Source organism: Sciurus vulgaris (genome assembly GCF_902686455.1).
Source record: "Sciurus vulgaris genome assembly, chromosome: 6".
Lineage (NCBI taxonomy): Eukaryota > Metazoa > Chordata > Mammalia > Rodentia > Sciuridae > Sciurus > Sciurus vulgaris.
Window position 1 is genome coordinate 1795661 of NC_136466.1, and position 70929 is coordinate 1866589.

Sequence of the window (70929 nt, forward strand, 5' to 3'; positions counted from 1 at the left end):
CTGAGCAGCTCCTCCGCCTCCAGGGTGGGGCGTCTCTCTCAGGGGCTGGTCGACTCAGCCCAGTGGCTTCTTCCATGAAAGGCCCTGCTCTCCCCAGCTGCTCCAGGCCTTGCCAGGCTTCCTTCTTCTGTGCCACTTGTCTGAACTTCCTTGCCGAGTAGCCCGGAACAGAATGAAAGGGCAAGCGGCCCCAGAGATCTTCCGGGAGGAAGTGGTGTTTGTGCTGGGGCTCTGGGTCTCAGGACCAGTGAGACCCCTCTCTGGAAACCTGCTGCTGTCCCTGAAGTGCCCTCAGCAGCCTTTGCCGGTGACGTCTCTGTCCCCCAGGACTTTCCGGGCATAGCTGGGGATGAGTGGTCCTTGGTTCTGCCCTGTTTCTCTCCAGTCACCCACTGAAGACTGGGTTTGGTCTGCAAGAAAGGAGGGGGAGGCATTGCGACCCAGAGTGACTCACCAGGAGGTGGATGAAGGGTTGTGTCTGCCTGTCACCTGGCAGGGCGATTCACAGGAGGAGGTCCTATCAGGACACACCTGCTTACCGAGTGCCACGACTCTTCCTGAGCCAGGGAAACACTCGTCAGCTGTCTGGGTCCCTCCATGTCGTCCAGCGTGGGATGAATGTTCTCTGATCCTCTCATCTGCCTCCATTGACATTCTACTTAGTATCCACTCACAGGATTTTAGGAAGTGAGAGATTTAACGGAGGGTATTTCTTCATCAGAAATCACCATATGGGAACGATGTGGACTCTTTTGCAGGTGAACTCAGCTCCTCCCTCTGCCTCATCTGGTTCTGAGACCACCCATGTGAATCTGCTCATGAGGCTCAATAGTGGTTTTGCAGCTCACTTGGGTGCACAGGCTTATTTTTCAAATGCTAAGTGATTCCAGGAACAGAAAATCAACACACACGCCTGTTGAAGACTGTTTGGAACACAAAGCTCTTGATGGGTGTGATCTTGTAAAAGTGCGCTGTGCTTGGAGTCAGCTGCAGGACAGCTTGATATGGAGCCTCACAGTTTTCTTGAAATAATCACACTGGGTGAATACCTCCTCTTTTGATCTCTGTTTCGTATCTTTATTATCTTTAGTTACGAGGATATTTTTGGAGGACGGCATTGAGGTGTGACTAGCATTGAGGTGTGACTAGCATTGTAAAGGTTGCATGTATCTTGAAGGATACGTGTGGAGGAGTTGGGGATCAGCCTGCGCCTGCAACACTGCCTTACCTTCAGGAGATCACCTGGTCCTTCCCCAGCGCCTCCTCCTACCTGGATCCTGCTGTCCTGGTCACTCTTGGCGTGGGGGTGAGGAGGCTTAGCCCAGGCCTTCCCCTGGGCAAGCCAGCCTTCTGTGTGGTGTTCCGCCCCGTCAGCTCAGGCACTGTGCCATGTGTGGATCTCGGATCCCTCGTCTCACGTGACGGAGAGTCCCATGAACCCTCGGCTCCCGACTTTCTCTTGCCAGCTCCTTGTCCCACCAAGCCTCTCGTGCAGAGTGTGCCTTCCTGGGCGGGCTGCTGCCCTTAGCACAGTGTCCTCGTCCACGCAGCTCTGCAGGTGTGACCCCATGACCTGCAACCTTTCATTGAGCAGCAGAGGTCTCCCGCCTTCAGTTGGGAGGACGTGGGAGTGCACACTCCTTTCCGGCAGCGCTCTCCTCTCCTGTGGTTGTGCCTGGATGTGAGAGGACTGGATGGGGGGGGGGGGCGGCATCTCGATGTAGAATTCGTTGCACAGCCGGATGATCAGTTGCATGTGTCCTTGAGGGAAATGTCTTCACCTGCCCTTTTCCTGGTTTTTCTTGGGCATTTGTAGTCTGTTTTGTGTTGTGTGATCACGGGGTCATTTCTGTATCTGAATGTCAGTCTTGTCTAACACAAGGCTTGCGACGTTTCTTCCTGTTCCCTGGACTCCCTGTCATGGCCTTCACTAATTCCTTTGCTTTTTAGTTGGACATAGTCCACTTCCTTAGTTTTACTTCTGTTGCCTGAGCCTTGTTGGGGTTTCCAAAAACAATCACTGGTCACACCAATGCCAAGGGGCTTTTTTCTTGGAATGTTTCAGCCTTTGGTCTGCTGTTTGACACCTGACCCTGTTTTGGCTGACATCTGAGTGTGGGGTAAGGGTGAGAGCCCTTCTTCTCCATGGGGATGTCCAGTGCTCCTCATCCACCTGTGTGAGGGACGGCTTCAGCTTCGTTCTTGACGCCCTGGGGGAGACACCTGACCATGTCCGTCCTGTTCCATGTGCCCGTGTGTCTGCCCACCTGCCTGTGCGTGCACTGTAGTTTGCCACAGCTTGGCAGTGTGATGTCTCCTGCTTTATTCTTCTTACTTGAGATTGTTGACTCAACTCATTGAGGTCTTTTGTGCTTGTACATGAACTTTTGTGATTATTTTTCTATTTCTGTGAAAAATGCAATAGGAATTTTATATATACACATATATATTTATATGATATATATATATATTAGATCAACAGATGAAGCTGCTTTGGTCATGCACAGCACTAGAAGTGCACATACGCTAAGTCTAGTCAGCTGGCAGTGGACTGCTCCCAAGCTGCCGTCTCCGTGGAGAGAACCTGGACACCCACTCTGCTCAGTCTTCCCGAGCACAGCCCTCCTTGAGAACTGCTCTCACTGCATCACCAAGTAGGGGCCGCATCGCTTGTGTTGTTACCAACAGGAACAGATATTTGTGAAGTATTAAGATTTTGTAATGAAATGCAGATTTTTTTCCCATTTATTTCTGCTATTCTAATTTCCTTCAAAGTGTTCTCTAGTTTCCAGGGTGCTGGCCATGCTGCCCCTGGGTGTGGGTCCAGGGCTCAGCTCCTGCTGCTCGGGGGCCTCTCACCTCTGGGAATTGTCCCAGCCTCCCTCTCTCAGGCCCGGCTGCACCTTCCCAGGCTGTGGCCTTGGACCCTCCCTGAGGGACATATGGCTGGAGGTGGGTCTAGAGCCAGCAGCCCTCCCTCCGTCCACCTGGTGGTGCTCTGTCCAGCTCTGGGCTGAGGGGACATGGGCAGCCCCAGCACAGGAGCTGGAATGTGTGATTTTGACAAGAACTTTCCTTGGCTTCCTGTGAACCCTAATTCCTAGAGCACTGTCTCAGTACTCTTAAGGATTTGAATCAGAAGTTTACCAGGTGGGAAAAGCAGTCTAGGCAGAGATTGGGTGGGACCCTCCTGACTTTCACTCTGATTTAATGCCTCTCTTTCCAATTTGGGTCCTTTCTGTGCCTCACTAAAGTAGCAGATGCCTTACTTTGGCAGAAGCACACAGAATAAGTAAAGAAAGGCAATAAGTAAAGAAAGGCAGTTTGTCTAACTGAGGAAAGCATATCTTACTTAATAATCCTAACTTCCTGACCAGGTTTACAACACAAAGTTAAAAGATAGAAAACCAAACAAGAGGGTTAAGGATCGTCTGTTAGGGATTCAAGACTTTTCGTGTATGGTCAGCTCGGCACACACACATATAAAGAACAATATACAGATTATTGAGGACATGATGAGAATCAATTCTCCTGCTCAGCAAAAAAATTATCTCCAAAAGTGAAGAAAAGAATTAAGAACCGTATTGTTTAAATAAGCACTAGAGAAAACTCTGATGCATATAGCGGAATCCGTGGGTCCCAGAGGATCCCCTCGAGTCACTGCAGAGGTGACGAGTTCTTCCTGGCTGCCTGTCCCCAGCTGTCCCCGTCACATACTCACTCCCAAAACAGATAATTGATAAGCCGTCCCTAAGTAAGATTTGAAACTGTCTTTGCCCCACTTCGTTCATCCTGATTTAACCTGGTAATTGAAGTTGCTGTTTGTTTTAGTTACTCACCTGTTTCAAAGGAAAAATGGAACCGAACCAGCTTCAATAAGTAGGAAGCAACAAGCAGGGGCCAGGTGCCTGGGCCCAACCTGCACAGCCACAGGGAGAAGAGGCTCCATTTTTTAGGTACTCAGTTCAAACTGATGAGTCTCAGGGCCTTAAGAAAAGCACATCAGATTTTACAACTGGCAAGAGGCACATGTGACTTTTTAGAAGATCTCCATACTTTTCAAAGAGACAGAAAGAGGCTGAACAAGAATCTCAAGAATTCTCAAGGGAGCTCTGTAAGGAGCGAGAGAGGAGGAGATCTCTCTGTTTTGGCACCGGGAAATTCTATGTTTTTCTTAGGCTTTCTACAGGCCATTTCCCTTATCTGAAAGCTCAGAACCAGAAGTCTTTTGAATATCAGAAGTTTTCTAATGCTAGGATTCTTGCATATCGAATGGCACGTCTTGGGGGTGGGACCCGAGTCTAAAGACAGCGCTCTCTTAGGTTACGGGTGCACCTGCACAGAGCCTGCGGGGAGGTGGCATTATTCTCGTGAGCCTGTGTTTTGACCAAGACTTGAATGTGAGCTCAGGGGGGTGTTTACACACATTGCTGCACAAAGTGTTCTGACTTGGGAGCCATGGATTCCAGATGTTGGTCTGGGCCACTCCAGCTGTATTTACCACTCCTGAGGCTGGGCTTGAGATAACCTGACACCAGGTTTCAGAACAGTTATTCTATGCCTGTTCCCTCAGTTAATACTTTACATTGGAAAACACTGTAGCCTTTCCTCTTTCTTTTCCCTTAGCACTAAATCGATATTTTTGGTGCTTTCATCTGATATTTCACTCCCCGTTTGAATTGAGAAATGCATGGTTAAAAGCAAGGGGACATTTGGGGGATGGTATTGCAATTCTCATTTTATGCTGTACTAATTATGTGAATGGGGCAAGTTACCAGGCATCTCTGACGAAGCCGGTACTCTGTAACGCACAGAGTTCTTATGAGACTTCAGGGATTCCTTTCCATTTGCTTTCCAACTCCAGGCAATGGGAAGCCACGGAATCTTGGTTTGGATCCTCTGATCATTGCATAAGGGCTCCGTGTGCAGCTGTGACTTTCATACTGACAGTGCACCTGGCGTTCTGGTGTTAGGGCTGCTCGACAGTCAGACACAGCCCATGGTGCCGGTGGAGATGGCCCGCTGCTCCCATCAGACCCCCACAGTCACACCACCCAGCCCTCGGTCACGATGCTGTATCTTCCTTCTCTCCAGGGCAATTCCAGGTCATGGGACCTCGCTCACCAGTCATCACCATGGTGGGAGCAGAGGCCGTGTTCCCCTGCCACCTCAACCCCACCACGGATGCCCAGCACATGGAGGTCAGGTGGTTCCACAGCAACGACTCGGGCCTGGTGCACTACTACAGGGACTCCCAGGACTACCTGGAGCAGCAGTGGCCTGAGTACCGTGGGAGGACCCAGCTCCTCAAGGAGCACATCAGCCAAGGGCAGGTGGCCCTGAGGCTCCACCCCATCCTCCCTGCAGATGGAGGGGACTACAGGTGTTCGTTTGCAAGCTCCACAGACTACAGAGAAGCACAGTTCCATTGATAGTCTCAGGTGAGACTCTGGCATGAAAGCTGTCCGGTGGTTGGTGGCACATTTCTGTCCAATCAGTACGCTACAGTGTGCAAGGGCAGATGGCCACGTCCCAGTGCACTGTGGTGGAATGCCAGAACACTGGGGTTGAGATTCATCTAGGGCGTCTTCCCACTGACTCGTGTTTTGATGGACGTACACTGACTTCTCTTTTCCTTCCAACACCACCGAGGAAGGGCAGGTGCCACAGGGCATCTCAGTGGGGCCCGCCCAGAGCCCCAGAAACACGTCTCAGTCTGGAGATGTTACTCTTACTTCAGAAGCACGAGAGGAGCTCGCTGGAGGTGGCGAGAATGTGATCATCCCAGCCCAGGCCCAGGGTTCTGCACCTCACCCCTGGCCACACTGAATGTGCCCTTTTGGCTGGAATACGGTCTCGAGGGAAACGTGGAAGTCAGGGCAGGACGGGGAGTGAGGAGGTGGGGGCAGGGCGGAAACTAAGGAGCAGGGAGAGGGTCGGCTGATGAGGGCAGCTTCCTGGCTGAGGAAAGCGCTCATGGACACAAGCGAGGGACCCTTCAGACGGATACTTCTGGACTCCTGCTGCTAAGTGGGGATCCGGTAGAAACGTGAAAGCAGACATATGGACACAGGGGCACCAATCAGTCGTAGTGAGGAGAGCCTGGGCAGGGCAGGAGACAAGGGCAGCAGGAAGTTCCAGAGACCTAAAAAGAGCAGGCCAAACTCCCCACTGGAGTCCCAGCTCTGGGCCCTTCTCCTTGGAGAGGTCTACCTCTGTATCTCTGTTGCTCTTGCAATCAACCTGCTGCTTGCTTGCTCTCTCTGTATCCTGCCCTGCAATTTTTTTGCTGAACAGAGGCAATAATCCCAGCACCCCTAGAGATGGTAACAGACTTGGACACCCGTCCTCTGACATCTTTGCTCACATCGCAGCATAAGTTGAAGCTCTTACATCCCCTATCTGTGCAAACAGTGACCCCAGAAACTTCTGTCAGGATGGGATGAAAGAGTAAGGACAGTTTCTAGTTAAAACATAAACTGAGCCTGACTCAGCCTCCATCATCACCACCACAGGGCCTTGTGCTGACCTGCTGGAGGAGTTTCTCTCTCTCCTCCTTTAAATGGACCTTAGGAGAAACCAGCCTGGTCCATCACAAAGAGCAAGCACTCCTAACCTTGCAGAGCAGGAAAGCTTTCCTCCAGACCCTGTGACCTGTGTGCAAATATCCTGTTGGGGGCGGCCCCGCAACATCACGTTCTCCAAGATGGCGCCTGGCACCGTGCCAAGATGAGTCCGGGGCGTTGGCTCAATAACAGGAAGCACGTCTGATTGGCGGGTATTTCCCTACCGGGTCCGTGCTGCGCTGGTGATCAATACATGCACCTATGTCTTTTACCAGTTACACATACACCTTCCTGGTGGACTTTCACGTGCTCTTTTTTCTGATTGGCTATATCTTGCTTACGCTGCCTTTACTTTATGTATAAATATGAGCACGAAAAATAATAAAGAGAGATCTCCTTTTGCACCTACAAGAAACGTCTTGTGAATCTTTTCACCGCGGGCGGTGGGAGTCAACAATATCCATGTCTGCCATTCAGTGACAATCCAGAAACTCAAGGTGATAGGGAGAAGAGTCTGTCCATTGCAGAGATTCTAGTTGGCCTAGTTACATTAGAATGGCAGGCACTTTTCTGATTCTTCTCAGATTGTAGGCAAATACTGAAAAGTGACTTGCTGGCAAGTTTTAAACAACAGTTTGTGCTAAAGTTTCTGCCAACCAGACCCTTTATACATCCACTAGTAGAATCTCTACAGAGTCAGAGAGGACAGTGACCCCATCTGGGTCTGGAGGAAGCTTCCGCCCTTCAGCAGGCTTGCTGGTCGTCCTTTGAGTTCTTACTGCAGGAGCCAGCCCTGCACATGGAGATCCTCCTGCAGGAGGCCAAGAGCCAGCCCTGCGCATGGACAGCCTTCTGCAGGAGGCCACAACCAGCCCTGCACATGGACAGCCTCCTGCAGGAGGCCACAGCCAGCCCTGTGCATGGACAACCTCCTGCAGGAGGACATGGCCAGCCCTGTGTATGGACAGCCTCCTGCAGGAGGCCACGACCAGCTCTGTGCATGGAGATCCTCCTGTAGGTACAGACAGGCCCTCCCAGAGCTACAGGAGTGAGTGGCTTGGCCTCACTTTCTGGGCAGAGTTTTGTCTGTGGGATGATTTCAGACAAAACCAGGCAGGAGACATCTACTTCTAGAGGTACTTCAGATGCTCCTAAAGCTTTGGTGAAACCTCATCAGGGGCTATGAATTTGAGAGTCGGCTCGTACAGCTGTTTCTCCAAAGAGGAATACCCTTCCTTTCGCTGGACGGCAGGATTTGCCTGATCCCAGAGGCTTCTCCTCTGGGAGGTGGATTCTATCAGCAGAGAGCACTTCCCAGAACTGACCCACTTTGTTCCCAGATTCCTTGTGAGCACACAGCTTGCTCCTTGAAGCTAGCGGGTGGGCCTCATGCTTGCACGTGAGTGTGTTCTGAACTTCAATAGTGGGTCCCTGATACTTTTTAATCCCACGAATCCATGGAAGGAAACATTTTCAGACATACCAACTCTCTAACTTCTCCAAAGCAGAGAGGAAAAAGCAGGTGTTTTTCCAAACAAAAAACTAAAGAATTTTAATGTTTTAAGGATGCAAAAAAAAAAAAAAATTAAAGCAAAATAAAATCTGTGTCAAACTTCATGGTGAGCACTGTTTGCCTGTGCAGCACCCCACATGCATCCCAGGCCCAGGTTGATTGGTAAGCACTGTGTAAATGTCCCAGATTTTACACCCAGGCTTAGTGCAATGTGCGCAGATGGAAACTGATAGCACATCAATGAGTTGGATTCTGAGTTCCGGAATGAGGTGTTCTCAACTTTGCAGGCAATTGCTGATGCATCTTTTCTGCTACAATGCAAGACTAGATATGGATATTGCAATAACAAGTAACCTTGAAGAATCAATAGGTTTTTCCAAAGGAAAGATTCCTCTGGTCCTTGCATTCAGGAGCTCATGTTTCCATGATTTCCAGGCAGGCTGCTTTCTGAGTTCTGGAGTGTGGTGGTAAAGTTACTGCTGTCTTTGCAGTTTGCACTCCACCAGAAACACTGAGAACTGTACTGAGCCAACCTTCTCCTCTCCTGCAGGTCAGCACTGGCCATGGGGCTTCCTGGACTCCTGGGGTGTTTTCCTGAGTCAGATCTACCTGCACCAACTGCCCACACAGAGAGCAATGCAGTGCCAGGCTCTTCACAGGAGGCCCGACGTGTGCTGGCCTCAGGGCAGAGGTCAGTCCCAGACAGGGCCCTGGATGTCCCCACCCATGGCTTTGGGCTGTGCTTTTCCAGGCTGTGTGGTTTCTAGCACGCATTTCTTCATCTGTCCCCTCCTTCCCACAGGAAGGAAGCTGGCCAGGGTCAGGAAGAGTTCCCTGGAGACACAGAGTGTGCAGGGAGCCCCAGAGTCTTGTCCTTGCAAGGGGCCTTAATCTTCCCCGTGAGGACAGCAGCGCACCCTCAGCAAGCTGTCCTTCTTTTGCTCTTCTCATCTCCCAGACTCAACCTTTGCATCTCCTTGCTTTACCTTCTACTTTCTCAGATCCCATATCAGACCTGAGATCATACAAAGCCTGCTCTGCCTCTCTGGACTGTTTTAACTGAGATAAAAGTGTTCAATCCCATATTAAAATGCATGTTACTGTGCTTCATCCCGAGCCATTTCTCCAAAGAGGTCTGTAGAGAAAGAGCACAGGGCAAGAGGAGAGGGGTGCTCGTCAGGTTGCACATCAATCATCCTGAGGCTGTTATTCCTGTAGCATATGTAGCCTTGATTCAGGGCGGTAGCTGTCTCAAAGGCATCTCTGTGCCTCAGTCAGAAGATGTAGAGAGCTTGAGGATGAAGCATGCCCCCTGCCATCAAGGACGTCTACAGGAAGCTCATGGTAGCTCCAGTCAGACTTTCATCAGCATCTGAAGGCCTCTCCTTAGCACAGGGGGTGGACACGTGGTCCCCAGCTGGGCAGGCACTTCCCCAGCTAAGAAGTTCATTACCTCAGAACAGCGCTGCCCAGGTAGGGCAGCTACCTATGCACATGGCCATCCAGCTGCAGCTGAACCCCTGCTAAGTAACACACCAATGCCAGTCCCAAGTCACCTGCCGAGTGAGCCTCCCCACGCACAGCTCTGCTGATGGCATGGACACGCCCCAAGAGGGTTTGTGCAGGAGGCCTGAGCAGAGGAGGTGAAGGGTGTCGGGGCAGATGCCACAGGAGGCTCTAGTCCACGTGTGCTCCTTAGAGCTCAGCCACACTGGATGGAGGGGGGTTTCATGCCCCGTCCTGAGCATGAGAAGAGGACGAGTGGGGAGCTCCATGGAAAGGGAAGGTCATGGTCCAGATGGAGACTGACCACGTGGCCACTCACTGGATTAGAGAGCGCAGTGCTTTCTCAGGACTACATAACAGGAGCTGCTTGTGGAGTCAGTACTTTCATTCTCCATGTTCACAAGCAGGAGAGTTCAGGCTCCTGCAGGTCGACCAGTAAGCCCTCGCCCACTGGCCTGGGGGCAGCTGAGCCACTGACCTCCTGATGCGTCTGTCTCTCTCTCATTCCCAGCCTCAGGTCTGGCTCCCCATATTCATGTTGAACCTGGTCCCAGCGAGAGCATTAAGCTGACCTGCATGTCGCCAGGGTGGTACCCGGAGCCAGAGGTGCAGTGGAGTGGCCCTGGAGGACTCCACCTGGAACCTGCCTCTGAGGCGAAGACAATAGAAGTAGATGGCCTGTTCCGTGTGGAGTCCTCTCTCACCATCGGGGAAAGCTCCAGAGGACACGTGTCTTGCTCCATCAGGAACCCCGTCTTCAATGAGGAGAAGGAGGCCCACGTGTCCATGGCAGGTCAGTTCCCTCCTAGTTGCTCATCCAGAGGTCCCAGTGCTGATCAAGGAGCAGAGATGAGCAGAGGACCTGACACAGACCCTGCTGAGTGTCCAGTGGGTGACTTTGTCACTCCAGAGAGGAGAGCTCCTCATGTGAACCCACTTCCCCCTGGGTCCTCCTGGTGGGGTCAGCAAAGTCATCATTTCCCATGGTAGAAGTGGATATGCCAAGTGTTCCATGGAAGGAGGGTGGAGAGGACTGGCAAAGTCCCTGGGAACCTTCCCTAATCCCTCTGCCCAGTCTTGCCCATGCATAATAATAGAGCTCACTCCCCAACCTGCCAAACTGACCTTAAGTGCTGGCCACAGCACTTCTGTGAACTTGGGACACATAGACATTTTATGTCCCACTTCCCACTATTGAATGTAGTACGAAGAGTGTGTTCTTATGAAGTTGCAATGACAGTTAATGACACAGTTCATCTCCCAGGAAGAGAGGACCAAACACCCAGTCTACCCTCCACATACCCAGAGGGACTGTCCAGGGAACACAGTCTGGCTCCCACACTCCTCTTTCCTGGTCAGGGAACAGAGTCCAGCTGTGCTGCAGGAGCTCTCAGGCCTTCTTCCCCCGCTCACCCACACCCCTCCTTCCTTTCCCTCCATCTTGCTGGTACCCCACATCAGCCCTGCACAAACCCGCCCTCTGGTGCTTCATGGGCACTGGGGGCCATGCTTTTTCTATTTTCTCTTGACTGGCAGTTCCTGCTGGTCCCTCAAGGTCTAACCCAGGAGCTGCCTTCAGGAACCTCCCTGCCCAGGGTTCAGTCCTCAGACTAACCTCAGAGCCACGTCCACGTGATGTGGAGGACACCTGGACAGCAGGCCCATGATGGAGGCACTGAGGACTCAGGAGGGAGGGCAGGTGGAAGGAGGGACGCTAGGCTTCGGCACCTGGGCCTTATTGTAGGAGCTCTGGTGTCACACGGGTCCTGTGGCTTTGGTGACCTCTGGAGGTGGGCACACGGTGTCTGCTGCAGTACTTTTCTTCCTTCAGTCTGTCCAGACAGCTGCCTAGTGTGGATGTCTGTTCTGGGTCTCCCAGGCTGGGAGGAGGCAGGAAGAGGAGGTCCTAGGGGTGCTGGGAGGGCTGGTGAGGCTTGGCGTCTCTGCCTGCCTGTGATGTCTCCTGGGGAGGAGGCAGGACTCCTCCACGCAGCCAGGTCCCCTGCTCAGGCTGGACCTCAGCGCCATGGTCCTGTTTTCCAGGTGGCTTCTTCTCCAGGGTCAGCCCCTCCACAATGGTGCTGGCTGTGTTTGATGTTCTCCTGGCTGTTGGCCTGATGGTCACTGGTGCTGTCCTCCTGAGAGCCAGAAGAGCCAAAGGTAAATGGAAGGAGTGGGGATGACTCCATTTGGGGTGGACTCATGGGGTAGCTGTAAGGTACGATGGGAATGGACTTGGGATCCTTTACATTTACACTTGCAAAGGAGTAACCCCAGGAGGAAGAGATGGTCCCCCTGCACAATCGGGTCTTTTCTTGACCTCATCTTGGACTCTGTGCGTGCTTTGGTCTGCCCAGGCAGGCTAGGTGGAGCACTTGCTGCAGAAGAATTGCGTCCTCTCAGGGACTCTGCAGCCATGTCCCACTCATTACCACCTCACACGGAGCTCTGTGCATGTGACAGATTAGGCTGTGCGATCTGATTCATGGTAGCCAAGCCTCCCTCATGGTCACTGTGCGTGGGGCTCTGTGCCTGTGACAGGACGGGCCATGTGGCCTTCTTCCCTGCAGCCATCCCCTAATGAAGAAGAGCTCTAGACCCTGGCAGAAGGTGACGGGCTGCATTGCTGGGACCACCTCACACCCAAGTTCCTGGGAGAACGGGTCCTGGAAGCCTGGTTCTAAAGCTGATGCACCAAATTAATGTGTCTGCCCCTCCAAAACTCACTGGGCTTCAGGCTGTTCCATTAACCAGTCACAAAGGCCAACATGACCCTCGCTTACCCACATGTAGACAGTCATGAACACTAGGTGTTTGTCAGGCCCTTTGTGTAGATTCTGTGGTATGGTCGACCTGAGCTTGGGAACTAGGTGAAAGGCCATGGTCACCACGGCACAGTGTCAGTGTCAGGACGCCCCTTCCCTCTAAAGTCACAGAACTGTGTAACTGAGACTCTGAGAAGTAAACCAAGCCACCTGCCTCCAGAGTCCAGGACACGAAGCTCACAGTGTCCCAAAAGCCTCACACAGACTAGCTGAGGTCGTAGCAAACCCCAGGGAGGTCAGAAAGAACACAGAAGTGGTCCCAAAACCTCCAGCAGCCTTATTGACAATATCTAAAAACCAGGATCAACACGAACGCCTCCTACGTGGGCAATGTGTGAATCCATTATGATCCGTTCTCAAGATGAATCACAATTTGGCATTTGGAATGAGAAACCCTGACACATTCAGCCAGATGTGGGGTTATCAGAGACACGGTTCTGGGTGACAGAATCAGGGTGTGGGAAGACTGCACATGGCCAAGTGTGGGGTTCTTGGAAGGCGACCAACCTGTGCCCAAGAAAAGCCCAGGTGGTGGTGTGCACAGGGGGAGGGCCACCTGGAGGGGAGGAGGGAGCGTTGGAGAGGGGAGTGCTCCCTGGTGCAGGGTGAGTGATGATCTGAACCCAGGGGAGAGTCGGCACCTGCTCCCTGGAGGTCCTGGCATTCCAGAGCTGGGCACCGTCCTCCAAGGTGGCCGCTCATGGTCCTTGCTTCCTGTGGTCCATGCCCTGATGTCCAGGTGCTGCTGCCTTCCCTGAGTAAGGGCTGACCCCCCAGTGGCAGAACTGACTGTGTGCACATCCGAGGTTCCTCCTCAAGGGCAGGTCCACTGGGTCTCCAGCAGCACTCACTCTCTGGGAAGCCAGCACTATGCCAGGGGGACACTCACGTGGCCCTGAGGAGGGGCCAGGGACTCTGAGTCTCCTGCTCAGCCGTGTGGACCAGGAGCCTTGAAGTGAAATGTCCAGCCCCATTGAGCCCACCGCAAACTGCAGTGTGGGGACTGAACCAGAGACGAGGCTTCTGACCAAGGTTTCTCTCCCCTGCTCTGTGCTGCAGAGCCGTTGAGGCTCAGACGGGACTGGGTGCCGTGTGCAGTGGGATCCCCTGTGGCCCAGCTGAGTCGTGATCACCGCTCCACATGAGGGTCTCTGCTCTGTGCACCTCAAGTGTCCCGATCACTTTCGGCTTCTCTTAGAGAAAGGGGGAACCAAGAACAGCACTACGGTTGGGAACAGACGTATGGCCTTAAGACAAACGTCCGTGTCCTCCTGGACACCTGTAGCACTAGTCATCACTTGTGCAGGAATGGAGGGCTCAGCATTTAACATCGGCACCAACAATAACACCTGAGCTTGACGAGGCATTAAACGGGGGCATCTACTACATCATCCACCAAATTAATAATCACTACACACATGGATAGGAATCATGCAGATCATATGATAATATCAGAAAGCAAGAGTTCGCTTCTTAAGGGAAGAGAAAATAGACCAAGAAGGCAAGAGAAATCTGGGACATTTAAAAGGCGAGTGGAGGAGGACGGGAGATAGGCAGCATATGTGATCACAAGGATGGAGGAAAGGTGATAAAAATGGGAGAGTGCCAGTCAGAGCAGGAAAGCATGGCTGTTAGTGCAGGAAGAGACTAAGAAGGGGCAACAAGAAGGACAGAACCAAGGCACAAACGCACGAATGTACAATCAAGCCGACTCAAAGCTAGGGTGATTTTACCCCAGCCAAGTCAAATCATGGCTACATGGTCAATGAGTGAGGAGCAAAGCGATTAAGATGGAAGTCAAGGCTGCTGCTGCCACCAACCACCACCACTGCTGTGGCCCTGCTGCCACGCCACCCAGAGGTCCTGCAGGTGTGATTGCACGTGGCCACCTCCCTCTTGGGACCCAGGGGCCGGGGGACCAGCAGAGTTGCCACCACTGCCATCTAGGGGTGCAGCTGCCTCTGTGTGGGGTCACCAGCCACGACCTGGAGGTCCAGTGCTGGGGTGCCTGTGAGTCTGGCTGTGCCTGGGGTCTTCCTCTTGAGAACACTGATGACTGCCATCTTTGCTGTTTCCTTCAGGGTCGCTCCTCTGTGTGAATGAATCCCTGGTGATCGCTCAGCAAATTAGAACGGCACTGAGATCTTGGGACTGCAAGGTGACCAAGTCTGGGGCATCTGAAACCCAGATCTTGGGATTATGATTGGGTCTGCACGGGCTCATCTGGGCCTGGCGACCCTGTGAAAAGCGGGAGCAGGACTGAGAGACTTGAATGCCCATGGAAACACGCGTTCAATTTTCCATCAGGACATTTCCCCTAGCGTCTCTACCATATTTGAAACCAGGTGTTTTCCATTTATCAGTTTATTGATAAAGAAAGTTAATTCAGACTTCACAGACACATACAGAATATTTCATCCACCAATGAGTGAATACACTTTCTTCTCAGCAGCACATGGATCCTTCTCTAAAATAGACCATATCTTGTGCCACAAAGCAACTCTTATTAAATTTAAAAAAATGGAGATGATAGACTGACTTCTATCAAATCATAATGGAATGAAATTAGACATCAATGATAAAATAAAAAATAGAAGCTACTCCAACACCCAGAGACTAGATAATACACTATTGAATGATGCATGGATGGCAGAAGACATCAGGGAAAAGATTTTAAAATTCTTAGAGGTAAATGAGAACACCAGTACAACATATCAAAATCTCTGGGACAATATGAAGGCAGGACTTAGAGGAAAATTCATTGCATTGAGCTCATTCATTAAAATGATAAAAAGTCAACAAACAAATACCTAACATTACTTCTCAAAGCCCTAGGAAAAGAAGAACAAATCCACACCAAAAGCAGCAGAAGACAGAAAGTAATTAAAATCAGAGTTGATATCAATGAAATTGAAACAAAAGATACAATTGAAAAAATTGACCAAACAAAAAGTTGGTTCTTTGAAAAAATAAATAAAATTGATAGACCCTTAGCCACACTAACGAAGTGAGAGAAAACTTGAACTACTAAAATTGATATGAAAAAGGAACTATCATGATGGACATTATTGAAATACAGAAGAAAATTAGGAACTATTTGGAAAATTTGTACTCCAACAAAATGGGAAATCTCAAAGAAATCAACAAATTTCTAGAGACATGCTCTACCCAGACTGAATCAGGACATATACAATTTAAACAGATCAATTTCAAGCAATGAAATAGAAGACACCACCAAAAGCCTAGCAACCAAGAAAACTCTAGGATCAGATGAATTCTCAGCTGAGTTCTACAAGACCTTCAAAGAAGAACTAATGCCAACACTCCTCAAAGTATTCCATGAAATAGAAAAGGAGGCAGGCCTTCCAAACTCATTCTATGAAGCTAGTAACACCCTGACACAAAAACTAGAAAAAGACACATCAAAGAAAGAAACTTCAGACCAATGTCCCTGATGAACATAGATGCAATAAAAGTTTGGCAAATCACATTAAAAACATGTTAAAAAGTTAGTGCACCACAATGAAGTGGGGTTTATCCCAGGGAAGCAAGGTTGATTCAATATACAGAAATAAAAAAAATGTAATTCAGCACATCGATAGACTTAAAATCAAGAATCATATCATTTTGATAGTTGCAGAAAAGGCATTTGACAAAATACAGCATCCCTTCATGTTCAAAACACTAGAAAAAATAGGGATAGTAGGAACATACCTCAACATTATAAAAGCCTTGTATGCTAAACCAAGGTCAACATCATTCAAATGGAGAAGAAATGAAAGCATTCCCTCTAAAAACTGGAACAAGAAAAGGGATGCCCTCTTTCACCACTTTTATTCAAAATCGTCCTTGAAACCCTAGCCAGAGCAATTAGACAGACCAAAGAAATTAAAGTGATACACATAGAAAAAAAAATTCTCAAACTATCACTATTTGCTGATGACATGATTCTATATTTAGAAGATCAAAAAAATTCCACCAGGAAACTTCTATAACTAGCAAATGAATTCAGAAAAGTAGCAGAATATGAAATCAATACCCATAAATCAAATGCTTTCCTATACATCAGTGATGAATCCACTGAAACAGAAATTAAGAAGACTACCCTATTCACAATAGCCTCAAAAAAAAAAAAAAAAACAAACAAACAAAAAAACAATCAATCTAGCAAAAGAGGTGAAAGACCTTTACAATGGAAACTACAAGACACTAAAGAGATATCAAAGAAGACTTTAAAGATGGAAAGATCGATCGCCCATCCTCCTGGAGGCAAAATTAATACAGGCAAAAATGGCCAAAAGCATTACACAGATTTAATGCAATTTCTATTAAAGTCCCAATGACATTCTTCATAGAACTAGAAAAAAGCAGTCATGAAATTCAATTGGAGAAAAATAAGAGACCCAGAATAGTCAATGCAATTCTTAGCAAGGAGCAGGAGGCATCACAATACCAAACCTTAAACTACGATACACAGCCAGAGTAACAAAACTGCGTGGTACTGGCACCAAGACAGTTATGTAGACCAGTGGTACAGAATAGAAGACACAGAGACAAACCCACATAAGTACAGATATCTCACACTAGACAAAGGTGCCAACACCATTCACTGGAGAAAATATAGCTTATTCAACAAATGGAAAGCCACATGTAACGAAATGAAATTAAACCCCTATCTCTCATTCTGCATGAAACTCAACTCAAAGTGAATCAAAGAGTTAGGCACTAGAACAGACACCCTGCACCTAATAGAAGAAAAAATAGATCCAAATTTCTACCATGTTGGCCTAGAATCTGACTTCCTTAACACGACTTCCAAAGCATAAGAAAATCAAAGCAAGAATCAATAAATGGGATGGATTCAAAGTAAAAAGCTTCTTCTCAGCAAAGGAAGCAATCAATAATGTGAAGAGAGAGCTCACACAGCAGGAGAAAACCTTTACCACATGCACCACAGAGAGCATTAATCTCTAGGATATATAAAGAACTCAAAACACTCCCAAAAGAAACAAATAACCCAATCTATTAATGGGCCAAGGAACTGAACAGACACTTCACAGAAGAAAAAATACAATAATCCAACAAATATATGAAAAATGATCAAAATCTCTAGCAATTACAGAGATAGAAATTAAAATTAAACTGATATTTCATCTCACTCCACTCAGAATAACAATGATCAAGAAGACGAATAAAAATAAATGCTGATGAGGTTGTAGGGAAAAAAGGTATGTGTGTATATATATATATATATATATATATATATATATATATATATATATATTCATTCCTGGTGGGACTGCAAATTAGTGCAGCCACTCTGGAAAGCAGTATGGAGATTCTTCTGAAAACTTGGAGTGGAACCACCATTTGACATAGCTCCCACTCCTTGGTTTATACCCAAAGGACTTAAAATCAGCATACTACAGTGACACAGACACATCAATGTTTATAGCAGCTGAACTCACAATAGCTAGATTATGGATCCAACCTAGGTGCCTTTCAACAGATAAGTGGATAAAGAAAATGTGATATACATAAATATATGATGGTATATTACTCAGCCTTAAAGAAGAACGAAGTGATGGCATTTGCCAGTAAATGGATGGAGCTGGGGACCATCATGCTAAGCGAAATAAGTCAATCCCAAAAAAACAAGGTTGACTGTTTTTTCTTATATGTGGGGGCTAATTCACAATGGGGGGATAGGAGAAATAGAGCAACTTTGGTTTATGTAGAGGGGAGTAATGGGAGGGAGGGATTAGGGTCAGGAAGGACAGTAGAATGAGTCAAACATTATCACCCTACGTACATATATGGCTATTTGACCAGTGGGATCCCACATCATGTGCAACCAAAAGAAGGAGAAACTACACTCCCTTGATTTATGATGCGTCAAAGTGCGTGCTACTGTCAGGTATGACTAATTAGATGAATTCAAAGAAGTTAATAAAAGATGAAAGTTAAATGATATGAATGTGTATGTATACGTATGTTTTTGATCCCATCCATTCAGTGAGAACAAACACCCACCCACACACCCAAATAATCTCACAGAATGCAAAACTTTTAAAATAATAAAATATAAAGAAGTAATTTTTGAAGAAATAAAAATTATAAATAAAAGAGTAGAAAATGGGGAGATTTAGGAAAAGGAGAAAACAGGAAAATTAAGAGAAAAAACATTTTTTAAAATCTTCATGAGATATAAAGGGCTTGTTTCTACTGAGGTGGTCAAAAGTGTTGGCAAGGATAGATTTTTATTCTTTTTGTGTAGTTTTGGACTCTGCAGTCCTTGCTTCAAGGGTGAAGGTGGTAACTCCAGGGTCCTTGTGCTGCCCAATAGGAGCCAAAGTTGCATCCAGCCTCTCAGCTCAGGGTGGGACAGACCGGGTCCGCTGACCAGTTCTGTGTTCCTACAGCAGGGTGGGGCCGTGTTCTCGGTTGGCAGGTCCAGTAGTGGGAATTTAGTCTTGGCTGACCTTTGGAACTCTGTGGGTGGGTATTTTAGATTTGACCACACTCCCTATTGCCCGGGAGATGCAGGTCTCTGCTGGATCTGGAGCTCAGCAGTCTCCCCCGAGAGCCATCTTTGAGATGTGGTGTCTAAAGCTCTTCGGGTCTCGCATTCTCCATGGTGGATGTGAAGTACCCAGTATCAACCCTGAGTGCAGACGCTCCTGTGTGGTTGTCATTGGGTCTTCTCAACAGCTCCTACCATCGGGGCACCAGCAACCAAGGACGCTCGCTTCCCCAATACTGGAGCCTGCATGCCCTGGGCCTGTTCTCTTTGTGCCTGTTTCAGTCACCCTAGCCCAGGCACACTCTGGGGATCACAGCAGCTGACAGCTGGGTCAGCTGGCCCCTTGCTTCCTTCATGAGTTCCTCATTTCCTGACTGCTTGTGGCTGAGCAGCTCTTATAAATGGCTCCTGTGCTGGCAATCCTGATTTGCACTGTCCACCTGCACAGGGGTTATGGCTTGCGGGTAGGTATTTGTATTGAGCACAACCCCAGTGCCCTACCGCCTCCAGCCACACCCTACCTGCCTTCAGTTACTACTCAGTTAAAGCCACCAGGGATTAATTCACTGCTTGTTTAAGGCATTCTTTGTACTCAGAAAAGTTACGAATAGAAACATCTATGCAGCTTTTCCACAGTTGCAATTGTGATGTTAGGAGCTTTGTGCAGGGCTCAAGGAGGTCCATCGTTTAAAGCCACTGTTAGACAGGCAGGCTCAGGAGAAGCAGAGCTGGTGAACCACTGTGGTTGTCGAGCAAGAGAATCCTCTGTCCCTGGGAGCCATGTGCCTGAGATCAAGGTCAGAGCTGGTAAGAACCTTGCACAAAGCCTGTTGGGGAGGGGTGTTACTATGGCAGCTGGGCTTCCTGTGCCCTGGCACAGAAACATTCCCAGGCAGCAGGAGCACCACAGCCGTGAGGTCATCACAGACCCCCGTCTCAGTCATGCTCCCCCATCCTCTGCTGCCTCTCCACAAACGGGTCCTCGAAATTAAATATGCAGCATGCGGTAGTTAATATGATTGTGGTGACAATTACACAAATGATCTCACACATCCAATCAACAGTATGCCATGATTTACATGACATTTGTCAATCAAATGTATAGCAATGGTTAATGAGGGTAAGGAAATGTGCTGTGTCATGTAGAGAAAGAGGAGAGCTTGTGTGATGGTTTCCGCATGGAAACGTCTCTGAGTGCAGGTGTGTCAGTTGCTACAAGACACAATTTATTGAGGTCATGACTCGGAGTATAACACTATGTCCAAGTCACTGAATTTAACTCAAAGACAGTTGTGGAAAAAGGCAGCCCTTGATGCTTGGCTCGGTTGTGAGGCATGGTGCAAAACTGGAGATGACTGTTGAGAAATGGAGCTCACCACTTTTGGTAGTGAGTCAAGCCAGGATGGCAGGGGTGGATGAGTACTGGAGTTGGTCCTGTGAGCAGGACCCCTCTTAGTCCCACAGCACTGGGGCAGCCAGAGTCCTGGTGGAGCCTCACACCCTAGTCTACAGCATCCTGGCTGGGGAATGACTTCTGCACCCAGGGGCTATGAGGATGACCCTGGGGAAGGTGTCTCCATCCTGCTCCAGTGAAAATCAGAGCCGTCTGTCAGCTTGAGGATGTTAAGACCCCAAGTGTTTCCTTCGATAAGAGGTCCAGGGTAGAAATATGGCCTGAGGGGCTGAGTGAACTTGCTTTTGAAGGTATAGAGAATGGCAGATGCCTTCACATCATAAAAAGAGATCAACCCTGCCTCATATTGCAAAAATATGCCCACTATCTCGGGGGGTGCCTCAACATTAATAGCAAAGAGTGGCACAGAAAGGGCGTGGTACCTGCCATCCTTCAGCGAAAGGGACCAGAAACCATTCTCAGGGAAAGTGTAGACATAAGGTAGTTTCCACTTAACTTGAATCCAAGCACAGCCCTATTCCCACCTGATCTTCCCTGCTACTTCAACCTCCCCGTAGTGACGGCTGCTCGAGAAGCTGTTGGAATGGCATGAATGGCATTACAATAAATTGTTCAGGATAATCAGGAACAACTTGCTTCATATGCACAAAATGAATGTGCTTCCCATCAGGTGACACAGCGAGGGACGAGTGAGCCGTGTCCTCATCCAGCGTGACGTCCTCTGCAGAGGAAAGGAGATCAGTTACTTGTGAGCAATAAGGAAAGGTGCTTGGGCAGGGGGTTAAGATGGAGGAGTAGAGAAGTTTGCTTTCCTGGAAGCTCTGTGGTCGGAAACCAAGAAAGCGGACAGAAAACGTCTCAACAAGGTCAGTGAGCAAAAAACAAAAGAAGGGGGGACTTAGTGAAACTTTACCCTGGACATTCAAAGCAGATCAGGGACTCACTAGTTTGGATATAATAAAATGAGGAAGAAATCCCCAGTGCCAGAGCCATTGCAGTGGTCAGAGGCACCAGTCAGAGCTATCCCTCCTCAAGCAAATTGGAAGGATAAGGGAATTAAAGGAACCCACATTTTTAGAAGGCCTGAGACATGTCTATGTATGAAGAGTTTAGAGATCAAATACACTGCCCAAGTAAAGTGAAAGGTGGCTGCCCCACATCCCTGTGCAGGGAAGAAGCCCCTTCTCCCCCAGCGGTGTGCAGAGACATTGGATCCATTTTGCAGCCAGGGTGTGGGGGCGGCAGCTGAGGGGGCCCTATCCTGGCAAACCTGAGTTTGGCCTGAAATACAGGCCTGGCAAACCCACACTTCATGACATAGAGTGTGGCTAAGTGACCAGGAGAACATTAAAGAAGGAGAGAGGTTTACACAGGGGACGACGGTCCTGGAAAGTCACCTGGCTTGCCCCCTCCCCTTCCAATCCACCTGCTTACAGGACCGGCTGGGAGAGATGTGCCTGGTTGGGAATTCAATAGGGTGGGGCTGGAGAGATTGAGTTGGAGATTGAGCCAGAGACCTGAAATGCGGGGTCCACAGGGGACTTCATAGAATAAGAATTGGCTCCTCCACCACACGGGTGGAGCCCAGGGGAGATCCTGGGGCGCAGTCTCCTAGCATGGACTGGCAATTGCTGGACCCTTTTGCAAACTTACTCTTTTTATTGCATGAAATAACTGATCATATCAGTTCTGTTTAGTATGAGAATTAAAGTTTTAGAAGTAATAGCAGGAAAAAAAAAAAAAAAGAAGTAATAGCAGGAACTCTTTGGTTTAATGCTGTATATTGTTTGCATTGTTTCTTCTTCTTATTTGTCTTCCCCTAAACCGTGAGGTACTTAACACGTTCAGGGGCACTAAAGCACACAGAATAGAAACTCTACTGCCTCAGTTCCATACTCTTAGATGGGTAGACACACAACCAACACGAAAAAGCAAGTGAACAAATCACCCCAAACTAAGTAAAGTACTTCAATAACAGAATTCATTGACACCACAGTGGAAGAAATGTCAGAGAAGGAGTTTGGAATGTACATAGTTGCTCTGAACTGTGAGGTAAAGGATGACGTAAGGAGTGACGCCAGAGGGAAAGCACAGGAGGCGAAATATCACTCCAATAAAGAGACAGGGATTCTGAAAACAAAATCAACCAGAAATCCTCAGAATGAAGGAATCAAGAAACCTAAGTATATAAACCACAGACTGTTTATCCATTCATCTGTTGAAGGGCATCTAGGTTGGTTCCACAATCTAGCTATTGTGAATTGAGCTGTTGTAAACATTCGCTGTTGCAAACTACATTGCATCACTGTAGTTTGCTGATTTTAAGTCCCTTGGGTATAAACCGAGGAGCTGGGTCAAAAGGTAGGCTCATTCCAAGTTTTCTGATGAATCTCCACACTGCTTTCCAGAGCGACTGCACCAATTTGCAACTCCATAAGCAATGTATGAGTGTGCCTTTTTCCCCACATCCATGCCAACATCTATTATTGTTTTGTTCTTGATAATAGCCATTCTAATTGGAGTATGATGAAATCTTAGAGTTGTTTTAATTTGCATTTCTCCAATTATTAGAGATGTTGAATACTTTTTCATATATTTATTAATCACCTGCATACCTTCTGTAAATTGTCTATCCAGTTCCTTGACCCATCTATTGATTGGGTTCTTTGTGTTTTTGGTGTAAAGTTTTCAGCCATAAAGAAGAATAATATTATGGCATCTGCAGATAAATGTATGGAATTGGAGAATATCATGCTAAGTGAAATAATCTAATCCCAAAAAACCAAAGGTTGGATTTTTTCCTTGATAAGTGGATGATGATATATAATGGGGGTGAGGGGAGTTGGAGGTGAGAGAAGAATGGAGGAACTTTAGATGACATAGAAGGAAATGAGAGGGAGGAGGTGGCTGGGGTATGAAAGATGGTGGACTGAGACAGACATCATCACCCGATGTACATGCATGATTACATGAATGGTATGAATCTACATCATGCACATCCATAGAAACGAAACGTTGTACCTCATTTGTGTACAATAAATCAAAATGCAGTCTGTAGAAATTGAAAAAATAATAAATTTAAAAAAGGAAACCAAATTAAAAATTCAATGGAAAGCAACAGACTAGACCACTTAGAAGACCGAGTTTCAGGCAATGAAGACAAACTATATAATCTTGAAAATAAAGTTGACCATGAACAGAACTTCCAAGAAATCTGGGATAACCTGAAAAGGCCAAGTTTAAGGTCTATGAATAGATGAAGGCTCAGAGATACAAACAAAAGCAATGCACAATCAGTTCAGTGAAATAATATCAGAAAATGTCCCAAATCTTAGGAATGAAATGGAAAATCAAATACAAGAGGCATACAGGACCCCAAATACACTAAATTATAACAGACCCCCACAAAAGCATATTATTTTGAAAATGCCAACATACAGACCAAGGATAGAATTTTAAAGGCTAGTAGAAAACAAATAAACAAACAAAAACAACCAGGTCATATTTAGATGGAGACTAATCCAGACCTAAGCTGATTTGTCAAACCAGATCCTCAAAGCTTGGAGATCATTGAATGATATATACCAAGCTCTGAAAGAAAATGGATGCCAACCAAGAATACTATACCCAGCAAAACAAAGCTTTAGAATTGATGTTGAAAAAAACTTCCATGAAAACAAATATTGAAAGAATTCACAACCAGAAAGTTGGCACTAAAAAATATACTCAATAAAATATTTCGTGAAGAAGAAATAAAAAGTAAATTGAAAATCTGCAAAGGGAGGAACTACACTAAGGGAATAGTCAAGCAAAGGAAACCAATTCAAATTTAAAACCAGAAATAAACCAAAACGACATGGAATAAAAATAATTTCTCAGTAATAATATTGAATATAAATGCCTTAACTCATTAATCAAAAGATATAGACTGACAGATTGCATTAGAAAACAAGATCCAAAAATACATTGTCACCTTGAGACTCACCTCATAGGTAAATGACAATCAATTTCCTACTGCTTAAGGGAATTGTACATCAGCAAGACACAACAATTGTAAGTATGTCCCAAACAATGGAGCATCTATATACATCAAGCAATCCCTTCTCAATTTCCAGAATCAAATAGACCACAACAAAATAATGCTGGGTGACTTTAGCACACCTCTCTCACTACTTGATAGATCTTCCAAGCAATGACTAAAAAGAAAAGTATTGAACTAAATAATACAATCAATAATTTAGATTTAACAGACATATATAGGACATTTCATCCATCAAGGAGCAAATACACTTTCTTCTCGGAAATATACAAATCCTTCTCTAAAAGATAACATACATTAGGCCACAAAGCAACTCTTAGAAAATACAAAAAAATGGAGATAGTGCCCTCCATTTTATCATATCACAATGGATTAACATGAGAAATCAATAATAACATAAAAATAGAAGCTACTATAACACCTGGAAACTAAATATTATGCTCTTGAATAATGAATGGAGAGAAAAAGAAATCAGAGATAGAATAAAAAATACTTAGAGGTAAATGAGAACACTGATACAACATATCAAAATCTCTGGGACACATGAAGGCAGTGCTAAGAGGAAATTTCATTGCACTGAGTTCAATCATTGAAAGAATAAAAAGTCAATGAATTGAACTAACATTACATCTCAAAGTATTAGAAGAAGAAGAAAAAAATCAGCAACAGAAACAGTAGAAGACAGGTAAAAATATCAAAGCTAAAACCAATTAAATTGAAACAAAAGAAACAATTCAAAAAATTGACAAAACAAAAAGTTGGTTCTTTAAAAAAATAAATTGATAAACCCTTAGCCACACAAGTGAAGAAAAACAGAGAGAAAATGCAAATTACCAAAATTTGTGATGAAAAGGTAATATCAGGATGGACATTGCCAAAAGACAGAAGATAATAAGAAACTATTTTGAAAATTTGTAGTCCAGTAAAATAGAAAATCTTGAAGGCATCAACAAACTTCTAGAGACACATGATGTACCCAAAGTGATCAGGAGGACATACCCAATTTAAACAGATAGATTTCAAGTAATGAAATAGAGCACAGGATCAAAAGCCTACCAGGTAAGAAAAGCCCAGGACCAGACAGATTCTCAGCCAAGTTCTACATGACCTTCAAAGAAGAAGTAACACAATACTTCTCAAATTATTTCATGAAACAGAAAAGGAGGGAACCCTTCCGAAATCTTTCTATGAAGCTAATATCACTCTGATACAAAAATTAGACAAAGACACATCAAGGACAGAAAACTTCAGACTGACATCTTTGTTGAACATAGATGCAAAAATCCTCAATAAAATTCTGGCAAATTGCCTCCAAACACATATTAAAAAGATAGTACACCATGATCAAATGGGGTTCATCTCAGGGATGCAAGGTTGGTTCAACATCAATAAACATAATTCATCACATCCATATATTTAAAGTCAAGAATCATATGATCAACTCAATAGATGCAGAAAAGGCATTTGTCAAAATACAGCACCCATTCATGTTCAAAACATTAGAAAAACTAGAGACAGTAGGAATATAAAAGCCATATATGTTAAAACTAAGGTTAATATAATTCTAAGTGGAGAAAAATTGAAAGATTCCCTTTAAGAACTGCAACAAGACAAGGATGCCCTCTTTCACCACTTCTATTCAACATAGTCCTGAAAACTCTAACCAGAGCAATTAGACAGACAAAAGGAATTAAAGAAATATGAATAGGAAAAGAAGATCTCAAACTATTACTATTTGCACTATTTCCATATTTAGAAGACAGAAAAATTATACCAGAATTCATAAATGAATTCAACAAAATAGCAGGATATAAAGTCAACATCCATAAATCAAACGTGTTCCTATATATCAGTGATGAATCCCTGAAACAGAAATTAGGAAAACCACTCCAACACAATACCCTCAAAAAAATGAAATACTTGGGAATCAATCTAACAAAAGGGGTAAAAGACTTCTACGATGAAAACTACAGAACACTAAAGAAAGAAATTGAAGAAGATCTTAGAAGATGGAAAGATCTCCCATGTTCTTGGATAGGCAGAATTAATATTGTCAGAATGGTCATACTACCAAAGTGTTATATATAGATTTAATACAATTCCTATTAAAATCCCAGTGATATTCTTCATGGAACTAGAAAGAGCAATCTTGAAATTCATTGGGAAAAATAAGAGACCCCAGAATAATCAAAACAATCCTTAGAAAGAAGAGTGAACCTGAAGGAATCACAATACCAGACCTCAAACAGCACAATAGAGCTATGGTAACAAAAACAGACAGCATGGTATTGGCACTAAAATAAACGTGAAGAACAGTGATATAGAATGGAAGACACAGAGACAAACCCACATAAATATAGTTATCCCTCAGTAGACAAAGGCACCATAAACATACCTCAGAGAAAGGATATCCTCTTCAACAAATGGAGCAGGGAAAACTTGAAATCCATATGTAGCAAAATGAAATTAAACCTCTTATCTCTCACCCAGCATGAAACTCGACTCAAAGTGGATCAAAGATTTGGGCACTAGAACAGAGACTCTGTGTTGAGTAGAAGAAAAAGCAGGTCCAAGTCTCCACTATGTCAGTCTAGAATATGACTTCCTTAACAAGACTCATAAAACACAAGAAGTAAAATCAAGAAATCAATAGATGCAATGATCATGAACTAAAAAGCTTTTTCACAGCAAAGGAACAACATGAAAAGAGAGCCTACAGAATGGGAGAAAATCTTTACATATGCACCTAAGACAGAGCAGTAATGTCCAGGATATAAAAAGATCTCAAAACAATCCAATCAATAAATAGTCTTAGGAACTGAACAGACACTTCACAGAGAAATAAAAATAGTCAAAAATACATGAAAAAACGTTCATCATCTCTTGCAGTTAGAGAAATGGAAATCAAAACCACTCTAACATTTCCTCTCACTCCAGTTAGAATGGCAATTATCAATTATGTAAGCAACAATAAATGTTGGCAAGGAAGTGGGGGAAAAGGCACACTCATACATTGGTGGTGGGACTGCAAATTGGTGCAACCACTCTGGAAATCAGTATGGAGATTCCTCAGAAAACTTGGAATGGAACCACTGTTTGACCCAGCTATCCCATTCCTCAGCACATACACAAAAGACATAAAATCAGCATATTACAGTGATGTAAATACACCAGAGTTTACAGCAGCTCAACTCACAATAGCCAAACTATGCAACCAACATAGGTGCCCTTCAAGAGATGAATAGAAGAGAAAATGCGGTATGTATACACAATGGAATATTGCTCAATCTTAAAGAAAAATGAAATTTTGGCACTTGCTGGTAAATGAATGCAGTTGGAGAATATCATGCTAAATGAAATAAGCCAATTCTGATATGCATATGCTAGCACACAATAAGCTGTGGGGAATAGAAATTCATTGAATTAGAAAAAGGGGAATGAAGGGAAGTGGGGGGAATAGGAAAAACAGAATCATCAGACATCACTTCCTATGTTCATATTTGCATACAGGACCAGTGAAACTCCATGTCATGTACGAACACAAGAATGGGAAGTAACACTCCGTGTATGGATGATTTGTCAAAATATACTCTACCGTCATGTGTAACTAAAAAGAACAAATAAAAAATTAAAGACAAAGAACTCTTCACCTTCTCCTATAGGGATACGGCAGAGAAGAGGAACAAGGCCCATGTGTCCAAGGGCCCTTTCCATCACAGAGAGAAAACACCCTCTGCCAACACCCAGGACACCACCCCACCTGCAGATCTGCAGCTCCTGTCCTGCAGGACAGGACCTCCACCACTCCATCTGGGAACTCATTTCTGTTGTCACTCTGAGAGTCCAAAGCCCCCTGCTGGGAGCTGGATGGGGCATGGAAACCCCTTGGGAACGGTCTTTATCAATGTTTACTGAATCTGTTTGTCAGCACTACAAATCTTCTGCTGGAGCTTCCTGGGTCTTCTAAATATTTAACCATATCATCAGTAAACAAATGATTTGAGCTCTTCTCTTTCCTACTTGTATCCCTTTAATTTCCTTCTCCTGTGTGATCGCTCAGGTAATCCTTTCAGTTACTATGTTGAATAGGAGGGAGAGAGTGGACATCATCAGTTGCTCCAATTTTTAGAGGAAATATTTCAGTTTTTCCCCATTGTGTCTGATGTTGGCCTTGGGTTTGTCATACATAGCCTTTAAAATGTTGGGTAAAGTCCTTCTATTTTTAAAATGTTGGGTAAAGTCCTTCTATTTTTAAAATGTTGGGTAAAGTCCTTCTATCCCTAGTTTCTCGAGCACTTTAAACGTGAATGGGTGTCGCCCTTCGTCAAGTGCTTTTTCTGTATTCGTGAGACAATCATGTGACTCTGGCTGTAAGTCTACTCATGGGGAGACTCACATATAGAGATTTGCATTTGTCGAAGCACCTTGCGTCCCTGGGAGTAAAGCCACGGCTCTTGGTGTCCAGTCAGCATCCACTGGCTATCACTAATCACTCCACCATTGTGGCTGAGGGTCAGGCTGGGGGCTCTGGCTGCCCATTGCCCTGAACCAGGCAAACTGCTGCCTTGACTCATCTGCTGGCTGTGGCACTGGTCTGGGCTCTCTCCTTTACTCCTCCTGGGGACTCAGGCCTCTTCTGGTCCTGCTTTCCCCAGCCTCAGCCACCCTCCGGGGACCACAGGTCTGTCCTGGAGGTACAGGCGTCTTCTCTCAGCTTGGCCCATGCAGGGGCAGGCCTGGGGCACCGTCTCCTCAGGTTCCTCAGGGCTCAGCACCTCTGCTGCGCACTCCTAAGGCTCCCTTCCCTCTCCTCTGCTCAGGGCCTGATCACCCTGCTGCCCAGATCTGACTCTGACTTCCACCACCTCCGACTGTGGCCTCTGCCCTTCTGTGCCTGGGCCTGGTGGGAGCCAAGTGGAGCGCTGGGTCCACCCAGCCCTGCCCAGGTGGCTGCTGAAGCCCGTTGCCCTGGTTGGTGGTGAGGGTCAGGGGCCTTGGGCCCTTTCACCTGGTAGGGATCCACGCACACATTCTTTCTAGCTGGGGTCTTAAGAGAACCCACTGCAGGGCGTTCTGGTTTAATTTGCTGCTGTCTGAAGGTGAGGAGAGGCTATGTGAGCTGAGGGGGTGACTGGTCACCGTGGACTGCCCTCAGTGACCGCAGGGCTCAGCAGGTCTATTTATTCTTTGGTTTTATACAGCTCAATCTGCTTCAAGGACAGCAATGTTCTGTCACCTTGTAATTCTTTTCTGCGTTGTTGAGGGGTGAGCCTCTGAGCTGTCCTCCTCCCTCTGTCTCTCTGTTGACCCTTCCCCTTCCCACCTGGGTCTGGGTTAGGTTAGGAAAATTTGGGTTTATTTTCTTTCTGGTGATCACTCCTGAAGTCTCTGCAGGTCTCAGGGCGTTTACTTCCCTCCAACCTCTCAGACCTGTCCTTCCTGTCCATCTCCTCTCTGTGTCTGGAGAGGACCAAACCCCTGCCCAGCTCCTGAGGCCATTCTGGGTGAGAGTTTTAGGAACAGCCCTCCGTGTTCTGTCTCTTCCGTCAAGCTCATTGGTGGCCAGCTGTGCTGTTGGCAGATGTGAATGAAGCTCAGTGGTGTGTGTGTGAAGGTCAGGGCACTGGTGTGTTCCCAAGGGGAGGTGACCTGTTCATGCAGGAGGGGCAGCGAGTGGGGTGGGAAGACACCAGGGCGTGTCCTCTGCTTGCAGGGCAGCAGAGCTCCTCGAGTGAGCTCATACGGGTACATTATGTATTTTAATGTATGTTGTTGTGATCCAGTCTCCCAGGAGGGTTGAGGAATGGAGCTATCAGGAAGGGCTTCACGTCTGCTGAACACGTACACATGCTACTCCCCAGGTACATGCAAACATTCTGTGAACTGCTTGAGAGTTACTTGGAAACTTCATATTTCCCCCTCTTTAAATACTTTGGTGTGCATTTCCTAACAACAAGCACATCTGCTACACCTTTGTGAAATCAGGCAACCCAACTTTGATAAGATACCATCACCTGCTCCTCCAAAGATCTGCCACACCTGACCTCAGCATCCTTTGTAGCTGTTAGTGTTTGTAGTTTAAGGTGGATTCAGGAGCCTGGGCTGCTTTTAGTGACATTTCTGTCCTTTACCCCGTGACAGTTAGCCTTTCCCTGACCTGGAGATGGCTGGCCTGTGGACTGTGTGCAGTCCAGGGAAGGCACAGAGCGTCTCTTGGGGATCAGTGTGAAGGTTCCTCCTGGTGAAACCTGAGAGGGGCCCTTGGGGGGCCACAGCAGGGACTAGCACCTGCAGTGCTCTGTGCCAGGGGTACACCACCATGGTGTCCCCACATCAGCCAAGGGACCTGCTGTCAGTGGGCTAGTGGGTGTCCAGCAGGCCTATGCATCAGGACAGGTGCCCCATGTCGCTGCCTGGGGAATGCTCTGAGACTGTGAGCACATGGCTCCATTCTAGTCTCCTCCATGTTGTCAGCTCACATTCTATTGCAGGGAGGGCTTTGCTCTCCGCTGGCCTATGCTTCTTTACTCACTGTTAATCTATGTCGGGAAGGACATTGGCACATCCATTTACCTGTTTTAATGTGGTTCTCAAACATGACCATGAAGCCACCTCTCCAGCTGTCTCCCGTGTCCTCCAGTTATGTCCACATGGCTGTATGGGAGCTTCCCTGCTTTGCCACAAGACCTAACAAGCCCAGCGCACACATGGCCTTGCTCATTCCTGGAAGCCACCTCTTCTCTAAAGACCTCTACTTCCTTTAAATGAGGATATTTTATAGATCAGCCTCTGATCACTGGGGTGCTCACTGCTTCTGAGCATTCAAAGCTTTGAAGCCTTCTAAGGAGACAGGTGTGTGCACACGCATACACAGTGCACACCCATATTCATGACTCCTGTTTACATTAAGTAATTGTTTAATAATATGTTTCTGCTATGTTGATATCTGTTACTATTTCATATAGAGAGGGAGAAGTATACATATACATATAGAAAGATAGATAGATGTTTGCCTCCAATTTCATCCAGAATATAAAAGGACACATCTTCTCCTTCCCCTTCCTATTTCTAGATGAGGTTTCCAACTATGAGAAGCCCAGGCTTCATTGCCTTTAAAATACGCTCTCATTTTTCTGAGCCTTCACTGTGAGGTGGATCTTGGCCTCTCCTTCCCACGGGGCTGTAAAGAGCACACCTCTGATGGAGGCATTGGTGTTCACAGTGCCCTGTGACTCAGTCCACAGACACTGCACCCTTCACTCTGCCTGAGACAACCATCCTCAGACTGTGTTAGGGAGAAAGCCTCGGGCACCACACCAGCCATGGTTTCCTGGTGCAGCTCAGGGGTTTGTACCTTGGTCAGAAGCCTCGTCTCTGGTTCAGTCCCCACACTGCAGTTTGCGGTGGGCTCAATGGGGCTGGAAAGCTCACTTCAAGGTTCTTGGTCCACATGGCTGAGCAGGAGACTCAGAGTCCCTGGCCCCTCCTCAGGGCCATGTGAGTGTCCCCCTGGCATGGTGCTGGCTTCCCAGAGATGAGTGCTGCTGGAGACCCAGTGGACCTGCCCTTGAGGAGGAACCTTGGATGTGCACACAGTCACCTCTACCACTAGGGGATCAGCCCTTACTGAAGGAAGGCAGCAGCACCTGGACATCAGGGCATGGACCACAGGAAGCAAGGACCATGAGCGGGGACCTTGGAGGACGGTCCCAGTTCTGGACCGCCAGGACCTCCAGGGAGCAGGTGCCGACTCTCCCCCGGGTTCAGATCATCACCCACCCTGCACCGGGGAGCACTCCCCTCTCCAACGCTCCCTCCTCCCCTCCAGGCGGCCCTCCCCCTGTGCACACCACCACCTGGGCTTTTCTTGGGCACAGGTTGGTCGCCTTCCAAGAACCCCACACATGGCCATGTGCAGTCTTCCCACACCCTGATTCTGTCACCCAGAACCGTGTCTCTGATAACCCCACATCTGGCTGAATGTGTCAGGGTTTCCCATTCCAAATGCCAAATTGTGATTCATCTTGAGAACGGATCATAATGGATTCACACATTGCCCACGTAGGAGGCATTCGTGTTGGTCCTGGTTTTTAGATATTGTTAATAAGGCTGCTGGAGGTTTTGGGACCACTTCTGTGTTCACATGCCTTCACTTCTCTGCACATGTACCTTGGCATGGAGATGCAGATCACAGGATGCTTCTCTGGTTACATTCATGGGAATCTGCCTCCAACCTTCCCTGGGTGCTGAGTGATTCCGCCCTCCAACCTGCAGTGTGTGAGAGTTCTGGTTTCTCTCTGACCTCCCTGGGGTCTTGCTACCACCTCAGCTAGTCTCTGTGTGACTCTTGGTTCACACTGAGCTTCATCTCCTGGACTGTGGAGGCAGGTGGCTTGGTGTGTTTCTCAGAGTCTCAGTTTATGCAGCTGCGTGACTTCAGGGGCCAGGGGCAGTCCTGAGACTGACACCACTGCTGTGGTGACCATGGCCTTTAACCTGCTTTTGGAAGTTCAGGTTGAACACTTATCATAGAATCTATAAAACGTGTAGAGACTCAGCCTAAGAGCAGCAGAGAGCCGGGCTTGGCTCCCTGGACCTCGCTGTGGTGGGGAACGGTGGCACAGGTCAACGTGCTGGACTTTAAATGAGAAGAGGACAGGGCTGGGGTGTCCATGCAGTGGGCAGTGCTGGAGCTCTTGAACAATGTGCCTGTGAGGACTATCAGCAAGGTGCACACAGGAGCATCCATCAAACCATCCTGTGTGGAGCTTTATACGTGGAATCATCGTCAGGTACACGTTGCTGGAAGAGGTAGCTGATGGTGTCAGGATCTTAACCACAGGGCTTAGAAGGATGGTGAAGTTTGCATTTCTTGATGACAAAGTGTGGGAAGGCTGGTGGTGATGGGCAGTGGAGCTGGCCCCACGACAGGACCACTCATAGTCCGCACAGCACTGGGAGCAGGCGGGGCCCTTGGAGGAGCCTCGCACCCCAGCCCTGCAGCATCCTGACTGGGGAATGGCCACTCTGCTCATGCTCCACAGGATGATTCCTGGGGAACGTGTCCCCACTGTGCTCTAGAGAGAATCAGAAGCACCTGGCCCCTGGAGAATGGTAAGTCCCCAGGAGTTTCCTGGGGTAGGAGGTCCAGGGTAGAAATACGGCCTGAGGGGCTTGGTGAACTTGCTTCTGAAAGTATAGAGAATGGCAGATGCCTTCACATCATAGAAGGTGATCAACCCTTTCTCATATTGCAAAAATACGCCCACGATCTCAGGGGGTACCTGAACATTAACAGCAAAGCGTGGCACAGAAAGGGCGTGGTATCTGCCATCCGTCATTGAAAGGGACCAGAAACCATTCTCAGGGAAGGTGTAGACATAAAGTAGTTTCCGCTTAACTGAATTCAAGCACAGCCCTATTTTCCACCTGTCCTGCCCTTTCACTTCAACCTCCCAGTAGTGACGGCCGCTCAAGAAGCTGTTCTGTCCCAGCACAAATGGCACAAGCGTGAATCGAGCAGGATTATCAGGAACCTCTAGCTTCATAGGCAGGGTTTGCACATGCTTCCCATCATACAACACAGCAAGGGACGGGTGAGCCGTGTCCTCATCCAGTGTGACGTCCTCTGCAGAGGAAAGGAGATCAGTTACTTGTGAGCAATAAGAAGAGACCCTTCGCCTTCTATGTGGAGTCAACGTAGGGAAGAGGAACAAGACCCATATGTTCACAGACCCTGTTCATAAACATGGAGACAAAATAAACACCCCTCTGCCAAAACCCTGGACACCTCCCACATGCAGATCTGAAAGTCCTTCCTGCAGGAAAGTACGGATTTCCCTTGCTACGTCAGAGCATCCAAGGCCTCCCCTGGTGGGAGCTGGATGGGGCATGGAAACCCCTTGGGAACGGTCTTTATCAATGTTCTGACTCAGAAGGTCTCCTGGTGTCAGCCCCAGGAACACCAGACCCTCCATGGACACAGAAAGCACACAGCAGATGGTTGAAGAAGGTCAAGGAGACGATCGTCCTGCTCAGCTCAGAGGCAGAAGCTCAGCAGTGTGTTCAGAGGGCAGGAAAGCCACCAGTGCAGCAGGAGGAGGGAGAGGAAGCAGGGCAGCTGGGAGGCACCCAGGAGGGCAGTGCAGGACCTTGCAGGCCCAGGAGGCCACTGCCAGCTGTGGTGTTTATGGAGCCGGGATGGGAAGAAAGCAGAGGGTTCAGATGAGGAAGGAGGACTCACAACTACCTAATGAGGCCTTCGTGGAAAGGGAGAAGAAGGTAGGGTAGCAGCCCAGTGGAGAGACTGGATTGACAGAGATGGTGTTCACTTCATTGTTAAGAGACTAAGGAGAAAGAAGGTGCGTGTTCCTGTTGGTGAGATGACCAGATGGACCGGGGGCATGGAGTTTGAAGGGAGGGGAGAGAGAAGAGGCCTAAGCCCACCCTTCTACATCGCTCTGGAGAGCCCTGTGGGGTGTGGGAGGAGGACGGGGCAGCTGCTCCTCACTGACCAGAGCCTGCCTATCAGGGTTGGAAGAGCCCCTGTGTGTGGGCCGCCCAGAGCCCCTGCCTGCACCTATGGCAGTCTGACCAGACCACCTCTCCCCAGAGGACTTGGTCTCCACCCACGTAGGTCCCGACATGCAGCATCTCAGGACTTTTTTGCCCACTTGTGCAGCCTGTAGACAATCTAGGAAGAACCTTTACTTTCACAAGACAATCACAGAGAGGTTAGAGGACAGGCATGAGGCCAGTCTTAGCCTCTTTCTTCTTGGTGCACCGACCTGCAAATCTTTGAGCTTCCTCCAGATCTGCAATGAGATGGACACATTCAGGGTTAGCTGGGTGACGGGGAGGGTGAGGCTGTGCAGTAATGGGGCGTCGAGGCCAAGGGGGACAGCACTTCACTTACCTGCCTCTCCCTGTGCACCTCTTTGCTCTGTAATCAATCATGGGGAGAGATCAATGTGTGGGGGACACACTGGCTGAATATCAAGCGCACACAGAAGAGAGACACAGAACTTACCAAGTTCTTCATGGAGTTTCTCTAAAGAAAGACAAAGAGGTGAGTGAAGATGAGCCTCTGAAATGCTAACAGTGTTCATCCTGGGCTTTGCTGTGCGATTTGAAGGGTTCCAGCGAACATGGGGGTCAGTTGCTGGACGCTGAATGAAACAGTATCTAGTCTTATATTCCCACACTGGACACGCCCCGCTCCTGAGACCCTGATGCTCTGAGGCTTTACAGTTTCCTTCCACGTCCTTCACAAGTCCACTGCTTCTCAGGGGCCACTGTGTGTCCTCAGTTTGCCTTCATGGCATCCTGAGGCCACTGCAGACTCTGTCCACTCAGCACACACTTATTGAGGATCCACACAGTGCAGCTGCTGCCTTCTGTGCTGGAAAACTCACCGGGAGCAAATAGGGTCGCTCCTCATCAGGGCCATTGACAGGCACCTGTCAGTTATACCTCAGTGGTAGGACCATGGACCACGGAGAACAAAGACCTCTGATTTGAAAAGTGATTTCATGCTTTGGCTGAATTACAAGTACAATGTACTTGAGCAACATGTTATTTCATTACAATGAGTCATAGAAAGAGAAGACACCTACTAATTGTAGCTACCCACACGACATTACTTTCAATATCATTGTGTATATACATCCTGCATGTATTAATCTCTTGACAAAAAAGACATACCAAGTAAAACTTGGTTATAGTATGCTTAAATTATTAAAAAATAATTTTTACTATTTGTCAAAAAGATGCACTCCTCCTCAGTGTCATTTAAAGATAAAACAGACTTTTTTTTTCACAAATATTATACATCATACCAGGTAGCAGTGGGTTTTGAAGACTGGATTTTTACCTTTTTTTGCAAAGGAAAGCCATTTAAACTTCTCAAGTGGCCCGGTCCTGTCCCAGGCACAGAGCTCCATGCACTGTGACCATGAGGGAAGCAAGGCTGCACTGAAAGGTCCCATGGCCCCTTTCTCACATAGCAGACCTCCATCGGGAGACTTACTGAGATGGGCCTGCAGAGTCGGGAGAGGACTCAATCCTTCCTGAGCAGGTGCTTCACCTGCTCAGCCTGGGCAGCACTGACTTTATTGACCTCATCAGGAAAACAAGGGTTCCCGGAAGACAAGATCAAGCAGAGTCCAAGATGAGGTCAAACCCCGGAACTGACCAGATGATCTCCTCCTCCTGGGGTTACTCCTTTGCAAGTGTAAATGTAAAGGATCCCAAGTCCATTCCCATCGTACCTTACAGCTACCCCAAGAGTCCACACCAAATGGAGTCATCCCCACTCCTTCCATTTACCTTTGGCTCTTCTGGCTCTCAGGAGGACAACACCAGTGACCATCAGACCAACAGCCAGGAGAACTTCAAACACAGCCAGCAACACTGTGGAGGGGCTGACCCTGGAGAAGAAGCCACCTGGAAAACAGGACCATGGCGCTGAGGTCCAGCCTGAGCAGGGGACCTGGCTGCGTGGAGGAGTCCTGCCTCCTCCCCAGGAGACATCACAGGCAGGCAGAGACGCCAAGCCTCACCAGCCTTCCCAGCACCCCTAGGACCTCCTCTTCCTGCCTCCTCCCAGCCTGGGAGACCCAGAACAGACGTCCACACTAGACAGCCGTCTGGACACGCTGAAGGTAGGAAAGTACTGCAGCAGACACCGTGTGCCCACCTCCAGAGGTCACCAGAGCCACAGGACCTGTGTGACACCAGAGCTCCTACAACAAGGCCCAGGTGCAGATGCCTAGCATACCCCCCTTCCACCTGCCCCCTCCCTCCTGAGACCTCAGTGCCTCCATCATGGGCCTGCTGTCCAGGTGTCCTCCACATCACGTGGCTGTGGCTGGAAGGCCAGGCTATGCCTGAGGTCACCTGGAGCTCTTCTCAGATGATGGCAGGAACTGTGAGGGGTCAGCTCCTGAACCACCACATCTCCTGGTCCAGGTCCCAGAGACGGGTTCCAGCTGGGCTGGAGGATGATGGAGGTCAGTAACAGAGGCTGTGAGGCCAGCGCCCCTCTGCAGAGTAATTCTCCTGAGCCTCACTGCTGACCTCTTCCTTCGGACACTTCAGTAACTGGCCAGGAAATTGCCACCTAGTGGAGCTGGTTGTCAGGTCATGAGTTACCGTTCAGCTGACCAGATGGCCCGCCACTCATGTGAAGAAGGCCCTTGGCCCATGTCGGGCCTCAGGTGGACCCCAAGGGCTTCCTGCCTCAGGTCCTGAGAGTTGCTGAGCTGCACTGTGCTCGGTCCCCTCTCTCTGAGTTTTCTCTACTCCTTTCTTCCCTGTCCAAGTCTAAGGAGGGGTCAGTTAAATTTACCTCTTAGAGCTTTGTATCTCCAAGGTTGACGATTAGGGAAAGAAAAGAAAAAGAATCCTCTATCCTCTGATTGTGTTCTTCACTTTTCAAATTCCCAACCTCATTCCAGGTCTCTCTTTCCTGCCATCTAGTACACAGAGGCCCTCACCACGAAAGAAGAGGAAAACGGGCCTGGTACTGCTGATGGCATCCTGCAGACTTTCCCTCATACGCCCACCATGCGCTCTGTACTTGGGAGCAAGTGTCTGCTGCGCAGTGGGGAGTGCAAGGCCTGAGAGAGCGCATCCCAGGGGCTCAGGCTCAACCTCAGAGGATGGACAGGCAATCCAGGGTCTCCAGGGGCAGGCAGAGGGATGCATGGTGCACATGGGGTCGGGTGGGCTTGCTGGAAAATGGGGCTCCTGGGTTAGGACTTGAGGGACCAGCGGGAAATGCCAATGGAGAGAAAATAGGAGGAGCATGGCCCCCAGTGCCCATGAAGCACTAGAGGGTGGGTATGTCCAGGGCTGACGTCGGGTACCAGCAAGTGGGAGGGAAAGGAAGGAAGGGTGGGGGCGAGGTGGGCAGAGAAGAACCTGAAAGCTCCTGCAGCACAGGATCCACTCTTCGCTGACTGGAAAGGGAGAGGGAGGTGTCGGGAACGTGGGAGCCACACAGTGTTCCCTGGACAGCCCCTCTGGCTATGTGGAGGGTGGACTGGGTATTAGATCCTCTCTTCCTGTGAATGGAATTGCATCATTAACCCTCATGACAACCTCATGAGGGACACTATAATTAACCTTTTGAGTCGATGGAAACTGGGCACAAAATGTCTCCATGGGCCAAGGTCACAGAAGTGCTGTGGTCAGCACTTTAGGTCATTTGCAGAGATGGGAGAAGTTCAATTGTTATGTGTGGACAAACCTGGGAAGTGGGATTGGGGAAGGTTCCCAGGGACGTTGACAGAGTCCTCTCCACCCTGCTTCCCTGGAACACTTGGCATATCCACTTCTACCATGGGAAATGATGACTTTGCTGACCCCACCAGGAGGACCCAGGAGGAAGTGGGTTCACATGAGGAGCTCTCCTCTCTGGAGTGACAAAGGCACCCACTGGACACTCAGCAGGGTCTGTGTCAGGTCCTCTGCTCATCTCTGCTCCTTGATCAGCGCTGGGACCTCTGGATGAGCAACTAGGAGGGAACTGACCTGCCATGGACACGGGGGCCTCCTTCTCCTCCTTGAGGACGGGGTTCCTGATGGAGCAAAACACGTGTCCTCTGGAGCTTTCCCCGACTGTGAGAGAGGACTCCACATGGAACAGGCCGTCTGCTTCTACTGTCTTCACCTTAGAGGCAGGTTCCAGGTGGAGTCCTCCAGGGCCACTCCACTGCACCTCTGGCTCCGGGTACCACCCTGGGGACATGCAGGTCAGCTTAATGCTCTCGCTGGGACCAGGTTCTACATGAATATGGGGAGCCTGACCTAGGGCTGGGGATGAGAGAGAGAGAGATGCATCAGGAGATCAGTGGCTCTGCTGCCCCCAGGCCAGTGGGCGAGGGCTTACTGGTCGACCTGCAGGAGCCTGAACTCTCCTGCTTGTGAACATGGAGAATGAAAGTACTGACTCCACAATCAGCTCTTGTTATGTAGTCCTGAGAAAGCACTGCGCTCTCTAATCCAGTGAGTGGCCACGTGGTCAGTCTCCATCTGGACCATGACCTTCCCTTTCCATGGAGCTCCCCACTCGTCCTCTTCTCATGCTCAGGACAGGGCGTGAAACCCCCCTCCATCCAGTGTGGCTGAGCTCTGAGGAGCACACGTGGACTAGAGCCTCCTGTGGCATCTGCCCCGACACCCTTCACCTCCTCTGCTCAGGCCTCCTGCACAAACCCTCCTGGGGCGTGTCCATGCCATCGGCAGAGCTGTGCGTGGGGATTCTCACTCGGCAGGTGGCTTGGGACTGGCATTGGTGTGTTACTTAGCAGGGGTTCAGCTGCAGCTGGGTGGCCACGTGCACAGGTAGCTGCCCTGCCTGGGCAGCACCGTTCTGAGGTAATGAACTTCTTAGCTGGGGAAGTGCCTGCCCAGCTGGGGACCACGTGTCCACCCCCTGTGCTAAGGAGAGGCCTTCAGATGCGATGGAAGTCTGACTGGAAATGTCATGTGCATGCTGCAGACAATGTCCTTCCCAGGAGGGAGAATGTCCTCCCCTGGCCTCTAGAGTTGACATTCAAGAATGTCTGTGAGTCTTGTACAGTTGATATAAAGATGTAAATGTTGTTTCTTGGGGTCTAAGGTCCAAGATGTTTCTACTGCACTTAAAGATGGAGTGAATCATAGAACTTGGACGTGTTGGCCATGTGTTGGTTTCCTGTTGAGGTGAGTGGCTCTTGTGCTTTGTGTCTGTTATATCTCCATGGTGCAAATTAAAGCTCAACAAGACTTTACCTTCTTTTAATTTCATTCTGTGTATGCAAATGTGTGTGTGTGTTCATGTGTGTTTGTGTAGAAAAACAAGTGCCTTTTTCCTTGCTCTGCTCTGGAGAATTCAGGGGTGGGTGGTGTGGGGGAAACCCCTCCTGAATGCATGCCATAAAAGGTAGATTCTACCAAGCATGTCATGAACCATTGTTGAAGTCTGCACACACTCAAGTGCAGGTGTGATCCCACAAGCCAATCCTCTACCTTCAAGGAGAGACGTGTGTACTTCCCAGGAATCTGGGTAAAGTGGACAGCAGTGTGAAGCTGTTGTCTGTTGGCTGGTAGAATCCCTCTGTGCCACAGCAGAAGCTTCTGGGTTTGGTCAAAGCCAGGAGTCCAGGGAAAGGAAGGACATTTATCTTTGGAGAAACAGGAGTACCAGCTGTCTCTGAAGTACAAAGCCACTTATGAGCTTTTGCCGAGTTACAAGGAGGTTTGGTGTCCCTCTAGAAGCAAAGGACCAGGGCAGTTATGCCCCATGCGGAATTTATCTAGAAGAAACCTCAGCACAGTGAAACCCTTCTCTGCCCATAAGGTGAGTCTAACCCACTGCATGAGCCCAGTGGGGGTCACTGGCAGCTCTGGCAGAAGCTGGGCCATGGCCTTCTGCAGGTAGATCTAGATTGCAAATGAGTGGCATTGACTAAGGCCACTAAGGATCACAGGGCCAATGAAAGGATGGAGACTTCCTACAGACCCAGAGAGGGCATCACTGTCCTCTCTGAGGGTCTGCAGACCTTTGTTTCTGGCTGGCAGAGACCTCAGCACACATTCTAGTTTAAACTAGACAGCAAGTCGCTTTCAGTAGATGCCTATGATCTGTGAAGAATCAAAGAGGGAGCACCACTGACTTTGCAGTGTAGGTTGTAAGAGTTGCCTGGTGACCTTCAAGCAGACTGTGATGCCAGGGAACAGTGGTGAATGCCTGTAACCCCAGCAGCTAGGGAAGCTCACAAGTTCAAACCCAGACTCGGCCACTTAGCGAGGGCTAAGTAAATTGGAGAGGTCGAAGCAACGTAGAGAGACCATATATCTAAATACAATATAAAAAGGGGCTGAGGATGTGGCTCAGTGACTAAGCATCCCTGGGCTCAATCAGCAGTATGAAAAAAAAAAATCCTGAGATGGAAAAGTCTCTTCTCCTTATTAGCAATGGCTTCAGGGTCATCTCAGAGTGGCAGACACAGGTCACAGAGACATGGAGGGAGACTTTCCTCCTCTGCAAGGGTACCACGTTAGTATTTCTCTACTCCTTCTGGTGAACCAGACTGGTTTCTCCTAAGGTCCATGTCAGGGAAGAGACCAAGAAACTCATTCAGGAGCTCAGCACAAGGCCCCGTGACATGCTGACGGAGACCGATTCAGGCTCTTATGTCTTAACTGGAGACCTTCCTCACTCTTTCGCCCCTCAGTACAGGATTGGGGGCCACTGTCTGCAGGAGAGGGATGTAAGGCACTAACTCATGTCGTGACGTGAACAGATAGGGGTCTATAAAGGAGTGTGCAACACCATGTCCAACTGCAAAGTGGACGTCTGTGTGCCTGGGAATGGGTTCAGACAGTCAGGCTTGCTGGTGGGCTGCTCAGACCCTTCAGCACCCCAAGCTGCCTCTGAGTTTTGGAAAGGAGAATGACATCTTCAGTCCAAGAGATTTTTTCTGGGACATTTCAGGGTCAGGGCACAATGTACTCCCTGCTCACCTGCCCTTCTGCAACCACGCTGACCAAGAAAAGCGAGGAGAGTAGATTTCCACTGAGCCATGGTGCAGTCAGGAAGGATTGTGTGGGTGAAGTTCAGCTGGAGCATTCTGAAGGTCCTCTCCATGATTGTGAACCCTCAGCCACCTCTGTCCACACCCACGTTAAAGAGCTGGTAAGGAAAAACTACAGCACACATTGTCTCAGAGTGTGGGTGCCAGAGGCTCACCTGTGACTATCACATGGAACTGTGCTTCTCTGTACTCTGTGGGGCTTGCGAATGAACACCTGTAGTCCCCTCCATCTGAAGGGTGGATGGGCCGGAGCCTCAGGGCCACCTGCCCCTGGCTGATGTTCCCTTTCAGGAACTGGGTCCTCCCGTGGTACTCCTGTCGCTGCTGCTCCACGTGGTCCTGGCCATTCCTATAGTCATGCACCAGGCCTGGTTGATGATTGTGATACCATGTCACCTCCATGTGCTGAGCATCCATGGCTGGCCTCAGGTGGCAGGAGAACACCGCCTCTTCCCCCACCTCACCGATGACTGGAGATCTTGGTCCTAGCACATGGAACTGTCCTGGAAGTGACAGAGGGAAGGACAGAGTCATTCCTCAGTCTGGGCCAGGTTGTGACTGAGGAGAGAAGCTGACCAGCTGCATTAGCCTCCTGAGCTGGGAATGGTTCATCAGCAGACCTAAAACCGGGAGGCACTGTTAGAACACGAGGCAAGAGGGACTCAGGCTGTGGCCGCCTCAGTGAATCCTGCAGAGGGTCACCTGAGCTCTTCCAGGTGCCGAGGGTCAAGTAAGTTCAGGTAACCCATGTGATTTCCCTAAGAAGGCGATGTGTTGCTGAGATTCTCCTGATTGTAGCCATGAGGGAATCAGCCAGGGAGCGATTCAGCTACTCCACCAATTATACATGACTAGTGGAGGAAGAGCGAGAAGTATTCTAATGAGCGCACAAGGTCTGTGTGCTTAAAACCCTGAAATACTGTAGCCATGTAGCAAAATATCAAAGCCTTACGAATAACTGCTGTCAGGAAGTGCACTGGTAGAACATCTTCCCAGGTCATGGATCCGTGTGTGGGCTCACACATTCCAGCTCCTGTGCTGGGGCAGCCCATGTCCCCTCAGCCCAGAGCTGGACAGAGCAGCACCAGGTGGAGGGAGGGAGGGCTGCTGGCCCTGGACCCACCTCCAGCTGTGAGCTGCTCCAGGCCATGTGCCCCTCAGAGAGGGTCCAAGACCACAGCCTGGGAAGGTGCAGCCGGGCCTGAGAGAGGGAGGCTGGGATGCTTCCCAGAGCTGAGAGGCCCCCGAGTAGCAGGAACTGTGAGCCCTGGACCCACACGCAGGGGCAGCATGGCCAGTTCACCTGCATTTCAGAACTGTGAGCAATGATGAGGAAATTAGGAAGCAAAAGTCAAAGGAACAGTATCCCCTAGGTGCACAGCTGTAATCCCAGTGGCTCCTGAGCCTGAGACAGGGGGATCACAAGTTCAAAGCCATCCTCAGCAAAATGATGCCCTAAGCAACTCAGTGAATCTCTGTCTCTGAATAAAAGGCAAATATGGCTGGGGATGTGGCTCAGTGGTCCAGTGCCTGAGTTCAATTCCTGTTATCCCCTTTTAAAAAAGGGGCAGTATCCCATTTTACGGACTGAAAGGCTAGATTAATAGTTTTAAAAGCCCCTCCTGCCCACTGAGACCAACACGAGAACTGCTGTTCTGGAGTAACCAATGTGCCCACCATTCAGGATGGCACCCTGTGTTCTCAACACTGAAGTGTGTAGATGTGAGCTCTCTCCACACAAGGACCACAGCCTGCAGCAAGGCAGTTGCTAACTAAGTGGACGTGACCTTTCACAATGTGTGTGATGTTCCGCACACTGTACAGGACTAAGCACAGGACAAAGATTTAAGTTGATTTAAAATAAATTTTTTAAATGTACACTGGTTAATTCTCAAAATATAGACCAAAGAACATTCCTACAAGTCCTTGTGCAAATGCACAGCTCACAAGGAGTGTGCACTCTCCAGCAGGCAGAGTAAACACAGGTCCTGGTTTCCACTGACCTCAGTTCTCTCCTGAGCAGCACATTAGGGTCCTGTCACGGGAACAGGCACACATCAACACAGCAGAACATGGAGCCCAGAAGGCAGCCCACACCTGTGCTGTGGTCTAAATTCAACAAGGGTGCCAAGAATATGCACCATGGAACATCAGCCAGATCATTAAACAGCACTGAGTGAGCTGGATATCCTCAGGAAGAAGAATGAAATCTGACCCCATGCATGCCATGCACAAAAATTAACTGCACTGGATTAGAGCAATAATCAGAAAACCCCAAAATGTTAATTCTTTTAAGAAAGTGAAATGCTTTGCCTGGAATCGATGTTGCCAATAATTTTTGAACATGATATAAAAAGGAAACGGAATCCAAGCAAAAGTGAAGCAGTGGGGACCATCAAAGCAACCAGCTCACACAGCAGACAGCAATCAACAGGCCAAAGACAGCCTGGAGGAGGACGCAAGTGTGCCTGCACAGATGTGCAAGAGGCCAAAACTCAGGAGGTGGGCAGCAAGACGTGAGCTGGACAACATGACCAGTAGGACCCACAGGAGGTCACCAGCTGACATTTCTCCAAGGAGCAGACTCTAATGCTGAGCCACCACAGGAAGGGATGCCATCAGTCATTGGCAAAAGCCACTGCAGCCTGCAGCAGATGCCCCTCACTCCCAGTGCGATGGCTTTTGTGGGAGGAGCAGAAGTGTCAGCCAGGATGTGGAGGAAGGCAGCCCTGCACCCTGTGCTGGAATGTGCTGGAGCAGCCCCTGGAAACAGAGAAACCACAGGATCCACAACCTCACCCCTCAGTGTGCACTCCCTTCCAGGAAAAGGGGGTCACCAGCACAAAGACAGGAGAAGAAGGCTGGGCCAGGGAGTGGAGGAAGGGAGCCCCTGCACCCTGCTGTGGAGATGCCAGTTAGCCTGGCCAGTGTGGAGAGGAGCGTGCAGGTCCTCAAAATGCATAAAATTGAATTATAGGAGGAGGATACATAAACAGTGAAATATGATCACCAGGCATGGAGGCCCACACCTGTATTCCCAGAGGCTGTGGAAGCTGAGGCAAGAGGGTTTCCAGCTCAAGACCATTGTGGGTAATTGATGAAGAATTTCTAGCCTTAAAAAGAAATTTCTGGGGTGTAGCACAGTGGTGGGGTGTCCCTGGGTTCAATGCCTAAGACTGGAAACACCTTGGTTTCATTTAGTTCCTTAAATTAAATAAATATCAGAAGTTTTGGACAGGTCTGTGCCTTGGTGTCCTGTTCACAAGGCAGCTAGCATTTTTTAAAGTCCTGCTGAGCAGAGTGAGTTGTTTAACCAGTAATAAACAGCAGAGCAAATACTCAGGTGTTACATCACATGAGCACAAAGTTAGGCAACTGAAGGTCATGTTTCCTTGGTCCAGTCTCTCTTAGTCACCAGAACCCAGGGCTCTGAACTCCTGGACCCTGCCTTGTTCTTACTGACATGCAGCCTCTGCATCCCTTCCAAAGGCCCAGGAGACCGTGTAGGAGGCATTCTGGAAACCTGCCTAGGAAATATTCAGTAGTGGCCAGTAGGCCATCTGGTGTCCATACCAATGGGCCTAATCTTGGAGACAGGCTTGATGTACTATTTCAGAGATGCCTGTGGCAGACCACTGAAGCTCCGACTCTCCAGAGTGACAGCACTGTCTTTGCTCACTTCTTTTGGGCCCTCTGACCACCCTGGGGATTGTGCTAATAGGGCTCCTGGCTGGCCCTGGACAGGTGAGGGTGGGTTTTTACAGCTCAGGACCTAGCCTTGGGACATGATGGCTGGACCTACAGGCCAATCCCAGTCTCTAGGGACAAGAGAAGCCTGGACACTGAGCTCCACCTCCAATGGACAATGACTGGTTCAGCCAGGGGTCTGCGATGAGCTTTCATAAACACTGAAACAGCCATGCCAGCAAACCTCCACATGGTGAACACAGCAAGGTACTGCCAGGGTACCCCCAGGGTGCCGAGGGAGGGCCTGGGAGTTCTGGACCCCACCCACCTTGCCCTGTAGACCTCATGCATTTGAGTCCCCACATCGTATGCTGCATGATGAACCTGCACTATAAACATCATGTTTTTCTGAGTTCTGAGCTATTCTAGAGGGTCATCAACCCTGAAGGTGATCACAAGATCCCCTACAACTGTGGTCAGGACAGAAAAGTGCAGATGGCACCTGCTGTGGGTGGTTTTGTGAGCTGAGACCTTAGACTGTGGTTCCAGCATCTCCAGGTAGGTGCTGTCAGACCTGAGCCTAGTCACAGCACACAGAGCTGGTGCTGGAGAAATGCAGAACTGGTGGGTCAGAAAAAGACTTACACGTGACATGGCAGCCAATTTAAAAATAAGGGAACTTTTGTACCAGTCACTATGACCTTCCAGTATCAACTCACCATTGAAAGGAAATGCTAACTATTTATCCACAGGATCTGATCAACATGAAATGAAAACAAATTTTGAAAGACTGATAAATGCTTCCAAAAAGGTCATAAGTATAAATTGTTCCTGTTGATGTTTTGAGGTGTAATGCCAAAATTCAAAGCATTACTCATGGTGTTTTCCTTAGGTGATATCATTTGGCTGTTTAGAAGTGTTTCAGATTCTGGTATCTTTGGATTATGGAATATTGACTTCAACTATAACATTTGAGTATTTCAGACCTGAAAGCCATGAATTGGAAATGCTTCCTCAACCAAAATGCTCTGACTTCTGAAAATTTTGAGGGTCATCTGTGCATTTTTTCAAAAAAATGGGAATTTCAGAGCATTGTGGAGTTGTGATTTCAAGTCAGTGTGGTGCAGCTGTGAGTAGGTTGACATAGAAGTTCCAGAAGCTGAACAGGCAGAGTGAAGAGCTGAGCTAAGGGACAGAAGGACATTGAAATGACCAGGACATGGCAGGACTTGCTCATGCTGACACAGGAGACCCTCCTACAGGGACGCAGCCTGACTAGAGGCCTGTGGTGAGCCTGCTCAGCCTCCCCAGGAAGGTCCTTCACTGAGGACCTCGCATGCCTCACCTCTTTATGAGGCACAAACACTGCCACCAGGGCAGAGGACAGAGATCAAGGACAGCTGCCAGGTGGCAGGACCTCAGCAGATGCAGCCCAGTGAGGAACATTTCCCCAGAAGAGGTCAGAAGTCCTACATCTGCTTTGCATGGTGACAGAAGACCTCAGACACAAGCTGACCCTTCAGGTGCCCTGGGGGAGGACAGAGGAGCCAGAGCAGCCACTGAGACCTCCTGGTGTCCTTACTCCTGCTGGCTCACCTCAGACCCAATCCAGCCCTCATGCTGGTCACGGATCAGAGCAAAGGACTCCAGAGCATCACAAAGCTCAGGAGGAACTCGAAGAAGGAAGGTTTCCACCGAGGTGACCAGTTCCTCCTGCAAGGTGCCAGGTGCCTTCCTGGGATCTTGAGAGATGATGACTTCTGAGGTGGGGGCTGCACATGGTCTAGTCCTAAACATCTCTCTGTCCTGTTTTGGAAACTATATTTGCTTGTTTTCTTCTCCATCAGGACAGCGTTCATGAAGTAAATATGAATTTCTCTTACATGCATTGATATTAGTCTTTACAGTTGGTAGTTTTCATTTAACACACACTTCTGTCTGTAAGCTCCTGTGTCCTCACTTGGATCAATTACCTTATTGGAGGTGAGCCTTACTCTCACACATCTCTGCTTTGCCTGAAGACACTTGTTAAACCCTCGAACTTCACGACACACCCAGCTCCTGTGTCAGAGCCGCACACAATGCAGCTGGACACCCTGGCCTCCCCCCTTCCCAGCCAGGCCACACACCACAGGGAGGAACCAGAAATGAAATCTAAGAGAGGAGGAACCTAGAGACCCTGACCAGGACCTGCGTTGGGTGGGGGCACCAGGGTCCTGGGGTCCCAGAGCTCTAAGCCCAGGTTTGTCATTGGACAGCCAGGGTCCCCAGGAGGCACCTGCACACGAGCCTCAGCATTAGAGACAGTGCAAACAAAACTGAGCAGAATTAATCACCAAAGCCCACCTAAGACACAGCTTCTGCAGCACCTCCATTATCCAGCTTCGGGTGCCTGGATCCTCTTATCCTCACAAAGGACAGAGAAAAGCTCAGGAATCAGCAGGCGCCAGAGCACAGACTGGAGTGAGAAGCACCTGGGCTTCAGCCTCAGCAAAGGGCAGAGCTGGGCTCAGGGCGTTGTGAGGAGGGGGCCCTGGGCCAGGCCCCAGGGAAAGGAAGGAACAGCTGTGCCTGTGTCACTCACCTGTGCCTGGCCAGGGAAGCAGGAGGCAGAGCAGAAGGGTCCTGAGGCTCCTGCTCCAGGGCTGCATCCTGAGGGTCTCAGTCCCAGGGGCTGTCCTGCCACACGTCCTTCCTGACACCAGGTGAACAGACTCCTGGGCAGAAAGCTGGCCTCCTGGACACCTGCATGTGGGAAGCAGAAGCAGGAAGTAAGTGGACTCTTCCTCACCTGCTCTGTATGAAGGGCAGCTGAGAAGAAGAAGTGTGAGGCCGGCTCTTGGTCACCTGGGAAGCCAGCGCCTCAGGGCAGGGAACCTTCTGGCCCAGGACTGCTTTCTGTTTTAGCTTCCGCTTCCAGTTTTCTGAGTCAGAATTGAAAACTGCATTTCCTCTTGCCTGGGAGGTGAGCACTTTATGTGACTCTCATGTCTTCCCATCATGGTTGGGACGGCCAACCTGAAGCCACATCAGGAAACTCTGATTAGAAGCCAGAAGAGGACAGAGTGAGACGGCGCCCCCTGCTGGTGGCCATGTGGGAAGTGCTTTCCTGCTCCTGCCACAGAGGGATTGCCAACATGGAACCCTGTGGAAGGAAGGCTAAGGGTGACGGTCAGCTTTCACTGACCACAAACCCTGTGGAGGAGAGACAACGGAGGTCCAGGTAAACTCTCCTACATTGGTCATCCTGGATGCTTAACTCGCAGAGCCCAGAGCTTAGGGTCAAGGCCAAGGGGACTGCTTGAGTGAGAGATGGAGCTGCTGACCCTCTGGGAGGAAGAGTGGACGTGAGCAGTGGAGAGGCTGCATGGGGAGGCTGAGGCCCAGAGCCCACTGGAAAGGCTGCTCGCTGTGGGGTCCGTTCTCCTGACAGTGAGAGCAGCAGGAGGGCAGCAGGGTCAGAGGCACAGGGCCCAGTGGGACGAAGGGCTGACCCAGCAGGAGGAGCAGGACTTCCTGGGGCACAGGGAGCAGCCCTGCACCCTGAGCAGGAGGCAGCTGGGCAAGCCTGGGGAAGGGTGGAGACTCGGAGTCACACAGGGACATGGGCCCCTTTTACTATGGCTGGACTTACAGGAAGACAGGCGGACGTGATGGTGGCAACAGAGAGACCTAAGGATGCAGCAGGAGCCAAAGCAAACCCACAGGGAGTCCAGCACTGCGCTGATGAGTGGAACAGAGCCTGTGTTCTTCTCTAACTGCCCCAGAAACCCAGGGTTCCCGAGGACCAAGACGGTCCTGGTCCCAGAACATTGAGGTCAAGCAAGAAGGAGATTCTTTGTTTTATGGTGAGACAACCCTGAGCCTGGGAGGTGGAAGCAGAAGTGTTACTTACAGCGTGAAGAAGAGCAGGCTGCCAGGCAGGGCCAGTGGGGGAGTCCTCCCAGGGCCAGGGGACAGGCCGGTCTCTGGGGGCAGCTGATGCATGGGCAGTGTCCTTGGACTGGCCTCTTTGCACAGTGTGGTTTGGCTGTTGTGAATAATGTCCTGGGATCCAGGGCACAGAGCTGCCCTTCCTGTTGTGGTTCTGGCTCAAGGTGATAGACCAGTACATGGCCCCTAAGTGGGATCTTGTCAAGAAGGGCTTGCAGTGTGGTCATAATGGCCTCTTCCAGATGGGGCAGCCATGGGCCACTAGCAAGTCTCCAGGTGGTGCAGATGGCAGACTCTGCTCCTCCATGTTTTGACACTGGTTTAGCAGGTGCTATTTCTCAGGCCCCTGTCTGCTGAGCAGTGTTGAAGGGTGATCCCTGTGTTTTCTGATGCACATGCAGCCTCTGGGCTGACGTGGGGCTCCTGCTCTGACCTGCCGCTGCCCTCTCATTGGCCGAGTAGCCCGGGGCCTTTGACCTGACCATGGTAATCGAGAAGGTCCACCAGTGAGATTTCCAGCTGTCGCTGTGGGGGAGCTAGGGCGGAGAGTGCACCCAGGCCTTCCTCAGCGTGGTGGCAGGACGGCTGATGTGCATGGTGGGGCCCCCGATCCAAACCCATGGAAGACCCACCAGTAACGGTAGTCAGACTGGACTGACCATCGTGGAATTCCCCTGAGCTGCAGCCTTTTGCTGCCTTGGTCTTCCCCCGTCCGGGTTATTTTCCAGATTGGGTTGAGGGTGGTAGACGGGTCTCGTTATTACAGGATAGGCGTTACTTTCTGTGTCATCTTGAGATTTTCTGTAAGTTGGAGCTTTCCATTTTCTGTCATGGTGGGCTACCCTGTCTGCAGAAATGACCCTGGAAAACTGATTTTACTTCCATGGAAGGGTCACTGGGAGAGGACAGATAAGGGACCCACCACTTATACCCAGGTAATCAAGAGGGCTCTCTGGGTGATGGAAGTGCAGCCTATATGGTCCCCAAGTCAGATGGCCAGGGACAGAGCCCTCAGGACAATCTGTGGTTAATGAGACCCAGAGGTTAGGAGCCCATGAGCTGACCTCCTGATGCGTGGCAGACTCAAACATGCCATCAGAGGGGCATGTGTTTGAGGGTCCAAGTAGATAAGAGGGAGTATTGTGGACTGTGAGGGAAGGGTGAGGTCAAACCAGCCAGGTGAGGTCAAACCAGCTGGGTGAGGTCAAACCAGCCAGGTGAGGTCAAACCAGCCCCTTGGTCCCTTGGTCACTTTCTGCCTTAAGTGGATGTTTTGGGAACACCTTAGTTAAGCTGCTGGCTGAGACTTAGCATGGAAAAGAAAGCACCTGAGAGACTTCTTCAACAGGTCAGCACTGTGCATTCGGAAAAGTGAAATGTGTGTCCTTTTCAGGAACGTCCACAAGTCTGAAGCAGGAGGGTGTCTGGCAGAGTCCTGTGCTCACCGTGGTATATGCAGAGGCGTGCACCATGCTGACTCCTATTTGGGGGTCTGAGGCAAGAGATTCCCCGTGTGCATCACCTGACGTGGCGATGCTCCACAGTTTAAATACATGTGTCAACAAGGCCAATTGTTGGTCAGGGCCTCCAGGTTAGAAGGTCTGCCTGAAGGGCGGCTACTTGTGCTGGCCTCCGGACGGCGTCTTCATCAAGACGTCCTGGCTGAGGGATGGAGAGCATCGAGATGGCACTGTGCTCCATCATTGGTGACAGTGGCAGCATGCTCAGGCAGCCCATGGCAGATCACGCCTTGATAACAGCCCATCTACACCAAGGTGCTTCCAGGTAGCCCCAGGTCCAGGTAGAGGGGGCCCGGGCACTGTGGTGCCTCACAGGTAACTAGGGGCAAGTGTGGACATCGACTCCTGCAGGTAGCGCACGTCAGGGGATTGATTTCCATCCCACCTGTGCGGAGGCATCTGGGGAGCCACGTGAGCTTGCAAGGCTACTTTTATGGTGGACCACCAAGCATGGCTAGTATTTAGGGTCAGAAGCTTACAGCCTGTTCCTCTCCTTGCAGAAAAGCTGAGCATGTGGCCAGAAATTTTTGCTAATGATATAAGCATAGAGTCAAGGAAGTCAGGTTTTTGTTTTTTTCTATCAGAAACGCTGTCGACAGTTTTGGTCATCGTGAGCAGTCCAGGGACAAGGGCGGGAAGAAGAAGGGGTTACCCAAGCCCCTGCGGTGAAGGGGCTCCGAGGGCACTGGAGCAGCATCTCCCAGTCCTACTCAGACCATGTCCACCCTCCAGAGAATCTGGACCCCTGACATGCGCAGCTTTGCCTGGGTGAGATCCGGTAACATGTGTAAGTGAGGAGTGTGCTGTCTCCAGAACACAGGGTCAGCCGAAAGACGCTGGGCTTGTGGTGCTCATGAGGGTGTCCAGCAGATTCCCTCCAGGAGGGTGCCTCAGAGTGACGGCACCCCTGTGCTCCTGGCGCAAGGTGGGTGGAGGGACATTCTGTAGGGCGTGGTGTCTCAGAGGTGGGGATGCTGTGGCTGAGAGCCCCTTGGGACAGCGCTGAACACACTGAATCAGCCAAGTCCACCACAGTGAAGTGTTCACCAGCTGCTGGTGGAGCTCAGCATTATAACAATATGGAGTAAGAATTCTCTTCAGTTCCAGGGACAAACAGAGCTCTCAGATGCAGATGCAGGGAGAATAAGCCCTGTTCATTAATCAGGCCCTGGGTACACATTGTGATCTTTCAAGTCCCCGTTTCATTTTACAATGGGTCACTTCGTTATAACTGGACTCTGCTTTGTGAACCTAATTTTTAAGTGCCGAAATCCTAATCTAATTTAAACATCCTTACGGAGCTAGACCACCTAAGTCTATGGTGGGATGTTCCGGGCAATGGGCTTAAAGAATATGGGAAATTCATGCAAGGCCATGACTAAACCTAGGCCTGCTCCCCACCATTATTTCTCTAAGGTTATAGGACCCACCCCGTTTGTGTGTGTGAGATCTGAAGGCCCCCCTGTACTTTGGCCTCTGGTCTTCATCCAATCGTGAAGCTTTGTCGGCTGGTTCAGCCAGCAACTGTCATGTTGACCAGCACCCCAGGTGTCCAGGCAAAAAGACAATCGTGACCGTTTTATCTTTCTTTTGTGTAAGTTCTTTCATCACATTTTAGAATCCCACGGGGTCAACTCATAGAACTCTAACTGCCCTGTGTATGGGTGATGTACCTCGTGGGTTTTCCTCCCTGGGCAGGGCTGAAGTCCACGCTGCAGTTTCCGTCTCTGGTGCTCGTCGTGTGGACGCTCTGGGTGGTTAGGGAAGGAGTCGGGAGCTGGCCTCATCATAGGCAAGCGCCTCTCCTCCCAGGGTCTCCCAGTCCCCCCCAGGGACTGGGGTTTGCGAAGGCCTCTCCTGGGGCAGCACAGGGAGCCCATGGCCTGCCTGTCCGAGTTACCAGTCCCTGCACTAGGTGAGGCAGGGCAGCCCTCTCTGAGGTCCGGGCACTCTGGTGAGGTCATCATATTGCCAAGCAACGGCATAATCTGGGGAGCGAGTGCAATGCAGGATGTGATCTTCCTCTCCTTGCTCCAGAGAGGTCTCCATGGTGCCACCTGGACACTCCTGAGACTCTGGGAAGGGTCAGGCCCATAGGATCCGGGCTCATACCAGGAAAGGTAACAGGAAAGAGCTCATTCTCACTCAGGCAACCACAGAGACTAGGGATCCTAGGTACCTGCTGTGGGGAAGGCCAGCCCACACCCTCCTCCACTGGAGTAGCTTGAAACACGCAGAGAAGCCAGGTTTCTACTCCTCATAACAATAACACTGACGGGAAGAGGGTGTGCCCTACACACATACAACGATATTCCTTGTCAATAGCACTGAACTTGGGAAATTGGAAACAAAAGCTGGAAGCTCTGGAACATGCTCCGTGACACACGGGCTGTATGTAGGGATAGCACGGGGCCAGCCCACACTGCAAGGTGCAGCCCAGTGTCCTGTCCTAACACTGGACCCCACCTGTCTGGAGTCCACCCTGGAGCGCAGCCAGTGAGCCAGGCAGGTGTGAAGACTCAGGGAATCCTGGGTAAGGGGAGCACTGGGAGTCACTGGCAAACTCAAGAAGCAGCTCAGCAACAGGCGTGGGTCTGTCCCCAGGGCACTGGCAGGGCCTGGCACTGATCAGGAAGCCACAGCAGACCCCCGGAGGCTACCCAGGAGCAGAGGTCACGGCCCCAGCCACACCACCAACTGCCCCTTTGGATAAAGATACTTCAGATGGTGGGCCACACCCAGATGGCCCTGGGAGGGTTGAAGGGCAGAACTGTGATTGACAGCTTTGTGGCAGAAGGTGGCCAGGAGGCCATGGGGGTTGCTCCTGGGTTCTGGAAAGAGGCAGCTGGAGCTGTGGCAGGTGGATTATGCCCCAGCACACAAGGCGGGTTCAGCTGAGACTGCTAATGTAGTTTCCTGGGCTCCAGGCCAGAAGGCTGTCCCTGGTCATCTGCTGCCTGACCCTGGGTGATTAGAGCCAGTGCAGTGGCCAGGAGGGCGAGGGCCAGGTGGGAACAGTGGTTGTGGTAAAGGACTCAAGGAGGGGAACCGACAGGGCCTCGTTACTATAAAGACACCCTGTTACCCTCCCGCTGGTGAACTTCTGGTGGAAACTCCTCCTGGCTTTCTGTCAGTGCGTACCTGTGCTTTCCCACCAACGGTGCACAAGGGCGCCAACTTCCCCTCATCCTCCCGATTCTTGATCCCCATGTACTGTTATTTTCACAGAGTAACATTTTAGCTCTAGACTAATTTATATGCTTCTGATGATGGTGGATCACAATAGGTACTAAGCATTCAGGAATTGCTAGCAATTTCTTTTAAAAATAATGCTTCAGGCCAGGTGCAGAGGTACACACACCTGTAATCCCAGCTACACAGAAGCTGAAGCAGGAGGATTGCAAGTTCAAAGCCAGCCTCAGCCACTAAGCAAAGCTCTAAGCAACTTAGTGAGACCCTATCTCAAAATAAAAAATAAAATGGACTGGGGTCATAGCTCAGTGATTAAGTACCCCTGGGTTCAATGGCCAGTACCACAAAATAGAAACATTTGTTAAATGATTTATGTTATATAGCTTCACATTTTGTAGTTTTCTAACATTTTGTTATTTTTTCTTTCATTGCTTATGTAAAATAGTTATAATAATTCATTGTAATAGTACCACCTATTTCATACGATTATCATAAGTTTAAAATAACACCCGTGCCATGTTGGGAGATTACTAGTGCATATTATTTGCTACCAGTGCTAAATGCTAGGAGGTAGTGGTTACTATAGGTCAGCAGAGACGATGAGGTCTAGGAGGGTGAAAACCTACCTCGTGCCCTGAAGACTGAGACAATAGTATTCTGCAGTTAGTGAGACATTCTTGCCCCAACACCACTGATGCTTTCTTTGGAGGTTCCCTGTATTTCTCATGGAAGTTGTGTTTGCAAGTTCTCTTCACCTGTTCAATCTGGAAAACTTTTACTTTTCTTTTAATTATAGGACTTTTCTTTTTAGTTACATAAATTGATCTCTGGAGGCCACTGTTCCCCCAAAGCCCTGCCTCCAGGGAAGTGCAGTACTGAGCCTTGGCTTCCCTCCGGGTCTTCCCAATAACCCGAAGACCAACCTGATCAGAGACTTCACGGTCCTCTCTCCCAGAGGCATGTGGAGAAGGCACACAGGCCTGTTGTAATCTCCATGACTTGGTTTTCTAACATTCTGAGACTCTCAGAAGGAGGGGATGATCTTTGGAAGCATTCCCACTGTGGACTATACCCAAGTCAAGCACTTATGAACAAGGAGAACTGGGAAGGAATGTTCTCCTGCACTCCTAAAACTCCTGACACACTGTAGCAGGTGAGCCGACGTTCCTTGTTCCCATTTCCTCTTTTTATTCTCCCAGGGCTGTGATTTTCTCCCACTCTTCTCCTTCTGTTTTCACTTACTGATGAACTCATACAGATTTTTTAATTGGCTCCCCATTATCTCCCCGCGTGTGCTTAGGCTCCGCCCCGCGTACTCCCCATTATCTCCCCGCGTGTGCTTAGGCTCCGCTGCCGCGTACTCCCCATTATCTCCCCACGTGTGCTTAGGCTCCGCCCCGCGTACTCCCCCTTATCTCCCCACGCGTGCTTAGGCTCCGCCCCGCGTACTTCCCATTATCTCCCCACGTGTGCTTAGGCTCCGCTGCCGCGTACTCCCCATTATCTCCCCACGTGCGCTTAGGCTCCGCTGCGGCGTACTCCCCATTATCTCCCCACGCGTGCTTAGGCTCCGCTGCGGCTACTCCCCATTATCTCCCCACGTGTGCTTAGTCTCTGCTGCGGCGTACTCCCCATTATCTCCCCACGTGTGCTTAGGCTCCGCCCCGCGTACTCCCCATTATCTCCCCACGTGTGCTTAGGCTCCGCCCCGTGTACTCCCCATTATCTCCCCACGCGCGCTTAGGCTCCGCTGCGGCGTACTCCCCATTATCTCCCCACGCGTGCTTAGGCTCCACTGCGGCTACTCCCCATTATCTCCCCACGTGTGCTTAGTCTCTGCTGCGGCGTACTCCCCATTATCTCCCCACGTGTGCTTAGGCTCCGCCCCGCGTACTCCCCATTATCTCCCCACGCGTGCTTAGGCTCCGCCCCGCGTACTCCCCATTATCTCCCCACGTGCGCTTAGGCTCCGCTGCGGCTTACTGCTGGGTCTCACGACTCACAGCAACTGCTCACCGTTCCGCCAGCTCTATCTGGACCACAGGAGGAGCTCTTTCTAGTGACAGTCCTTGGTCAGCTGTTGATTGGCACTTCTTCACCCGGCCATTCATATTTCCTTGTCACGAACACTCGAATGAAACTGATTGCAGTTTTTCTCACAATATCACATTACTCTTATTAATTAAAATATTGAATTCAGATTAATGTATTTGGAAAGGTCATTATAAAGGATTATAGTACAAACCTCCATTTTAAACCAAAACCTCCTCCTATCCTGAAATGAGGAATATTCCTATAAGAAATTTATCTGCACATTTACTTGCTTTGCATTGTGCTATAAATATATAATAATAAAAGTGAATTAGAGAATAAACTAATAAATATTTGACTCATAAAAGCATCCAAAGCTGAAATCTAATTAGACACAAGAGCTTGTCTGATTGCTTGTCTTATTGCAGCACTGGTTTTGTAATAAAATTTTCCTCTAGCCTCTAGCAGCATCAAAAAGTAATCTATCACCACTCTATCAAAAAGTAGTGATAAAAATATCCACCCTCCTGTGGTCAGCTCTCCAATGCCTGTCAGTATCAATTTTTTGTTTTTATGGCAATTTGGGATTTGAAATCATTCCTCATTTCAACCTCTATTCTTATCTTCAGTTGATTAGCTTGATAACATAAATATTTCAAAGTGACAATTTGGTAAGTATAAGGCTTTCTGCAACAAGGTTCCTGTTTTCTCTGTACTTCTGGACCTTCATTTCTGAACAAGTGAGTAATCTTAGGCTCTTGTTTCTCATAAAAAAGCATAATCTCAGAGGCTCAATTCCTCTGCCCTCTTCCCGAACATTTGCTTTACCTGTCTAAATTCTAAGATGAGAATAAGCAACAGTGATATTTTTAAAAGTTATATTTTGTAATACTTTCTTTTACTTTTAAATACTCTGTTAACATTTAATGCACAATGACACCTGATTCCGTGGGGAGTTGGCATGAGGCTGACTTTGACTATTTCAGTGGCCAATTTGACAGTGTTGGCTGGTACTCAGGGTCGTCAGCCTATTATGTGATCCATGGATAGTTGTGTTTTTTCAGCATGCCTCCTTCTCAACACATCTATGCATTAATGTAGAGTTGGACTTGGTTACAGCTGTGCCTGTCAGCACTGTAAATAAACACTTTGCCTCTTAATCCGGTGGGGGCACTATACTAAGTCCTTGCAGCTGTCCACAGACTTGAGAGGGGCTGGCTTCCCCACCACAAGAGGTTTACAGCTTTCCTAAGGAGAAGTGGAAGTTGTCACAGAGTCACCATGAGACTGATTCCTATTAGGAAGGTGTCCCAGGTCTGACCTCTTTTATCTTTCCTGGCTCATCTCAGGACCTATTTGAACACTGGAAAAATCATCTCCTTCCATTATGATTCCCTCCATAAAAACAAAAGGTGCTTAATCCACAAAGGCAGGGTGCTTCCAGGGTGAGATGCAAGGAACGGCAATGACCCCCCTTTCCTTCCCAGCAGGTGGAAGTGAAGCTGCATGGATGGCCGCAACGGGACCAGGGTCACTGAGTTCATACTGCTTGGGTTTCAGAATGAGAAACCCGTGGATATCCTTCTTTTCTCCACCTTCCTGTTCATGTACCTGATCTCTCTGGTCGGCAACACCCTGATCATCCTTCTGGTGTGCTGTGACCACCGCCTGCACTCACCCATGTACTTCTTCGTGGCCAACCTCGCCTTCCTCGAGGTGGCCATCACTTCCACGGTGGTGCCTGAGATGCTGGCCAGCACGTTTTCCCTCACCAGAGCCATCTCCTTTGTGGGCTGCCTCACGCAGTCTTTCTTCTACTTCCTCCTGGGGTCCACGGAGTTCTTCCTCCTGGCAGTCATGTCCTTGGACCGCTACGTTGCCATCTGCAACCCGCTGCGGTACGCGCTCATCATGAACAGACGGACGTGCGCGGCGCTGCTTCTGGGGTCCTACGTGGGCGCCTTTCTGTCCATTCTGGCGCCATCAGTTTTAACGGCCCCTCTGCCGTTCTGTGGGCCCAACGTGGTGAATCACTTCTTCTGCGACAGCGCCCCTTTGCTGAAGCTGGTCTGTGCTGACACCTCTCCTGCCGAGCTGGCCGACTTCGTGTCCTCGGCGGTGCTGCTCCTGGGCTCCCTGCTCCTGACCGGGGTGTCCTACACCTGCATCATCACCACGGTGCTCAGGATGCCCTCGGCGCAGGGGCGGCGCAAGGCCTTCTCCACCTGCGCCTCGCGCATCACGGTGGTGACGCTGTACTACGGCAGCTCCATCTTCATCTACGTGCGCCCCAGGAAGGGTGGCGTGATGGCTGTGAACAAGTTCGCCACCGTGCTGAACACCATCGTGACGCCCATGCTGAACCCCTTCATATACAGTCTGCGCAACGAGAAAGTGAAAGGTTCGCTCCAAGACGCCCTGGGGAAGTACCCAGGCAGGCTGGGGACAGCGAGGTGCCGAAGGTGACCTCCACGAAGGCGTCCTTAGCTCGACTGCAGAAGCCCTTGTCCTCTAACTGCACAGAGCTAACAGTCCAGGTGAGGGGAACCGGCCTCCCAATGCCTGTGCAGACCCCCCAGCAGAGGCCGACAGATGTGTAGAGACAGAGAATGTAAGACACATGCCGCATTCATAAGGCATGCCTCAGCCCGTGAGGAAAGAAGCCAGAGACCTAGGGCGCGTGCATTTGGTCTGATCCCATTGCTCCCCGTCTCTTTGGGCTCTCACCTCTTCCTCACTGGGACCTGCGGGTGCCCGGCTCCTCTCTGACTTTGAAAACCTGGCTCTCCTCTTCTAATAGGAAGGAGTCCTAGTAATCTTTTCCTCGCCTTCTGGTCTCCCCCAGTAGCATCTCTTCACTTCCCAGAAAGCTTTCTAGGGGCACGGTCTCCCAGCGGCCGATCATGCTGCCCACGGAAGGAAAGCTGGACTTCTCACCTGTAGGAAGTCTGGAAGTCACCGTTTTATTCCGCTATGCTGTCATGAGCAAAACCCGCAAATACAATTAGGGGGCAGTGGGTGGCCGTCAACTCGGGAAGAAAAGCTTCTAGAGCAGCTGCCAGCTTGCAGATGGGGAGGGTGGGGGAGGGTGGCAGCGGGGCAGCTGGTGCCAGCAGCTCCCTCCTGCTCACCGTCCCCAGGTAAGGTGGCTCTCTTCATCTCCCAGGGAGCTCACTCCCTGGAGCTCCCACCTCAAACACGACTTTCCTTTATTTGAAACTGTATCACACTCCCTATTACAATTGGTTGGTGAATTTTATTTCCTATAATACAGAATTTACAGAATAGGACCTTCATGTGACTGTTATTATTTGTACTTCTGGTGCCGGCTGTTTTACTATGCTTCTGTTAGTTGAGGAGAAGGAGAGATTAAATAATATAATTTAAATCATTTTGGGTTTGTTAATGCAACTGAAAAAAATTCTTGTATTTGTAAATTAAATCTATCTGAATCTGTGAAATATCTTCTGCAAATGCATGATTTTGTATTACTCACGTGTGGGTGTAACAAGGTACTAGGCAGAATTTGAAAGTGTCCAAAAATGTATAAAAGTTCACAGATTTTTATTTCAAAATGTTTCCATTTTCCTGAAACTTTCAAATAAAACTCAAAAGTGTGTCAGAAAAAATCACCATATAACTGCTTCAAGATTGAAGAGAAATTCAGCTATTTATCAACAGGATAACAAAATTTTATACATGAAAGAGATATCTGAAATAACTTATTTCAGCTTGCTACATGGTAGAGATGAGAAGGGAGGTCTGAGGCCAAGGGCAAGCGAGGCAGGGGCTGTGTGGAGCGCAGAGCATCAGTGGTTATTTCACTAGCCTAATATGCATTTTCATTCTGTTAAGCTTCAAGACTACTCACAGATATTAATGAGAGTCAGTGTAGACCACCTAGGCAAATGTGGAAAGAACATGGGGAAGAGTGATAAATAAAACACAAGGCGATAGATTGTTTATTTGTCAATACCACAGTTTTACATGTAGATGCACGTGGAGGTTCCAAGTTAATATTTATGTATATCTTTTGTATGCAAAAATGGATCCATACATGATAACTTTTTTGGGGCTCAATGCACATAACATAAACTGTTTTCACTGTCCAATGGCCTTAGGTGCATTTACCTGTGGGCGACTGTCCCCACCATCCCTGTCCAGAGACATGCATCCTTTCAAAATGGAACTCCACACCCACTGGGACAGAGAGTCTGCAGCCCTCACACCACCGGCCACGGGGGGCAGGTGGTGCCTCCAGTAAGGGCAAGCAACGCCTGCCATCTTGCATCTGGTTAGGTTACTAGCATACAGTTCAAGGTTTATTGCTGTTGCAGCTTATGTCAGAATTTCTTTCCTTTTACAAGGCGACATAAGCACACACACACACTCCTTTGCTATCCTGCTTTCTGCCAATGAACTCAGATTCCCAAGGGTGTTCCACCGTTTGGTTATGAGGAATAGTGGTTCTGTGGTCATTGGTTCACAAACACCTGTTTGAGTCCCTGTTTCAAGTCCTTTAGGTCCATACCAGTGGTTAAAGTGTCCTGCCACAGGTAATTCTACATTTAATTATTTAAAACTGACAGATATTTGCATTTGATTTTGAGGACCCTCATACTGTCACCACTAGCAGTGCTCAGGGGCTTCAACTTATCGGCATCCTGTGAACACTTGTTAGTCTCTGGTTTGGGGTCTTTTTGAATAACTGGCATCCTTTTGGATGTGAAGTGATGTCTCATTAAGCTCTGGATTTGCATCCCCTCTATTATGAGTGATGTTGAACACTTCGATGTGCCTGTTGGTCATTTGTACATCTTCTTGGGGGAAAGTCTGTTGGAGTCTTTTGCCCATTTTTTATTTGGATAGCTATTCTTAGTTGACTTGCTTGCTTTATTGAGTTTTGTGAGTTCCTTACAGTTTCTTAATGTGACTTCCTTGCAGATATAGGACTTGCAAGTAATTATTTCTATTCCATGGACTGCCTTTACACCATGCTGATGGTGTCCTTTGATACCAGTTTTTAATTTGGTGAAACACAATTTACTTCCTTTTTTCCTTTTGTTACCTGTTACTTTGATGTCCTATCAAGAAATCCTTGCCAAATCCAATGCCATAAAGCATTTTCTCTTGATTTTCTAAGAGTTTCATAGTTTTACATGTACAAGCTAAAAAAAAAAAAAAATGATTTCATAGAAGTAGAGAACAGAGTAGTGGTCACCAGAGGCTGGGTAGGGGAGGAGGAGGGAGGAAAGAGGAACAGGGTAATGGGAGCCGAACTAGGTAGACAGAAGGAAGGGTTCTAGTGCTCTGCAGCATTAGAGGATGACTTCAGTTTATTAAAAAAAAAAAAAAAATTAGTGTTCCATAAGAACTAGAAGAGAGGAATTTAAAGATTATCTATACAAAGAAAAAACAAACATTTAAGAAGATGCTACTTACCCTGATTTGATTATTACTCATTGTACACATGTAGTGAAATATCATACTGTATCCCATGAACATGTACAATTTAAAAATAAAAGTGTTTTCAGGGAAAAAAGAGTTTACGGTTTTAGCTCATAGGTTTGTAGGCCATCTCTGACCTGCTTTGACATAATTTTAATACGTGATGCAAGATCTGCAGGCGCCTTCATTCTCTTGCATACGGCTATGCAGGTTTCTCAGCCCAGGGTCCTCTTCCAGTTCAAAGTCTTGCCGCACTAACTGAAAATGATACACACGTCTCTGATTACTCTATAGATCATGCCCTGTGCTTTTGTCACTGAGTCCATTTCTGTAGACTTGAAAGGCATTTGTCTGTAGAAAATGTGAGTCTTCCAACTTCCTTATCTTCACCCCTTGAGGCTGTTTTAGCTACCCAGGTTACCTTAAGATTATATGTGAATTTCGGCATAGATTTTTCCCTATCTGATAAAAACTGATATGGTTTAGATTAGGGATCCCCCAAAAGCTCATGTGTAAGAAAATTGGAGAAACATTTAGAGGTGAAATGACTGGATTATGAGAGTCTTAACCTAATCCATGGATCAGTGCACTTGAACGGATTAACTGGGTGGTACAGTGCGCTCAGTCCTGCAGAGAGGGAGTTGGGAGCCACTACAGCTGGAAAGGTGGCTGCGTTGTGTGTTCCCATCCTTCACGCTCACAGGCACACGTGGCGATATTGTGTGACTAAAGAGCAAAGCAAACTTTGATGGCCATAGGGACACTCAGAACTACACACAGTGGATTATCAACGTGGGGGGATCAGTGCGCTCTCCAAGGCTGGTCACCGGATAGTGTGGCAGCCACACTGACCCCTGTTGAGTGTGGCAGTTCACTGAGTTGGTGTTATGTAGAAAAAAGAAACACTCAGGTGTTAAGCAAGGAAGGGCTCGTGCTGCACACATACACCCCACAGGACAGCCGCAGGTCTCCCAAGCCTTTCCACCACACGTGGAACAGAATCTGAAGTCCCCAGGCCTGTGGGACACCCGCCTGCTGCCCTGTCGGCGGCTCTCCAGCCTGCGTGCACCTCTTTCTTCCTTCGCCCCAGTCCTAGGACAGGAGCTCGTGGCTCAGGGCTGTGCACTTGCCACTCTGCCCTGGAGTAACGCTTACTCATCCGCAGGCATCCTCAGTTCCTCCCGTCTCCTCTCAGCCAGGGCAACATTAGGACGTCTTTGCTTGGCTTTGATCGAGGCTGGTATTTTTGTTATTCTTTATTTTATTCAGCTGTGATTTGTAGTGGTAATCACTGCATGGTAATATAATAGTGCAGACGTGGGTACAGGTGAGGCATTTCTGTCCCTTGGGGTCTAAGATTCATGAGCATCTTGTATCTGATCATAACTTTGCCCTCGTGCCCTATAATTCTGTCTGGAGCTAATCTGATCCTCAAAACTCCACTTTAAAAGGGAACAGGTAATAGTAACAACAACAAAGGCCAGCTATTTATTCACTTACACGGAACTAAGTCAATTGTTCTGCTGTGTGATTCAAGTCAGCTAAAGGGTTATTACAGAAGTCTAGTCTCGAGTTTGTTCTCTCGAACGAGTGTCTTACTCTTACCAGTCCTCTTGCTTTGGAGAGTGGCATGGGTCTGATCACAAAAGATTCATCAGCATTTAAGTGACATACCATTTCTTTGTTAATTATATTACTTATATTTATAACAATTGAATTCACCTAAGACTTTACAAAATTTCTGTTCAGAAAATTTGTATGTCTTGAAATACATCATTAACAATTAGTTTTAAAGTTTTTTGGATTTAAAATTCCAAATTAAGATGTTTCTCTCCGAGAAGTAATGGAGTTAACATGTGGCACCATACATAGGAAATTAAAGTTGCATTAATGAGCTGTCTGCATCAGAAGTGAGAAGCACAATAATTAATTAGTTTTTATTTTTTACGTGAAGTTAACTGGTTCCCTTTGGGATTCAACTAAACCTTCGCTGTTGATATAGTTCACCTAACTCACTGAAGCCGCTACTCAGATTTATGATGCCTGGAAAACATCTTCCATTCATTTCACCCTCATCCTGCAGCATATGCAATATGAAGTCGGGAAGAGTAAGAAGGGAATGAGAGGCTGTGAATGCTTCTAGGCTAAATTAATAACGCGAGATCGGCTCTGCGGATCAAGCCCGGGTCCTCTCACTCTTCGACCCGAGTCCCACAGTGCTGAGGGGCACCTTGGGAAGAGAGACGATTTCTGGCAAGGGTTAGCTGTGATAAGCCCCGGGGCTGGGGAAGCCCTGCTTCTCATGCCAGCTCTTCAGAGGAGATGGGAAGCTTTGATCCTTTTTCAGGATGATTCATTTACAAGGCGCCAGTACCAGCTATGGATGAACAGGCTCCTAACCTCAAAAGGAAGGCAGTCAGGGAGTGCCCTCCCCAAGGTCCCCCCTCCCTGTGGGCACCCTCCGGTTCCTCTCTCCCTCTGTACTTCTCTTGCTGCAAGGTGGCTGTTCCCACTTACCCTCCCCCGTGGTGCTGCTTGGTGTCAAGTGGTCCTGCTCACTGATCGAGTTAGGCTGTGCACACAATGGAAGGTGCTGAACAGAGAGTAGATGGAAATCTAGAAATGTCCTTCAAAAGGGAAGTGGCAAAGGGGGGATTTTAAGCAGGACTAGAAATGAGAGTTAGTGGAGACAGGAGTGGTGTCTAAGTCTATGTGAACCTTGAGCTCCACGTTTTATGACTTAGACACTGCTGTGATCAAAAATAGTCTCAGAGCTGGGCACGGTGGCTCATAAGTGTATTCCCAGCAACTCAGGAGGCTGAGGCAAGAGGATCACAAGTTCAAACCAGCCTCAGAAACTTGGTGAGGTCCTAAGCAACTTGGTGAGATCCTGCCTCTAAATCCCCAGTTCCAAAAACAAACAAACAAACAAAACCCCTCAGGAACAGGACTGGGCATGGGAATGTAGCTCAGTGGTAGAGTACTTGCCACTTGCCTAGAAAGCATGAGGTTCTGACTTTGATCTCCAGCACTGAAAAAAAAAAAAAAAAAATCCCAGAAGCTTTGTTTGTTTCCCTTTGGTGCTGTGTGCAAGTTAGCATTTATGTGTCTTAGAAAGCATTCTGCCTTCGTACAACCAGCCCACAGTTTCTGCTTCAGCACAAGCAGCAACATGAAATCCACATTTTCTTAAAGTTTAAAAGAAGTGTGTAGCTGCACATGTGGGCATGTTTGCAAGACACAGTCCTGTAAAACCAGTCTGACATTGCTTAAGGTAATCAAGGAGTCTGGGTTTGAAATGACAATATTATATCCTCTGAGATCATGACTAGCAATTCTTAGAAATTCAAAAGCTCCAGTGTTTGGAGAATTCACTATATTATTTTTACTAATACTGAGATAGTTAAAACAGACAAATTTGCTGTAGTGTTCCACAACTATGAGGTGATAATTTATTTTCCTTAGGGATCAGGAAGGAAAACCTATTCTTGATAAAGGAAAGCTATCCTGTCATTTCTGGTTTTTAGTGTAGTTGGAGGAGAATGGAATTATGTTCAACCTTCAAATTTTCAATTTGTGATGTCAGGCAAGTCACTTCATTTTACTGAACCTATTTTGAGGAAATGAATAAAAACATTGGATTAGAAAATATAGGAGTGCACTGGACACATGGAAAATAGTGAGTAGAGGTGGGTGGAGTTCTCAGCTTGCGGCCTGCAGACCCGCGGGGCTGGCAGGCCACAGGCTGGGAGGTGGGCGCTTTGGAGCTATTCTGATGTCCAAGATTTCACCAGCGATTCGCACTTCAGTTTAAAACGCTCTGTCTTTGGCAGTGGAGCTGAGAGCAGGGGCAGCGGCCTGACCCCAGGGTTCCCTCTAGAAACGGCTGCCTTCTCTTAGTGGCCAGCATGCGACAGGTCAATGTCAGCGCCCTCTCCGAGCTGGTACTGGTGGGCTTTTCCAATCACCCCTGGGCCAAGCTCCTGCTCTTCCTCCTGTTCTCTCTGGTCTACCTGACGAGCTGCTTCGGGAACACGGCGGTGGTCACGTTGGTGGTCCTCGATGCCTCTCTGCAGTCGCCCATGTACTTCTTCCTTTGTCACCTGGCTTTCCTGAACGTGTTCTTCAGCACGGTGGTGGTCCCCAAGATGCTCTTCAACTTCCTCGCCAGCAGGAGGGTCATCTCCTACGCCTTCTGCCTTGCTCAGACCTACCTCACCCTGTTCCTCGAGTGCACGGAGTGCTTCCTCCTGGCAGTGATGGCTCTGGACCGCTACGTGGCCGTCTGCCACCCACTGCGCTACCTGCTGCTCATGAGCTGGCCGGCGTGCGCGGCGCTGGCGCTGGGAGCCTGGGCGCTCGGCTTTTTCGCCTCGGTGGTGCCGCTCTACTGCGTCATCCTCCCACTCTGCGGTCCTTACGTGGTAGACTACCTTTTCTGTGAGCTGCAGGTCCTTCTGCACCTGTTCTGTGCGGACACGACGCTGCAGGAGACCATGATGGCGGTAGGGGGCGCTGGGACGGTGCTCGTCCCCTTCGTCCTCATTCTCCTCTCCTACCTTCGCATCCTGCTGGCGGTGCTGAGGGTAGACTCCGCGGAGGGCAGGAGAAGAGCTTTCTCCACCTGCACGTCCCACCTGCACGTCCCACCTGGCTGTGGTGACCATCTACTACGGGACGGGGCTGATCAGGTACTTGAGGCCCAAGTCCCTGTACCCAGCGGAGGGGGACAAGCTCATCTCCCTGTTGTACGCGGTCATCAACCCCATGCTGAATCCTTTCATTTACAGCCTGAGGAACAAGGAGGTGCAGGGAGCCCTGGAGAGGGTGACCGGCAGATGCAGGGCAGCGCGAGAGCCACTCGCCGCCCTCCTTAGACGCTAGCCACCTGCCCACTTGCGACCTCAGTCTGCACACGTCCAAACTCCATGAGGCCGACCATCGTGGGAGTCCAATCTGGCAGCCTGGACTTCTGCGCACCTCCCCAAGGCGTCCAGCTCGATTTCCCCTCTCAGGAGGGACCTGCGGAGCCGGTCACCCATGGGGGCATGGCGCCGCTGGCTGCGCTGTCGCTGCATACCCAGGACTGCCCTGCAGACCCTGCCCTCTGGCCCTCGTGTCTCCTCTCTGTGAAGCCTCCGGCTGAGCGGAGGTGGCTCGCCTGTTCCCACGGCGGCTCCGCTGTGGGGTCCCACCTGCAGGTGAGTCTCCGCTCTTTCAGAAGTACAAGAATGCAGTGAAAATTGTGAAGGACGTGTTTTATTCAACATCAAAAGACAATATATTTAAAGCTCTCAATTATAATTTTAAAGAATAGATGTCTGTCTTATTTTGATTTATCTAAATTTTTGTCCATTTTGAATGATTTAAGAAAAAATGTGCTTTTCTTAACTTTAAAATGAAAAGAAATTCTTTTCAGATGGAAGATAGCTCACAAGAATAAATAACAGTAATTTCATCAGTTTACTTTTTATATATTTAAGAATATTGACTACAATATAATAAAAAAGTGAAATTTCCAAGGGCCACATACTAATTTTTTAGTTACTAAGATTGCTGAATTTGGAGACAGACTGCAGATTTAATTTCAGTTTCCAACAATTAGTTGTTCTATGTCCTTTTCAAATAACTTCTCTGAGCATACATTTCTTATTTGAAAACTCAGGAAATGTAATGATACTTGTAATTTTGTACAGGTAGACCAGCATGGTCCTGCTAGACACCGTGACACTGATTTGGAACACCAGGCAGTTTGGATCCTCTGACGTTTTCTATCTGCTAGTGAGTGAGAACAATTTCATATTGCATCCATGGCTACATTTCCACTAGACATCCTATTTATTTATTTTGGTACTGGGGACTGAATCCAGGGACACTGAGCCACATCCCCAACCCATTTTATTTTATTTTTATTTTAGTTTAGTTTAGTTCATTTTTATTTTGAGAGAGGGTCTTGCTAAGTTGCTTAGGGCCTCACTAATTGCTGAGGTTGCCCTCAGACTGGGTACTTCCTGCCACAATCTCCCCAGCTGCTGGAATAACAGGCCTGTGGGACCCCCGCCCCAGCTTACATAGACATCATTTAAGACTGTCTTTACTGACCACTGTTGGAGCTGATGTCCCCATTGAAGTGGGTATTCTTTCTAAGGCCAGGTAGCGTACTCAAAAAAGACTTGAGGTTCTAAATGTTAGGAGGTTAAATGTAGGACCCAGTTAACCCAGGCACATCTGCACCCTGGAGATAACTAGCAGCTCATCCCTATGCCAATGCACATAGATGTCTTAAGAAGACATTTAATACTAAAATATCCAAGAATCTGGACTTGTTCTTGTGCAACAAGTTGAATTATATTATATATGCAATGCCACAAGAGAAGAAAAGAAGCAAATGTTAACATGGAGTGAGACAGTAAGTGCCTGATTTATACCTCTATGCCTCCATCACAACATTGTACAAACATGGTCTTGTGTGTCCCAAATTCTACATTCACATTTTACAGAGACTGTGTGTGGATGGATTTTTTTTTTTTTTTGTAATTGAATATAGCATTTATTCTACTTGAAACTGGAAGCTTAATAACCAGATGGTCAATTCTCAATTTGTCAGCAGGAGCTGAGATACTTTTTTTAAAAAATTGTTCTATGTGTTCCAATTAGTTGCACGTGATAGTAGAATGCACTTACGCATCTTAATAAATCATGCACAGATGGAGTATGACTTCTCACTTTTCTGACATACATGTTTAGGATCACGTTGTTCATGCGGTTACATGTACCTGAGGTGATAATGTCTGCTTCACTCTACTCTCCTTCCTAGTCCCATACCCTTCCCCTCCCTTCACTCCCCTCTACCTAAAGTAACTCTGTTCCCCCTAGTGCTGTCCCCCCTTATTGAGACTTAGCATCCATGTATCAGAGAAAACATTCATTTTTTGTTTTTTTGGGTTTGGCTTATTTCGCTTAGCATGATATTCTCCAGCTCCATCCATTTACCAGCAAATGCCATAATTTCATTCTTCTTTAAGGCTGAATAATATTCCATTGTGTATATGTACCACGATTTCTTTACCCATTCATCTCTTGAAGGGCATCTAGGTTGGTTCCACAGCTTAGCTATTGTGAATTGAGCTGCTATAAACATTGATGTGGCTGTGTCACTGTAGCTGATTTGAAGTCCTTTGAGTATAAGTTGAGGAGTAGGATTACTAGGTCACCTTGTCTCTGTGATGACCACGAGCTTTTCCATCTTACTGATACAATTGAACATGACATCTTGTCTTACTCTTAGAGTTATTGCTCTGGTCAATGAACAATCCTGGGGAAAAACACTGGGTATAGAATCAGAGGCCCAAGGAAAATCCTGACTCAAACCTAAGTTTGTAAGGATTAGTGCCTGTTTCATTCACCTTCAATTTAATAACTGCATTATTCCTAATTCATGAAAATTGGTAAATTTATAGTTTTAATGAAATTTCCCCGAATAACTCATAGTACGAAAAGAAAAAATGCAGGAATGTTATATGATGTTGTGGAAGGGGGTAACCAACAACCTGGAGTCACAGGAAAACATTGTGGCATTTAACTTAACACTGTGTTGGTGAAATGAGTTTCAAATAGCACCAGATGAGTTAACTGTGAACCCACAGACTTGGTTTAATATAAATTAATAATTGATTGAAAGGTCGCATTTTCAGAGAGCCCGTCATTATAAGCCACAGTGTGTTTCATCTAAATTCAATTAAATGTTTGGCTATTTCTAAGTGAAAAATCCACTTATTTTCCAGTGATTTGCTTTGCTTGTTAGTTTTAGTCTCACATAAAAACCACAAAATATATTAATTTAATTTCTTATATGATAACCTCTGCTAAAAATCTTTTTGAAAAAAACTGATTTTGATTAAATTTTGTACTTCATCCTGTAAAGACCTAATTAGTTCACTCTCACTTTTTGTCAGAGCAAACACTGCACCCACATAAAAAGTAAGCCTTGGGCTGGTTATTGATGAAATGTGTCTATGAAAATTTAAACAAATGTGTCTATTAAATTTTGCAAACAAATCTGTTCCTGGGAATCAGATGAGAAGGGGGTGGAGGAAAAGGTGTGTTTATGGGAGGGTGGTGGGGAGAAGTCAGTTCCCCGGGGATTAATTACGATTGACTACCAGTTCAAGGATGTGCGCTCCCTATTCCCAGAATCTTAATGAGATCACAGCAGAGTTGTTTATTGTTTTGTTTTGTTTTGTTTTGTTTTGTTCTGTTTTGTTTTATTTTGTACTGGGGCTTGAACTCAGGGGCACTCAACCACTGAGCCACCTCCCCAGTCCTACTTTGTGTTTTATTAGAGACAGGGTCTCATTGACTTGCGAAGTGCCTCACTTTTGCTGAGGCTGGCTTTGAACTCCTGATCCTCCTGTCTCAGCCTCCCAAACTGCTGGGATTACAGGCATGTGGCCACTGTGCCCAACTAGAAGATGCCTCTTGGTTTTAACTCATTCCCAACACATGAATGAAGGTGACATTTTAGGGGTCTAAGTGGGATACTGCAACTTTAAGCGGTCAGTTTCACCAGTCGAGATGAACTGAAGAATCAAGTAAATTTGCTCATTTGTTCAAATGTATTAAAAAAAATTAAAAGCCCACTAAATTGTTTCTAGCATACAAAGAGGGCAGATGTGGTCTGCGTGTGTATGTGTGTGTAAAATATATGGACTTAATCAGTTTTTTGGTGTGGGTTCTGATCAAGTAAAAATTTAATATGTCTTAATATTTGGAAACAACAATAACAAAAATCAGCGTCTTTCAGCATTGCCCTACAAATCATCCTCATCTCCAATAGTAAATATGTTTAGTCACAAAATATTGTGTATCTCTTCCTTCGTTTTCAGTAAAATACTTTTTATTTTCAATAAAATATTTCATAATTTGTCTTTTCCCAGTTTGAATGTCACACTTGACAAATGAAATTGTACAAACTGTACACAACTTGATGCTTTCACATATGAACATAGTGCAAAATTGCTAAGTCATTCTGATCCATTTTTGTCCCTGGCAAGAACGTCAAGGTCCCCTCAGAGATGTCCAGGTAAACCATCGTCACCAGGTGCCTTGCCCTCCATGCAGACCTGCTCTTCTGAAGCTGTGAGCTAGCCA

The 70929-nt window shown here is 48.2% G+C and overlaps 3 protein-coding genes across 3 annotated transcripts; 2 read left to right on the plus strand and 1 right to left on the minus strand.

Moving 5' to 3' along the window:
* Positions 1-8674: 8674 nt before the first annotated feature.
* On the plus strand, positions 8675-11785 carry LOC306663286 (butyrophilin subfamily 1 member A1-like). Its single transcript, XM_079143715.1, has 3 exons — positions 8675-8770; positions 10097-10378; positions 11629-11785. Exons 1-3 carry the CDS (start codon positions 8716-8718, stop codon positions 11766-11768), a joined length of 477 nt encoding a protein of 158 aa, XP_078999841.1. The 5' UTR covers positions 8675-8715; the 3' UTR covers positions 11769-11785.
* A 21430-nt stretch (positions 11786-33215) lies between these two features.
* LOC306663326 (butyrophilin subfamily 1 member A1-like) lies at positions 33216-49648 on the minus strand. The gene is made up of 7 exons (XM_079143735.1): positions 49551-49648; positions 48240-48400; positions 42124-42471; positions 38729-39203; positions 38310-38347; positions 36714-36830; positions 33216-34122 (listed from the first exon to the last, which is right to left on the minus strand). Exons 1-7 carry the CDS (start codon positions 49640-49642, stop codon positions 33464-33466), a joined length of 1890 nt encoding a protein of 629 aa, XP_078999861.1. The 5' UTR covers positions 49643-49648; the 3' UTR covers positions 33216-33463.
* A 5675-nt stretch (positions 49649-55323) lies between these two features.
* Positions 55324-59392, plus strand: LOC306663253 (olfactory receptor 6T1-like). The gene is made up of 2 exons (XM_079143688.1): positions 55324-55453; positions 57819-59392. The coding sequence occupies exon 2, from the start codon at positions 57838-57840 to the stop codon at positions 58795-58797; it is 960 nt and encodes a 319-aa protein (XP_078999814.1). The 5' UTR covers positions 55324-55453; positions 57819-57837; the 3' UTR covers positions 58798-59392.
* Positions 59393-70929: the final 11537 nt, after the last annotated feature.

Excerpts from the sequence above, each read along its gene's own strand:
- LOC306663286 (XM_079143715.1), top strand. The coding sequence starts at position 8,716 with ATGCAGTGCCAGGCTCTTCACAGGAGGCCCGACGTGTGCTGGCCTCAG. Across the intron at positions 8,771-10,096 it reads GTGCTGGCCTCAGGGCAGAG|CCTCAGGTCTGGCTCCCCAT; the intron begins GTCAGTCCCAGA and ends TCTCATTCCCAG. Across the intron at positions 10,379-11,628 it reads GGCCCACGTGTCCATGGCAG|GTGGCTTCTTCTCCAGGGTC; the intron begins GTCAGTTCCCTC and ends CCTGTTTTCCAG.
- LOC306663253 (XM_079143688.1), top strand. The coding sequence starts at position 57,838 with ATGGATGGCCGCAACGGGACCAGGGTCACTGAGTTCATACTGCTTGGG.
- LOC306663326 (XM_079143735.1), bottom strand. The coding sequence starts at position 49,642 with ATGCATCAGCTGCCCCCAGAGACCGGCCTGTCCCCTGGCCCTGGGAGG. Across the intron at positions 48,401-49,550 it reads AGCCTGCTCTTCTTCACGCT|GTGTCCAGGAGGCCAGCTTT; the intron begins GTAAGTAACACT and ends TCCCACATGCAG. Across the intron at positions 36,831-38,309 it reads TGTGCTGCAGGAGCTTTCAG|GTGGCTTCTTCTCCAGGGTC; the intron begins GTTCTTCTCTGC and ends CCTGTTTTCCAG.